This window comes from Lithobates pipiens, unplaced genomic scaffold (genome assembly GCF_037356315.1).
Source record: "Lithobates pipiens isolate NorthernLeopardFrog02 unplaced genomic scaffold, aLitPip1_a1.2 Scaffold_8, whole genome shotgun sequence".
NCBI classification, from domain to species: Eukaryota; Metazoa; Chordata; class Amphibia; order Anura; family Ranidae; genus Lithobates; species Lithobates pipiens.
This window is the reverse complement of record NW_027507903.1, coordinates 579,907,194-579,979,282: the sequence shown is the minus strand read 5'-3', so window position 1 is coordinate 579,979,282 and position 72,089 is coordinate 579,907,194. Positions and strand designations below refer to the sequence as shown.

The 72,089-nt window shown below is 44.2% G+C and overlaps 1 long non-coding RNA gene across 1 annotated transcript; it reads left to right on the top strand.

Moving 5' to 3' along the window:
• Positions 1-16,642: 16,642 nt before the first annotated feature.
• LOC143963728 (uncharacterized) lies at positions 16,643-61,648 on the top strand. Its single transcript, XR_013271030.1, has 3 exons — positions 16,643-16,802; positions 61,387-61,453; positions 61,555-61,648. It is a non-coding gene; the product is annotated as an uncharacterized LOC143963728 (long non-coding RNA).
• Positions 61,649-72,089: the final 10,441 nt, after the last annotated feature.

The window sequence follows — 72,089 nt, the reverse complement described above, 5'->3', positions numbered from 1 at the left end:
GTTTTACCGCCACGGATTGCATGCAGGCCTGACTCTTCTTCTCCTCCTCCTACTCCATCCTCCTCCCTCTCCTCCTCAGCTGCCTCCTCCTTTTCCGCTGCTAGCGTCTCTTCCACTGCACCGCCCAAGCTCCCCAGAACCTATTCCACATGCCAGGTGAGACGTTGCCATGCCGTGCTGCGTCTGTTGTGCCTGGAAGCAAAGAGCCACACTGGCCCGGCACTCCTTTCAGCTTTGCGTTCACAGGCAGATGAGTGGCTAACACCGCTCAATTTGACAGTTGGTAAAGTGGTGTGTGACAACGGTGCCAATCTGCTTAGCGCATTGAAACAGGGCAAAATCACGCACGTGCCGTGCATGGCACACGTCTTAAACTTGGTCGTGCAGCGATTCCTTGTCAAATACCCTGGGGTCCAGGACATCTTGCGGCAGGCAAGGAAAATCTCGGCCCATTTCAGAAGATCTTACACGGCCATGGCTCGCCTTGCTGACATTCAGCGGCGACACCATCTGCCGGTCAGACGTCTTATTTGCGATTGCCCGACGCGATGGAACTCAACCTTCTATATGCTTGATAGGCTGCTCCAGCAGAAACGTGCAGTTAACGTCTACCTGTATGAACTCTGCGAAAGAAACGGTTCTGGGGAGCTGGGTTTTTTTTCACCGCGCCAGTGGCTGCTCATGCGCGACACATGCAGACTTCTGCGGCCATTTGAGGAGATCACCAAACTGGTCAGTCGCAGCCATGGCGCCATCAGTGACATGGTACCTTATGCCTTCTTTCTGGAGCGTGCATTGCGTCGTGTCATTGATCAGGCTGTGGAGGAGCAGGAGCGGGAAGATGAGGAAGTCGCAATGCTGGATGAATTCCCAGGGGGGGCTACTCTATCTGAGACAAGTCAACAACAGGAGTCTGATGAGGAGTCAGAGGAGGATGGTGCCGGGGCGGATGAGCAGGAGCAAGAAGAGCATGCTTTAAACCTTTCTGGGATCCCTGTTGTGCGAGGATGGGGAGAGGAGAATGAAGAGGACGACATTATCCTGGATGATGAGCAGGAGCCAGGCCACCACACCGCTTCCACTTTAGTGCAAATGGGGGCCTTCATGCTCCAGTGTTTTAATAGGGACCCCCGTATAAAAAGCATGAGGGTCAAGGACCAGTACTGGGTGGCAACGTACTTAGACCCCCGGTACAAACACAAAATGGCGGAAATGTTACCGCCGTCGCAGAGGGCTGTCAGAATGCAGCACTTCCAGGCCTTGCTTCGAGAAATGCTGCATTCTGCTTTTGCGTGCGCTGGCAGAGGAGCAATTCCCACTCCCAGAGAAGGATTTGCGGGTACCAATCCAACAGCGCCTGCAAGAAGAGGCCGGTTTGAAGATGTGTTGGTGACTTCGGATATGAGGTCATTCTTTCAGCCGACCCATCGACAGGTGTCATCCGGATCCAGCATCAGGGAACGCCTAGACCGTCAGGTGTCCGACTACATTGGGTTAACGGCCGATGTGGACGCTCTGAGGAGTGATGAACCCCTAGACTACTGGGTGGGCAGGCTTGACCTCTGGCCAGAGCTTGCCCAATTTGCAATCGAACTGTTGGCTTGCCCCTCATCCAGTGTCCTGTCCGAAAGGACGTTCAGCGCAGCAGGGGGGATTGTGACCGATAAGCGTACTCGCCTAGCTCACCACAGTGTTAACTACCTCACATTTCTAAAAATGAATGAGGCATGGATCTCGGAGGAATTCAACACATGTGATCAGTAGACCATGTATATGTCTATAAACAATTTTTGGAATCAAGCACACAGACCTTCTTAATTCATTTGGCTCACTTCCCTGACCCAAAAAAGCACACCGTACTATATGCCCCTACCCTCCTCTTTGAAGAGGTTGAGCGGTGTCATATTTCTACTGGGGCTGCTTATTATGAGGGGTTCCCACCATCCCTGTGCTGTGCTGACTTCCTCCTGGGTGTTCTTATTATGAGGGGCTCCCACCATCCCTGTGCTGTGCTGACTTCCTCCTGGGGGTTCTTATTATGAGGGGATCACACCATCCCTGTGCTGTGCTGACTTCCTCCTGGGGCTGCTTACGGTGCTGCTGTCAGCGCTGTATGTCACGGAGCTGCTGTCAGCGCTGTATGTCACGGAGCTGCTGTCAGCGCTGTATGTCACGGAGCTGCTGTCAGCGCTGTATGTCACGGAGCTGCTGTCAGCGCTGTATGTCACGGAGCTGCTGTCAGCGCTGTATGTCACGGAGCTGCTGTCAGCGCTGTATGTCACGGAGCTGCTGTCAGCGCTGTATGTCACGGAGCTGCTGTCAGCGCTGTATGTCACGGAGCTGCTGTCAGCGCTGTATGTCACGGTGCTGCTGTCAGCGCTGTATGTCACGGAGCTGCTGTCAGCGCTGTATGTCACGGAGCTGCTGTCAGTGCTGTATGTCACGGAGCTGCTGTCAGCGCTGTATGTCACGGAGCTGCTGTCAGCGCTGTATGTCACGGAGCTGCTGTCAGCGCTGTATGTCACGGTGCTGCTGTCAGCGCTGTATGTCACGGAGCTGCTGTCAGCGCTGTATGTCACGGAGCTGCTGTCAGCGCTGTATGTCACGGAGCTGCTGTCAGCGCTGTATGTCACGGAGCTGCTGTCAGCGCTGTATGTCACGGAGCTGCTGTCAGCGCTGTATGTCACGGTGCTGATGTCAGTGCTCTGTATTACGGTGCTGCTGTCAGTGCTCTGTATCTCCTGCACCCTCTTGTTTGCCTACCCTGGTCCCTGACCTTCCCTCTCCTCCATTGCCTTCATTAGCTCCATAGTCCTGAATTGTCAGAACAATTTCCCAAATAAAAAAAAAATGCTTGTAGTTATCGATCCCAAATTCACCTCATACATGTATTATGCTATTGTCCAGGTGGTGGGACTACGTGCTACCCCCTAATAATTACCCCGTGGCCGCAAATTCGACCTAAAGGTTTGCGAAATTCGCCTCCCATTGAAGTCAATGGAGCCCGCGGCGAACGGTCGTTTTCGCGAACGTTTGTGTCCGTTCGCGTTTCGCGTTCGCGAAACGTCCCGTCGGAAGTTCGTCCATCACTACTCGCGGACATTGGGAAAAAAGAAATCTCCTGGCTGGGTAGAATAGCAGCTTATAAAATGTCAATACTACCACAAATACTCTACATCTTCCGCTCCTTACCACTCCCGATACCCGCTCAATACCTTAGAGCATTGTCCAAAAGTATGTGGAAATTCACATGGGGGGGCAGGAGAGCCAGATGTCCTCGTCGGGTTCTTCTGCCCCACAAAGCGTTCGGGGGGGCTGGATATGTAGATCTTACAGATTATATGTGGGCCACTAGACTTGATCAACTCAAATACTGGTTCAGTTCTGCAGAAAGTCCGCAATGGGTGGACATCGAATCTTCTTTGCCTCCTGTAGACAGGCCTGCGGACTTTCTGCTCAGCGATGCCTGGGACCCCTGGGTGACCAGTCATATGTCCCCGACTATACAAGTGTCATTACAAGCATGGCGATATCTCTTCAAATGTAAGAATGTGGTAGCGACTAAGTTACAATACGACCTACCTATAGAACTGCTATCCACCAAACTCCCCTCGATACAGACGTTGCGCCTTAAAGCGAAAAATATATGCTATGTCCAGGAATTGATCCAGGGCACAGTGCCTATGTCGGTAGACCACATTATCTCAAAATTCGAACTATCGCAATCCCTGTGGTTCTCATGCGCTCGTGCGCATCACTTCTTGACTTCACGCCCAATACCCCTCATTTCAATACCCACAAAAGCCTGGGATTTCTACTCAAATTTGAAACCTAATGACAAGGGTATCTCCCTGTTTTACAACATTTTCCAGGACAAAAGACAGTTTCACAAACACTCTACCTTTAGCAAATGGGAAAAGGACTTAGCAACTACCTTTACTGAAGACCAATGGCTTTTAGCTCTCAGAACCATCCAAAAATACTCCCATTGCATAAGTCATTGGGAAATGACCCTGAAAATACTACATAGGTGGCATTACACTCCCTACAGACTGTCGGTCATGTTCCCGACCTCCTCACCTCAATGCTGGCGGCAATGCGGTCATGTAGGAAACTTAATACATGTTTTGTGGGAATGCAAATGTCTGAGAGGCCTATGGAACAAGACATTCCGAACGATATCTGATCTTACAGGTATCTTAACGCCTCCAAACCCCAACTTGGCTATCTTACACATCGGTATAGATAAGTTTCCATATGGTGATAGGGCCATGGTAACACATATTCTCCTGGCTACACGCAACCTAATTTTACGTAATTGGAAGAGCTCTCTAGCCCTTAACTTTTCTGAGGTGATTGCTATTGTGAATAGGAATCACTCCTTTGAAAGACTGCTGGCACTTAACTCCTTTTCTTGCAAAACCTTTGATAGTAATTGGAAATTGTGGACCACCAGGTTTAAGCCTTGTGAATGAAGTTATTTCATATTTCAGTAATCGCATGGTATATGTTGCAGATACTTTGTGATTGTATGTACCTTGATATTTTCTTGTTTTACTGTGTCCGATAACATAACCTACCTTACCTTTCTGTATTCCTTTATCCTCTGTTTTGTTATATCTGTATGTGATAAAATCCAATAAAAATCTATTGAAGAAAAAAAAAAAGGGATAGTTTTATAGCATTTTTATTAATAATTTTTTATTATTATTTTTTTTTACTAGTAATGGCGGCGATCAGTGATTTTTATTGTGACTGCGACATTGTGGGGGACCCATCGGACATTTTTGACACATTTTTGGGACCATTGTCAATTATACAGTAATCACTGCTATATAAATGCAGTGATTCCTGTGTAAATGACACTGGCAGTGAAGGGGTTAACCAGTGGGTGGCAGTGTAGGGGTTAAGTGTTCCTAGGGGTGTGTTACTAACTGTGGGGGGGGGGGGGTTGGGCTTTCATTTAGTGAACACTGATCTCTGCTCCAATCACATGGAGCAGAGATCAGCGTCACTAGTTGCTAGGCAGAATGGAGAAATGCTGTTTACACGGCATTTCCTCCATTCAGCCGTCCCGTGAGACGATCGCGGGTATACCCGCGGCGATCGAGTCAGCGGGTCCCGTGACCGGACTCACGGGGGTCCCGACCAGCGCGGGAGCGTGCCTCCGGCGGCGCGCTCCCGACGGCAGGGCGGCATTGAAGATTGGACATACCTGTACGCCAATATGCCTGCCCGTGCCATTCTGTCGATGTACATCGTCGTGCGCTGGTCGGGAACTGGTTAAGAAAGGTTTATTGAAAACAGAAAACTACTCACATCTTATCAGAGCAAGATTCACTATAAGAAATCCTCACACTACCAGCTGCTGCGGTGTATTCAAAAGAGGTCACTTCTCTATAGCCACGCCTACCGGTTTCGTCGTGCTGACGTCATCAAGAGCGGGTTTTACGGCATTTGGGAGGACCCCCACGCCGTTTTTTCGGCGTAGGGGGTTCCCCTTAAGGGCCTGGTATTCTCTTGGAGGGTAACTCATGCCGATTTTTTTTTTTAAATTTGTCATAGAGTTCCCCCTCATGATTCATACCAAACACAGTGCCTGGTATTGGCGGGGATCCAAATCCAATACCCGCACCAGTGTGACCCCAACCTCAATGTGAGCAATTCTTGTCGCTCATTGGGAAAGGAACAAACAAATTTTTCCTTTCCCGATGAGCGAGCCAGCTCAGCTTTAGCTCCTGCGATGGGCTCGCAAAGTCGTCCGGCCTGGGGGGCGACTTGAAGTCGTGTTGTAGGTCACTCAAAGTCGTATTGAAGTCGCCTTGCCAAGACGCGCTGCAAGTCGTGTTGCCCCAGTGTGAACCAACCCTAACACTCTAATTATGATTACCTTGCTTCCATGAAGCAGCCCCTTATTCCCAGGTGCCCTCTGTTAATATCAAAATGATGAGTAGCTAGCTCACATCGGCCAGTGACTTTTATCTTCAATTCTTTTAACCTACTTGCTGTTACTGAAACCTGGCTATACGTATCTGACTCAAAAAGAAGAGAGTGGTGTGGTTGAACAACAGACTAGCCTACATTCCAACAAGCCTAGCAAGTGGAAAAGAAATTTTACAATGTGTACAATTAGTAGTACACAAAAGTATATAAAAATAAGTATACGAAGTTAATTAGAAAATAGATAAAATTGATCAATAAGTGGCTATAGACATATTAGATCCATATACATGGCAAAACATAGAAAATGCATCTCTGGAAGGGTCTAAGAGCTACCGTGATCAGATCAGATCACCACAGCAGGACATACGGCCCATATTCGACGTTTCAGAAACCTCTTTCTTCAGGGGTGTATAGAGCAGTTTTACTTCTATATCCACTTCCCGCCCAAGGTACATCCAGGGACATCCTTGACTTTGTGGGTGTATATCTGAATGATGCCTGCAGCTACAGACATCATTCAGATATCATCTTTTAGTTCTGGCAATTCCCTATACCATAAGAATGATCATAGCGGCTGTTCCACCACTTGATCCTTCTTACAGGCAGTGAGAGGGGACACCTCCCACTCCTGCCACCCTCCAGTACTTCTACCAACTCACCAGGGAGTCGGAGACAGGATCCGCTGGCCCTGGATGGTGATCATAGAGATTTACGGCTGACCAGATGGTTGCCAGAATCTCTATGATCGATCTGAGTAAAAAGTTGCAACGACCACCATTGCATTCTCTAGGGTCTTTGATAAAACAACATATATAATGTTTGGGGGTTCTAAGTAATTTTCTATCAAAAAAATTATGAATTTTACATGTAGGAGATAAATGTCAAAATTGGCCTGGATGGGATGGGAAGTGGATATTTAAGAACAAAAAATGATGATAGATAACATGCACAGGCAAACATATGTATAGTCGTGTATACAGCCTGCAGCCTGAGATTTTATTGAAAAAGCGCTTATGTTCTTTGTACACGTGAGTTTGATAATTTTTTATTAAATTACTTGAAACGAAAAACGGAGTTACACTATTGTGGTCCCTGCTTTCTTCTTTTATATCTATCCCATTACCTATGATGATTTATGTGGATGGAGACATACTGCAGAGGAAATAGCCACACTTGAAAGTCTTCCAGAAAAGGACAACACCCAAAAAAAAAAAAAGCCTATGTATATCTACAAGCATATATGATCCTCCAAATATAAGTTTGAGTAGGATCCATTAAATCTGGTAAGCCCCCATTTTATGCGGTGGAGGGTTCACGTGGTGATTGTGCGATTATTCCTTGGAGAAGGTGTAGGACTATTTTCACTTCATCGTATCACACACAGAAAATTTGGAGAACTTTTCACTTGTTTTCACGTTGTTTTTCCATTTTTGGATATATTTTTTCATACATTTGTTTGGACATTCTAGCTTTTCATACACAGCAAAGAGTGTTTAAATGCTTTTGTATTTGTTTGCATAGTCTAATGTATGTATTGATTACATTGGTCACATTGTAATGTGGTAAAAACAAATAAGCGCTACACTGTTCTTTCACAAAATTTATTATGTCACATTTATACACCTAGATGTTGTGTTAGCTGCTGTTTGTATATCGTTTACACATTTTAATAGCGCAGTGTTTTTGGTTCTTCTTGAAATAGTCGTGTATACAGAATATATAATCATTAGTTGTTAAAAAAGAGAACATCAAAATAAGGGTGTACAAGAAAAAACACACTTACATGTTGCCATAATAGATACAGATACATATCACATCCACAGAGTGATTCTTGTAAAAAACAGAGATGAGTTGGTAACTCTATCTTAGCCATGCTACAGTGGCTGTAAATGCATCTACAGACCATAAATGAGGACCAGTGGGAGTATGGCACAAGAACAGGCTGGGGGGAGTTGAGGTTTTTCCACCCTACAGGGGCGGACTGACAACTCACGGGCAATAGGAGATTATGGGGCTACCAGGCAATCAGAGATTATGGGGCCATACACAAACACACACAGTCCTGGTCCTGGGTCCTGGGCCTCCCTTCCTATCCCCTCTCTTCCCCCCTTTCCTTATCCTTCCCCCCCTCCCCCCCGACCCCACCTTCCTCCACCCCCCGCCCCACCCGTCCCTTCCTCCCTTCCCCACCTTCCCTTCATGCCCTCTCCTTATACCTCACTTGTTAACATATTGGGTCCTTTACCAACTATATGCTTTTCATTTAGAGATCTTTGCATCCCCCAGGTCTGCGGCGGGGGGAATTTAGCAGAGCGGCCTGTGCCTGCACATGACAATTTATTCACTGGGTAAGCTATCTCTGTTTATTATGTTTATCATGCATCACATGCTGTAATTTTATTTTTATTTTTCATCATTGTTGTACCTTATTTTGTGTATCTTATTGTATTATTTGCCTTTTAGATTGGTTCTCCTGCGGAAGCAGTACAACACTGCAAAACTAGTAGAGACCTTGTCCAATCCATAATTTGCATTTACAGATATCCCTTGGGTGACACCCTGAGTATTTGTTTTTTATTGTATAATGTCAACTGTACGTCTTTTTACTTATAATAAACTATTTACATAACAATGCATATTGTTTTCTATCAGTACTGAGATAGTCCATTAATCAATTGGTGGGTACATTATAGGGTCAGCTTCAGCAACTGCTCCCTTGCTCCCACCACCCCTTGCTTCTTTATTTAAACTGAGGCCACCACAGGCACAGGGGGAGAAGGAGACGTATGGTTGCCATGGGGCTGTTTAGTAAGTGGAGAACGTGGGGCAGGCTTCCTCATAGAAAGAGTAAAAGATAAACACCTGGTGAATATGCTGTGGGAGAAACTAATAACCTCCTTTCCAAAGGCTGCAGTATATCATTTCAGGGGCAATGTGGCTTGGAGCCTCGTATCTCTGAAAGGAGAAGCAGTAGTAGCAGAAGCAGGGATTTCATTTATTTAGAGAAGAAGAGCTGTCTGATTCCAGAAGCTATAGGCAGTGGCTGGATAATATGCTGGCCAATTGTATGGGATCAAGAGCAGATGTTGAGCAGATGTTGACCCCTCTCCAACAGACAACTCCTCTTTGATTATTGGGTATTGAAGATAGACCACTAGCCAAAGCTTGCTCAGTATGTAGTCAAACTGCTGAGCTGCCCTGTATCCAGCATGCTTAAAGAATCTACATATAGCTCTCAAGGGGCTTTGTAATAGAAAACTGTACTGTATGTAATGGCCCCGATCCTCCTCTTCTGGGGTCGCTCATTGGAACTGGTGGCTCCTCCTCTTCTCGAGTACCCTGTAGGAGGAAGTCCCGGAGATGGAGATTGATTTACCACTGGGCACGGCACCGTCGCACTTGATCTGGACTAGCCGCCTCGCCCGCCTCCCAGACTCAGGAGGACCAGCGTGCGACCAGGCCAGCCAGGTCAGGCCAACAACAAGCAAGGTGACACACTGACACTGACCTGTCCTGACTGCTAAGTGCTGCTGACAGACTACTGAGCTGAGGAGCGGAGCCGGAGATCACAGTAAGGCAAGGCAAGGGCAGCGAGTCGAGGCAGTGGCACTGCCTAGCACTAACTAGTCTGCAGCCCAGGCAACGTTGCGCCACACACTTGACTTGAAGTTGAGGACACCAGAAGGGCAGAAGTGAATGTTACACTCAGACTGTGGCCTTGTAGGGTGGAAAAGCCGCGCACTTGAGTATTTGATCAGTACAGTAGGCGGCGACATTGCAGGCTGCAGGCCTAGCCGGGCAGGCCCTGTCTGGACTAGTCTCTCATCAATCATACCCGCTGCCAGTGGTGGACCATGTGGTCATCATGCTTCATGAGATGGGCGTACTAGCGCACTACAGGTAACTATATGCAATTACATACATGGAGAAAATGCTGATGTCTGATCAAATTTATGTTAAAGCAAAATCCTATAGTCAAATCTAAATCACAGACTGTGTGTTTATTAAAATAATTTTGTAAAATAGAATGTTGGTTTTATCTAATTCTTTATAGTCTGAAATAAATTAGAACATTACCTACCTAGATTACATTCATACGGTACCCTTACCTTACCCATTTAATATATATAATATATACTTCAATAATTATCATGGAGAAAATGCTGGCCTGGCCTGATGACTGATCACATTGATTTTAAAACAGAATCCTATAGTAAAATAGTTTAATTTAAATCACAGACTAATCACTAGATTACAGTCCTATGGTACCCTTACCTTACCCATTTAATATATATAATATATACTTAAATATTTAATTTCACATAGGAAATAGGGACAGCTTGGCAAGTGACATTGTTTTGTATGTATTAATCCCAATTTAACGCTTGGAAATGCTGACAACCATAAAATATATTTTTATATTGCTTTTGTCTTTGTGCAACAAAGTATTTTTTTGGCATGGCACCGAAACGCATGTCAACAATGCATACGAATATGCAAAAACAAAATGGGTAAAAATCATTCTCTTTCTCCTTTCTTTCTCCTCCTCATATTTGCCATCTTGGAGAATTAAAAAACTCCAACCCTGTGTGTGGTTTGTATATTGCATAACATTTTTGTCCAAACACAATGCAGCTGTTGACAGCTTTCTGCTTTCCCTTCATCAGAAGTTGATCAGGCTTGATGGGCACTGGTGAGGCTGAGCCTCAATGGAAGAGACACCAAAGAGGCAAAAACCCCCTATGACAACAGGTAAGTAGACAATAAATTTGAAATAAAAAATAGATTTTCCAAAAAAATGACACTTCATTTGCAATTTTAAATAGTCTTGCCATGGGGGCATGGCCGGAGAACACTGGAATGGCCGCATGAGAGACTGCTCCGCACACAGCCAGCATACCGGAGCCGTTTACAGACGTTACATGCACCCACAAATGGCTGTTTAAGCAACATCTGCAACGGGCAACCCCTCTCCTCATGTCGCACAAGAGGAAAAAAAGAAATCCGCCGAGGAGAATGACGGATTTCTTTACACGACCAGACCGTCATTCCAGCCAAGATGGCGCCAGCAGTCCTCCTTACTCGGCACACGGCATCCCAGGCAGACAAAGAGGGCAGCTGAAGTACTTCATACCTGAAATGAACAGAACTCAGCAGCAAAGCAGCAATTCAAATCTGAAGTAACTGAAGTAGGCAATAGACACATAGAAATACGCACATAGAAAGCAAGATGGGCGAATTCGCCTCCACATTTAACAACATGCACAGCAATGAAATCGCTTGAATGAAGCCAAAAATGGCAGCCTTGGAGGATCTGCCAAACAGCCAGACCTGATGGCCTTTTTCACTGACACGATGAAAGCAGCACTATCAGATCTTCCACAGGAAGAGCTAGAAGAGCTAGAGATCGACCAAATTCACAGGATGCCGAAACCCAAACATATCCCTGCCCATCTGCCAAGGGACACAATAGCCCTTATCCATTTCTACCGCACCAAGGAGAAGCTGATGGTGGCATTTAGACAACCAGACTGTCTTCCGGAGCATCTGCACTAGCTATCATTATTCGTTGATCTTTCAGCGTACACCAACCAACAGCGGAGGCAGTTAGCCACTATCACGAAGCCGTTGCGGAACCACCAGATTTCGTAACAATGGAGGTACCCGGCTAAGTTGATTGTCACAAAAGACGACCAAGTGCATAGAATTACATCCCTAGACAATGGCATCAAGCTACTAAAAGAGTGGCAAATCCTGGATCAATACTCGAGCACTCCGAACAGGTCCAAATCTCCACAGGATGACCAGCGGGACCGGAGAGGACCACCATCTAACCACAGGCCTGTATAACTTTTACTTTTCCATACCAATAATGGCCCAGTGGGCTGGCACAGTGCTAATGGATCTGGTTTAATTAGCGGTTGCAGCTGTGCCCCAAAGAATCATGGTAATCAACCCTCTCAGATTCCGGCTATAATCATATAGTTTTTACCTGTTTCCTATTTGCCTGGTTTCACCCCTGCTGCGTGTTTTTTTTCGGGCCAGTTACCTTGTTACATAAGGGAATTTTGGTAATTATTACTGAACCAGTTGTACTGACTGTTTACTTAGCTTCCAGTGTTCCAGTCCACCCAATACCACGTTCCCACCTACTTAACAAACATAGGAGTGGGTCTTGATATCTGGCTCAAAGGCCGGTTGAATAAGGATGTAAAATACAGAAACCGAGGTAACGGGCAACCAATTATTTGCGCAATGGTTTCTGTATGGAGCTTCAAGATATCGTCCCTAAATGTAAAGGGCCCAAGCAGCCCGGCCAAATGGCACATGGCATGGCAAGAGGCCTGGAGATTAAACTGTGAAATCTTTTGTCTGCAAGAGACAGACTTTAATTCACAGAAACCACCCACCTTCCATCATAAGAGGTTCCCGCATGTGTACCAAGCTAGTGCCTCATCAAAAAAAAGGGGAGTGCTTACATCGGTGAGAGACTCGGTTGCATTTACTCTGCTGTCCCAAGACTCGGATCTACAAGGACAATACCTGGCTTTGATTTGTAAAATCAATGATGTGCCCTACACAATTATCAATGTTTACTTACCAAATATCAGGCCATTGGCAACACTGAAAAAAATACGGAAAAAAGTAAGACCCCTTTGCCAGGGGCACGTTATAATGTGTGGTGACTTTAACCCAATTGTGGATCAGAAGTTAGATGCTTCTGCCTCTTCACCTAGCCGCTCACATGGAGTAACACTATCAAGATTTATGGACACTAATCAACTGTTTGATATTTGCCGCTGCCAGCATGCTACAAAAATTTGGTGCCAGCCAGAATTGCTAAATTTATCCCCTCTTACCCAGCAACGTGTTTTCGAGGATGCTCATCATCAGGTACCCACTTTCACATTTGGGGGCAATGCCCAATTGTTCAAACCTTCTGGATAACATTTTTTGATATGGCTTCTAAAGCCTTGGAAACTCCAATATCTCCAGACCCGGCCATAGCACTTCTAAATCTTAAACCTCCTGGACTCACCCGGACTCAATTTCAATTACTAGTACATCTCACAACTGCAGCTAAACAAACCATAGCTAAGGCATGGAAATCCCAGACGTTGGTTGTGGCCGAAGCTAAACATCGAATGAATAGGGCTCTTATCTTTAATAAAATGTCGTCTATTGAGGATAATAATATGAAAAAATACAATAAAATCTGGCAACCATGGGTTAAGCACTTTCGATCTACAAAATTTGATCTATCATTGTTGATGCCTAATTGATGCTCCCTACATCCTTTTACTATTATCTTTTTTACTTCTAGGTGCTTCTGGGGCGGGGGCTGGACCAATACCAGGAGAAAATTTTCTTATCTTCTCTTCTTTCACTCACTCTCTTTCTCTCTCTTCTTATCTTCTTCTTCTACTCTTCTTCTTTTCTTTCTTCTTTTCTTTTTACTTACCGTATATACTCGAGTATAAGCCGAGATTTTCAGCCTCTTTTTTGAGGCTGAAAGTGCCCCCCTCGGCTTATACTCGAGTCATCGCTGTCTGCCCGCTCGATCAGCGTGTCGAGCAGACAGACAGCGGCCATTCTATGATTCAAAAGCCGCGCCTCCGGCTCCGCCTTCGCCTGTGATAGGCGGAACACTGAATTTCCCAGCAGCCTGTGTTCCGCCTATCACGGGCATCCGCTCATCCTCGTACTACGGACGAGGATGATACGACGTCCATGATAGGCGGAACACAGGCTGCTGGGAAATTCAGTGTTCCGCCTATCACAGGCGAAGGAGGAGGCGCGGCTTTTGAATTTTACAATGGCCGCCGACGAAGAGGGCACGGGACGGAGGCAAGGCAAGGCAAGGCACGGCACGGGACGGGACGGGACGGGACGGGACGGGACGGGACGAAGGCAAGGCACGACACGGGACGGAGGCTCGGGACAAAGGCTCGGGACACAGGTAGGCTGGACACACACACACACACACACACACACACACACACACACACACACACACACGGATGGAGACACACACACACGGATGGATGGATGGATGGAGACACACACACACACAGGGATGGATGGATACACACACACAGGGATGGATGGATACACACACACACAGGGATGGATGGATGGATGGAGACACACACACACAGGGATGGATGGATGGATGGATGGAGACACACACACACAGGGATGGATGGATGGATGGATGGAGACACACACACACAGGGATGGATGGATGGATGGACACACACACACACAGGGATGGATGGACGGACACACAGGGATGGACGGACACACAGGGATGGACGGACACACAGGGATGGACGGACACACACACAGGGATGGACAGGCATGTCTCACCCTCGGCTTATACACGAGTCAATAAGTTTGCCAGTTTTTTTGGGGGTAAATTGGGGGCCTCGGCTTATATTCGGGTCGGCCTATACTCGAGTATATACGGTACTTTTTCATATAATAGTTACGAATACGGGATCTTGATTCACTCCTTTTACGCAAATATATATCTTAGAATCTCTGTCACTCATACTTGGCTGATTTCTCATTTATAATAGATTCCTTATATTATCAAATATAGGATAAATGAGAATCATATAGTCTGCTACATAACTTTCTTTTTTCCTCTTTACTTTAATGAATATACTTTTAGTTTCGATACATTTTATCTTATGTCCTAAAATACCCACGCACGTTCACAGCTTGAACCCAATTGGGGTGAACGTGTGGTTGGGAATTCAGAGATGTTTATTTAAAGCTATATTAACATTCCTTCTTCTTTGTACATTAGTTAGCAAATATTATATCTATATTTGCTCAAATGTGATTATATCTAAGAAGTTCTGATTATATTGTTCTGTATTGTATCCCATGCTTGTAGTTTATTCTCATTTCATTTTCTAGACATTATTTGTCTTTTCGTGTATAAAACTCATTAAAAAGATTGAACAAGTTATTTGTTATTAATCTGAGGACTGGACGGCTGGAAGCAGTAATATAGTTATTTGCATACTTATTGAAAGTCTGAAGTATATAAGAACCAATAGACTGTGTTTAAATTTTGTTTTGTTTGTATTAGGTCGCAACTGACTGCAAATGTAGCCTAAATGATGCAATATGTATAACATGTATGATCTGCTATGTACCTTTTCTAAAACCCAATAAAAAATATTTGAAATAAATAGTCTTGCCATAAAGATTTAAATTTTTTCAATAAAAGTAATCTGGAGCATGGAGACTGTCTGTCAGATGGGTTTATTAATTTAAAAATGTGTCATGTTAGGTCACGGTGTTGACACTACAAGTAGAAAAGTTTCTAATAATCCCTTTCAACTGACACCATCTCATTTATTTAAAGGCTCACTGTAGGACAGTGATTTTTACCCTTGGCCCCCAGATGTTTTAGAACGACATTTCCCACGATGCTTGAATATACTGCAGAGTATGCGCATCATGGGAAGTGTAGTTCCAAAACATCTGGGGTGCCAAGGTTCTGCATCACTAGTGCTCTAGCATCATAATAACCCTATACTGGTTATGTTTAGAGTACACATATAAAATGATCACTGAATTAAATCTACATAACTATTTTTTTGTGCTTTTTGCAAATTGCACTACGGAACGTGTTCCATAGGAAATCTTGTTAAATGGACTGTAATGCAAACCTTAAAAAAGCACTATAAATTCATTGGTGTGAATAATCCAGCCTTATGCCGCGTACACACGGGCGGACTGTATGGCGTACTTAGTCCGTCGAAACACATTTCAGCGGACAGTCCGCTTGTGTGTGGGCTTCAGCTGACTTTTTCAGCGTGCAGTCTGGCGTACTAAGTATTTCGGATTTTTCGAAATTCTGTCCGTCGTACTTTGGTTTCAGCGGACAATCCGCTCGTCAGTAGGCTAGTTCGACGGACTAAGAATGGCGCATGCCCAGAAAGGATTTACACGGCGGAAGGGTGCTTTGCTGTGTATTGGACTTCCTATTTCTAGTCCCGTTGTACGTGCTGTACACGTCATCGCGCAAGCTTTCGACAGACTGTTTGGGTATCCGTGTGTGGTCAAGTCTGTTCAGTCGAAAGTACGACGGACTGTCAGTCGGATTGTATGACGAACTAAATACGCCATACAGTCCGCCCGTGTGTACGCAGCATTACACACACTGCTTGTCTTCATGACAGGCCTGGTTCACATCACCTATGCTTTTTTTTTTGTTTTCAGTTTTGCAAAAGCACACTACAATCCATTTAAAGTGGTGTAACACCCGTAAAAAAATAAAATAAATCATGAATGTGCCTAAAACAAATAAATAAAATAAATGTTTGGAACGGTTTGAATTGGGCCTTAAAGAAACAATGCCTACATATCACAAAATGTATATCCGCCTTTGAGAGCTCAAAGACCTGAAACAGTGTGGGTCATATTTCGGTAGACAAAAAATGTGTCAAGCGATTTTCAATTTTCCAGTGGGATGTTGCCAGCACACTCTTGCAACCACTGCTGCAGCCTGTAGTGAACAGTGGGTGTATACTTTTTATATACAAGAAGAAACTAATCTCACTAACAATAAATACACATATTAAGTTTAAAAAGGACGATTTAAACATGGATAAAAAAAATATATACCAAGTTCAGGAAAACAAACTCTAAATTTGAAATAATTTCTTCATAGGATATGGATATCAGACATTTTTTCAACAAAAAAGGGTCAAACGCAGCAGAAGAAGCTGAGCCTGAGTCTCAGGAAGAAGCAGTGAGCACGGATCAAATTTCAGAATGTGATGACAGTATTATACTTGCAGAGGAAGGCACTTCTAAGTACCACAACAGATACAGAAGTGGGTGATGGATCCATTGATATGACTGCAGTTTGTGATGTTACTGATCAAGGACATGTGGATAGTGGTTCTAACTTCTAACTTCTATGTAGCCTAAACTAAAGGATATCCCTATGAAATGTTTGGTTCACAAAAACGATCATTCCAATTTCACTGGTTTGAAAAATATACTTGGCTAGAATATTCATGTAAAAAAATACTGCATTTTGTTTTACTTGTCGAAATTTTGCCCCAAAAGGCAAGAGGCACAATCTGGACGCATTACTGTATTAACCACACAAGGTTTTAAAAATTGGAAACGTGCTTTAGATTCCTTTAAGGAGCATGAAAGAAGTGCTCTTCACAAGTCTAGCATGTTGGCATGGGCAGCTTGTAAAGATTCTAAACTGCGTGGAAATGTTCTAGAACAAATAGAAAAAGTTACTGAACTCCAAGTTCGAGAAAGGGGAGAGTATCTAAAACGAATAGTTGCAACCACAGTGCTTCTTGCCAAGCAGGGCATATCATTTTGAGGTTATTTAGAAGAAGGAGGAAGTCTAAATAACGGAAAATTTATATCAAATACTTACCGTAATTTTCCTTTCCTGATAGGCTCCATGGCAGCATACGTGTGGGTAGCCCCGCCTCCACGATTACCCAATAGGACCCAACTCCCATAAATCTTTGCTCCCAGCTACTATCAGTGTTCCGTAACGAGCCAACTCCAGACATTTGGGAGGGAACTCCTGCTGCCATGGAGCCTATCAGGAAAGGAAAATTACGGTAAGTATTTGATATAAATTTTCCGTTTTCCTGAAAGGCTCCATGGCAGCATACGTGTGGGAAATAACTCGCCAAACACACCCGGGTGGGCAAAATGTCGAGCAAAGAACAAAAGTTTATTTTGCATTGTCAACCGACAAAACTTGCAAACCAAAATTAACAGAAGACAGAGCCGCTGGCTCTACACAGTAATGAGAAACAAAGGTATTAATGGAAGACCAAGAGGCTGCTCTGCAAATAACTTCAGGAGCCACATGGCGAGAAGCTGCCCACGATGTTGAAATACTCCGTGTTGAATGAGCCGTTAATGCCTCAGGAGGAGCCAAGCCCTTTGCTCTGTATGCCCTCTGAATGATCTGAACGATCCAGGTAGAGATACATCTAGCCGAAGCTCGCAATCCTTTATTCTTGCCATGAGGGAGAACAAAAATAAATTTTGTTTGTCTGAAAGGAGCTGTGACTTCCAAATATTGTTTAAGCGCGTTTCCTACGTCCAGAGGATGAACATCCTGACTCTCTGAGTTTTTGAAAGTGGGAAGCACAATTTCCTGATTCTCATGGAAGACCGAGGTTACTTTGGGATTCGATCCCAACATGGGAATCAATACTGCCCTGTCTGGAAAGAAAGTCAGAAAAGGTTCCTCCGAACCTAGATTCCTAATCTCAGAAACTCTCTTGGCTGAGGTTATAGCTACCAAGAAGATGGTCTTGAGAGTGAGATCCCTTATGGACAGAGGCTCCGTAGAATCCTTTCCAAGGTTTGAGAGAAAATCCAGCACTAAAGGGAGGTCCCATTTAGGAAACCTTGGTTTTCTTTGGGGTCTGAGCCTGGTAGCTCCCTTGAAGAATTGTCGTACCAGTGCATGGTTTGCCCAGGAAATACCCGTAAAGGCTGGAATAGCCGACACTTGGACTCTCAATGAACTGATAGCTAGAGGTAAATCAAGGCCTGTTTGGAGAAAGCTTAGTATGTCTTGTATTGTTGGAGAACTGCAAGAATTTTCTCTGGAGGACATATGGGCTGAAAACTTGGACCATATGCGCTCATATACCCTATTAGTACTCCCACGTCTGGAATTGAGAAGGGTTGGAATGACCTCTTCCGGACAACCAAGAGCTTCTAGCCTTTCCCTCTCAAAAACCTGATGGGCATGGATGTAACCTTGTGCCTTGAGATAGCAAATCCGACCTGAGAGGCAGGGGAACTGGCTCTTGATAACTAAGGAGCAGCAGTAGAGGGACCCAAGGTCTGTTGGGCCAGAAAGGAATCACTGCAAGAATCTCCACCTTCTCTGTCCTGAGCCTCTGAAGGAACTGCAGGATCACCGGAACTGGAGGGAAGGCGTAAGCTGTCTGAAACTTCCAATGTTCTGTGAGGGCATTTATCCCATATGCCTGAGGATCCCTGAACCTTGAGTAATATTTTAGAAGCTTCCGATTGCACAGGGAAGCGAACAAGTCGACTTCCAGGGACAATCCTAAGGTCAGGAGCCAATCGAATACTTCCCTGTGTAGGGACCACTCGTTGTTGTCCAACTCGACACGCGATAGGAAGTCCGCCTGAACATTCTGCACCCCTGGGATGTAGACTGCAGAAAGGTTGGACAACGCGGTTGTGTTGTCCAACCTTAGCATGACCGAGGCATTCGCTGTCAGATGGTGGAATGACCGAAGCGCCTGGAAGGCCGCTCTTAGCTCCAGAACATTGGAGATGACTCTTTGTGATGGAAACGTCCACCTGCCCTGAGCGACCTCCGAAAGACAGTGAGCCCCCCATCCTCGGTTGCTGGCATCTGAAGTAACCGTGACCCATGAGATGGGAATGATCGAATGGTGGTTGCGTAGGTTCTTCCCCTGCAGCCACCAAAGAAGAGACGTCCTCATGACTGGAGTGAGGAATATGCGCTGTGTCTGGCTGGATAAGTCCCACTGTTGTAGAAACCCCTTCTGAAAGGGACGAGTGTGCCACTGGGCCCACTTTACCATGGGAATGGTGGCTGACATTGTGCCAATCACCCTCAAACATTGGAGAGCCGAGAGATGGGATGCTGCAAGGGCTGCATGAATCCTGTCTCGTATGACTCCAACCTTCTCTTCTGGAAGGGCGATAGTACCTTCCACTGTGTTGAACTGCGCCCCTAGGAAAACAAGAGACTGAGTTGGATCTAGGTGACTCTTCTCTAAGTTCAGAAGCCACCCGAACTCCTGTAGAGTGGAGATGACTAGGTCTTTGTGCTCCAAGAGCTGCTCTCTGTTCTGGGATAGCAGAAGAAGGTCGTCGAGATAGTGGTGGAGACGAACACCTTTGACTATGAGAAAGGCCACAACTGCCAAAAGCACTTTGGAGAAGACCCGTGGGGACGTTGTTAACCCAAAGGGAAGACATGTGAATTGAAGATGTTGATTGCCTACTGCAAAGCGGAGGTACTGTTGAAACTCCTTTGCCACGGGAACATGGAAGTAAGCGTCCTTCAAGTCGACTGATATCATCCAGTCTCCCAGATACACTGACTGCTGGATGGTAAGCAGAGATTCCATCTTGAACTTCTCTTTGCGAATGAAGGAATTGAGATGGGTCAAATCTATTACCGGCCTCCATGTGCCGTTTTTCTTTTGAACCAGAAACAGAGGGGAATACATGCCCTCTCCACGTTCTTCTTCTGGAACGGGAACGGCTGTGCCTTGATCCAGTAAAGAGTTCACGTAGGTCAATAGGACTTGTTTCTTCTCTTTTGATTCTGGAAGATTTGTGGGAATAAATCTTAGCCTTGGGGTGCTGATAAAACCCCACTTGTGACCTGAGGAAACTGTTTTTACTGTCCAAAAATCCCGAATTGAGGCCGCCCAAACATGCCTGAAGTGGAGAATACAAACCCCCACCTGACAAGTTTGAGCGGGCCCAACTTCAAAAGGATTTCGCGGAATCCTGCTTGCCGGACGAACCCCCTTTTGAGGTATTTTTGAAAGAAGACTGCCTGGATCTCCATGACCTTGAGAATTCTCGACCAGGTCTATAGCTCCGCGCCTCCCTGGCACGATCAGGGCCTTGTCTTCTAGGAAATGGACGCTTTTGATTTTGAAGAGGGGAGTCTTTGGCTGTTTCAATAGAAATACCCCTCAGGAATTCTTCTACAGAATCAGCCTAGGATTCTATGGCCTTGGATACCGCTGCCATTGCAAGCACTGGTTTGCAAGCCATTCCAGAAGTCAGGTATATCCTTTTAAGGTCTGAATCGATCCGCCTTTCCAAAGGATCTTTAAAAGATACCGTATCCTCTAAGGGTAGGGTTACATATCTCACCAAACGCATGAGCGCTGCATCCACTAGTGGTGCTGACTCCAGGTGCTTTACATCCTCTTCTTTAAAAGGGTATAACTTCAGGATTTTTGACTGCATGGAACCCTTTTTATCCATCTTGCTCCATTCCTCGGTAATAATGTCACCCAACTCTGAAAGGAAAGGAAAATATTGTCGCTCCTTATTGAGCTGTTTAAAGAACTTTCTCTGCTTTGGTGGGGAAGTAACAGGGTCTTCCCACTTCAGAGCTTCTCTCACTGCTTTGACCAAAGAAGGCACCAGTCCATAGTCAAATCCTAAACCAGAATCCTCACAGTCAGATTCACTGTCTGAGATGGGAGCAGATAGGCGACTTGGTTGAGAGGATTCCCATGTCTCCTGCAATAGGTTCTCTCCAGTTGGAGGAGCCAATAATTCTGATGGGGATTCACACAGTTGTAGAGCGTCCCTCTCCTGCAGAGACTCCTTCTTACTATTGACTCCAAACGCTGGTCTGCGCCATCCCTTTCATCTGCAGCTTTGGAGAAGCAATGATCGCATAAGGATTTGTCTGATGGAACAGGCATCCTGCACCCCCAGCATGATTTTTCCGTATGCTTGCTGGAGTGAGCAGCAGGGGGGTGAGAATAATTCTTATCACGCTGTTCAGATCTTGACCTATGCTGGCTAGATCTTGAGGAGGATTTATGGCAGGGTGATCTTGATGATCCACTGCGTCTAGAGGTCTTAGGCTGTGGATCAGACCCAGAAGGGCTGTAAAGATAAAACAGACAGAGAGAGAAAAAGATACACAGTCAATCCTACCTATGCCAAAAAACTCTCTCCATTATATAAAAAACATGAATACTAGCAACCTACCTAACATGAGCGGGCTGGCCACTAGGAGGCAGTAAGGCATCCATATTCCAAAATAAACCCACAGTTTAAGAAACACTGCAACCAAAGAGAAAAATAAAAATACATTTTTTTTTTAAAATAAGCATTTCCCCAGCCTAAGGGACATGCTCTTACCTTAAACCGCCGCACTGACAGCCCCGGGAAGTCGCTGCGACCACTGCAAACATTCCCAGGGTTCTGACAGCTTCCAAAGCCTTTTAAATTTGGCGCCCGTGACGTCATCGCCGACGTCAGACGCGAGGCGCTCGCGCGCATGCGCGGGAACCAAGCCTCGGTCTCACACCGGGTTCGCACATGCTCAGAACGCCTGCATAACCCGGAAGTAGGAGAGAGGTTTGCTGGAATGCGGAAGCGAACGCAAACGGCATGGAGGAGACCGCTAGACAAACAAGAGGAGAAATACACACAAATACAATGCTGCCATGGATAGACACAAGGCTCACCACTCCACCAACGATCACCTGGCCGAACGGACTGGAACACACACGCCGCACCTCCAAGCAGATAATGGTCACCCATAGCAACGGGATACAGACCGTGCGCACTCAGGTAGGAAATCCTTTCTTCAGCGCTACTCTGCAAATACATTCCATACCCTGCTTAACAGTCAGGGCCTATCGGAGGAAACATTCTCAGTCAATCAGCCAATCGATCGTCGTGAAGTTTTGTTTCCAGGAAAGAAACCATCCGGTCCTACTGGGGAGGACAAAAAAGGAACACTGATAGTAGCCGGGAGCAAAGATTTATGGGAGTTGGGTCCTATTGGGTAATCGTGGAGGCGGGGCTACCCACACGTATGCTGCCATGGAGCCTTTCAGGAAAAAAGCTATTTCAAAGAGTGCTCAAATTATTTACGTAAATTTGATCCTTTCCTTCAAAAGTACAAGCCTCCAGGCAGTGCTGTTCAGAAGAAGTAACAAGTAAAATTGTTAGCGAGTTAGGCTGCTTTCACACTGGGGTGGTATTCAGGCGTTACAGCGCTAAAAATAGCGCCTGTGTAAAACCTGAAAAAAACCGACCCCTTTCCCTCCAGTGTGAAAGCCGGAGGGCTTTCACACTGGAGCGATGCGCTGGCAGGACGGTGAAAAAAGTCCTGCTAGCCGCATCTTTGGAGCGGTGAAGGAGCGGTGTATTCACCGCTCCTATACCGCTCCTACCCATTGAAATCAATGGGACACCGCGGCAATACCGCCGGCAAAGCGCCGCTGCAGCGGCGCTTTGCGGGCGGGTTTAACCCTTTTTCGCCCGCTAGCGGGGGTTAAAACCACCCCGCTAGTGCCCGCAGACCGCCGCTAAAACGACGATAAAGCGCCGCTAAAAATAGCGGCACTTTACTGCCGACGCCGCTCCCGCTGCAGTGTGAAAGCAGCCTTAAAGAAATCCAGAATGTATGCCATACTGGCAGACGAAGCAAAGGATAAAAGAAAACAGCAACTTGCTATCTGTGTACGCTACGTTGAACCTGACACAAGTGCTGTAAAAGAACATTTCCTGGTATTTTGTGAACTGAAAGATTTAAGTGCAAATTCAATAACAGAATCTTTGGAAGATTACCTCACAGTTAATGGTTTATCCAATGTCCTCTGTGTTGCTCAAACGTACAATGGAGCTGCAGTTATGAGCGGCGTAATTGGTGGTGTACAAACAAAGTTTAAAAAAAAAATCCTGAAACTATTTATGTTCACTGTTATGCCCATGAACTAAACCTTGTACTTTGCTATACCTGTAAAGCAATCCCAGAGGCTTCTGATTTTTTTCAAACACTAGAAAACCTTTATTTTTTTTAGTGTATCTTTTACACAGCACCAAAAGTTCATTAATGTTCACGTGCAACTTGGACTAAAAGAAACAGAACTAGTACAGCTCTCAGAGACACGTTGGTCTTGCCAGATACGTTCCAATACTGCCCTAATACGCAACTTTCCAGCTGTTGTGCAGTGTCCTAAAGAGGAGAAATCTGCCATAGCCACTGGTTTGTTGATTAAATTGCGTAAGTTATCAATGCGCTATAGTCTTTTTGCATTTGAATTGTTACTGGCTACTACAGAAGTTTTCCATAAGTTGCTTCAGAAGAAAAACCTAGATTTGTCTACTGCATTAGAGTATAAAAAAGATGTTTGTACTTCATTAAGATCTCTAAGAACCAATGCCAAATCAAGAGATATACTTCAAAAAGCTGTTTCTTTGTTTGACATTGACACTGACACTGAGAATCCACAAACATCCAGGCAAATTAAAAAAGCATGATGGAAGACTTTGTGTACGAAGCCAGACCAACACTACGTGATCATTTGTCAAGTGAAGATGATCTTGGAACAAAAAATCTTTTACCCTTGCTTGGACCGAATGCTCTCTGAACTTGACCATCGTTTCTCAAGCACTAAAGAAAATTTGGTCAAGGCCATTGAGGCATGCAACCCACTTTCTTCATCTTTTCTTCAGAAGACATAAAGGCACTTGCACAACATTACAAAATTGATCTGCACTATGAAGAAGTAGTTGTTGCTAAAAACTTCTTTGAACTAAAAAAAACAGGAAGGTGCGGTACTAACAGTACAGCACATTTGCAAACTTTTGGATCCTTTTAATGTTTCCAATAGTTAAAAAAAATCATGCAAGTTGTCCTAACAATTCCTGTGAGCAGCTTCTCTTGTGAAAGATCATTTAGTGCTTTGATACGTCTTCATACACGGCTCGGAGGTACAATGGGGCAATCAAGGCTTCATCATCTTGCAGTTCTTTCAACTGAAAAAGGTGTTTTGGAATCTGTGTCTGAATGTGTAATTGATCATTTTGGCAACAAACAATCACAAAGCCATACCTTGGTTCTCTCAAGAGATTAACAATTACAAGAACTTCAGCTGCCTCAGTAAATTTAATTTGCTCCTGAAACCGTAATATTCTAAATTATACCTATAGCAGGGTATTTCAAGAGTAAGGCCGCGTACACACGGGGGGATTGTCTGCCCAACTTAGTCCGCTGAACCGTGTTTCAGCGGACAATCCGCTCGTGTGTGGGCTTCAGCAGACTTTTTCAGCGGACAGTCTGACAGACTAAGTCTTTCGGAATTTCCGTAATTTTGTCCGTCCAAACTTGGTTTTGTCCGTCCAAACTTGGTTTCAGCGGACAGTCCGCTCGTGTGTAGGCAAGTTGGACGGACTAAGTATGGCGCATGCTCAGAAAGGATTTACACGGCCGAAGGTTGCATTGCAGTGTATTGGACGTCGTTTTTCTAGTCCCGTCGTACGTGCTGTACACGTCATCGTGCAAGCTTTCAACGGACTGTCTGTTCATCGTGTGTGGTCAAGTCCGTTCATTCAAATGTTGGACGGACTGTCTGTCGGATTGTCTGACGAACTTAGTTGGCCAGACAATCCGCCCGTGTGTACGCGGCCTAACAGTTAATGGTGGTTGGCTTTTTTGGATGCTATGTACAGTATCTCACAAAATAAGTACCAATACACCTCACATTTTTGTAAATATTTTATTATAGCTTTTTATGTGACAACACTGAAGAAATTTCACTTGTTTACAATGTAAAGTAAAAGTAGTGAGTGTACAGCTTGTATAACAGTGTAAATTTGCTTTCCCCTTAAAATAACTCAACACATAGGCAGCCATTAATGTCTAAACTGCTGGCGACAAAAATAAGTTTACCCCTAAGTGCAAATGTCAACATTGGGTCCAAAGACTTACTTCTTTGTAACTTCTTTGGTTGACCATTGGCAACGCCTGATCTGAGTGGAACCTGTCCTGCTAAACTGCTGTATGGTCTTGCCCACCGTGCTTCGGCTCAGTTTCAGGTTATTGGCAATCTTGGAGCCAAGGCCATCTTTATAGAGATCCTCAGTTCTTTCCCTTGATGTGCCACCATGGCATGTATTTAGATCTTCCAGTATGAGAGCAATAACACCAATGTTCACACCTGAGACCTTGTTGTAACACTAAGGACTAATGAATAACATGAAACTGGGGGGATGGCTAATTGGGCCCAATTTGGACATTTTCACTTGGGGGTGTGCTCTTGCCAGCAGTTTAGACGTTAATGGCTGTGTGAGTTATTTTGAGGGGACAGCAAAGTGTAGCAAAAGTGACATTTCTTCAGTGTTGTCAGATGAAAAGATAGAATAAAATATTTACAAAAAATGTGAGGGAGTGAACTCACTTTTGTGATATGCTATATGTACCCCTTTATTGCAAAATTATTTCCTACAGTAAGACAATGTCTGAACAAGTACAATTGTTAGGGAATTTAATTGAGAATGTATGCCATAGTAGCAGACAAAGCAAGGAAGGGATAAAAGAAGGCAGCAACTTCGTATCTGTGCAAGCAATGTTCAACCTAACACAAGTGCTGTCAAATCTTTCAGTTCACAAAATCCCAGGAAATGTCCTAAGTGCAGATCCAATAACAGAATCTTCAAAAAAGATTCTCTGGCGTGTCACTTTTGTAGACAATCTCTTCTCTGTCTTGCTCACACATTAAAAATTAGTTACTGAAAATTGAATATTGTAATACTATACTACAGTTTAAAAATGATGGCACTTTACAGTACAGATTGTTTACTATATGGTTAACGAGTTGTAATTGTAGTTTTACTACAACAAATTGTTTGCACTTTCGTACATAATATTAAGTAGTGACAACAATGGGCATATTACAATTATTGATAAATATTTAATTAGATCAATAAGTTGATACAAAGTAGGTAAAACATGATTATTCCATCATAACATAGTACAAATTTTATAACATAGTAAACAATGTATCATATGATAAAATACGTATCAGCGGTATACCCAAAATCACATATGGTGCCATTCAACCTGCACTTCTTCTTATACCTATTATTTTTCACTTCACCCCCCTTCCCCTAAGCTTCTATATAATATTTACCTACTCATCCTATATATATTATGTACAATATTATTTATTACAGCATACTCTTGGGGTCTATACCTATTGCTACAGCGCTGGAGTGGGGGATTCTACTTTTGCACCCTTCTTCACCACTATGCCCTGGCTGGCTTTGCCCTGCTGCCGCAGCGGATACCACCACAGCTCCCCGGGGGGATGGTTTCTCATCCCCGATGTCCTCCATTATATTTCTATTATATACGTTTCTTTACACTTTTACTAGATACCCACACGTAAGAGTGTTAGGACCATGGTTGGTGTTCCCTCTCTTCCTGTGTCAATATATGACCATTAATTATGTATTTAAAATTTATTACAGGCATTCCCAGATTAGCTGCTCCTGATGAGTGGATACAATTCCACAAAATGCATCAAGCTTTTTTATTTGATGGAATATCAACAGTATCCATGTGTATATTATGGGTTCTAATTGGTTGAGCCATTCAATTTTTAAAATAATTTTTTATTATTTTATGTTTGTGCCTATTTTGGGTATACCGCTGATACGTATTTTATCATATAATACATTGTTTACTATGTTATGAATTTTGTACTATGTTATGATGGAATAATCATGTTTTAGCTACTTTGTATCAACTTATTGATCTAATTAAATATTTATCAATTATTGTAATATGCCCATTAAAGATATGTTGGTATTGCGCTGCCCCTATAATAAATAACCCTCCGAGTGTGATAAGTATAATGCCTAGTTACATAAATCAATAGTGTAATATAAATATATATATATATATAAGTGTCTACTGAATAATATCAAAAAGTGCAAAGTGCTACATTAAACAAAATAAAATAAACACACCACAGAGGTGATAGGATCCAAATAAATGAAAATCAAGTGAACAAAGGTAAGTAACTAAAAACAGTCTCTTAAAAAATTACTATTTCGATAGAGTGCAGAGAAAATGCAAAAAAAAAAATGTAAACGCATTACAGAGTCAATTGAAAACCTCCACGAAAACACAACTGCTTCAATTGAGTGCAAAGCCAAAAAACAGTGAATTGATCATAAAGTGCCAAGTGCATCTTATAAATGTGCAAATAAGTAAACACTCTCCAGAGGTGATATAAGTGAACCACCCTAATAATAAACAAATGATATACAAGAAAATAAGAAAGAGTATACCTAGACCAAAAAGTGGGTACCCTCTCCTGATCACATGGAAATAAACTGGAAATAAACTTTAGAATTAAACAAAAAAAATATATATAGTAGTAAATGCACTACAGAGCCAGCTGTAACATACGTTATATCAGAATGAATCCGGCCTCTATAGATTAAATATACATGATCCCCTGATGAAGTCGCGTGATGTGATGTCACACGTAGGGACGGGAAGGAAGCTGACTGTGGATGCACTTTATGCAGATTACTAGAAAAAGGCTTTTTTCTATCTATTGATGTGTGAGTACCCTGTGTATGAAAATTTTTAATAAATGCTATTTGTGAAATACTACACTATGGTACTCCCTCTCTATTAATCTATTGGGTCCTATGGAGCAATAAGAATAAAATTTAAAGGAGAAGGTGACCGAATTTACCAGGAGAGAAGACATATAAAGAAATCTATATACCTCTATGCGAATCCCTCCTTGCTATAGGTAAGGGGCCACTGCCCACTAATGTGTGATCACAGCGGGATTAAGCACTGGGAGATCCACACCTCAGTTGAATTTGCACAAGTTTGCACAAAGCACTTGCACTTAAAGGAGACTGTTGTTTATTTATGGACTTGAATATTTATATCTTTTTATTTTTGATGGATTTCAATATGTATATTTAATCTATAGAGGCCGGATTCATTCTGATATAACGTATGTTACAGCCGGCTCTGTAGTGCGTTTACTACTATATATATTTTTTGTTTATTCTAAAGTTTATTCCCATGTGATCATTGTATATCATTTGTTTATTATTAGGGTGGTTCACTTCTATCACCTCTGGAGAGTGTTTACTTATTTGCACATTTATAAGACGCACTTGGCACTTTATGATCAATTCACTGTTTTTTGGCTTTGCACTCAATTGAAGCAGTTGTGTTTCTGTGGAGGTTTTCAATTGACTCTGTAGTGCGTTTACATTTCTTTTTTTGCATTTTCTCTGCACTTTATCAAAATAGTAATTTTTTAAGAAACTGTTTTTAGTTACTTAAAAGAGTAGGTGTACTATCGCCCAGACTAGAAAGGGTGGTATGTAGAAGGCCAAGTTTGGCAAAGTAACATAAAGAAATGATGCTAAATTGTGAATAAATCTGTGTGAGTATCCTCTACGTCACAATGTGAATATCATAGTACATAAATAATCAGCGAAATAAATAGTGGTACTTAATGCGATTAACAAAAATCGCATAAAAAGTGCAGTGCTAAACAAATGAATAAAACTATAGAAGTAACTACTACACCATAGAATAAAAACCAATATATATACAGAAAATCACTAAAAAACCAGGATTATGTAAAAAGAACTTAATAGTGACTTAGAAATCGCATAAAGTGCCAGTGCCAAGAATAATTGTAGATAAATGCGTATGAATGTCTTTATACCATATGCTAAATAGTGTAGGTGCGGTGAACACATATAAACGTGCGACATAAAGCAACAAAATAAAATGTGTAAAAAAAACACAAAGAGATGAGATCTCTTAAAAAAAGAAAATCGCAGTGAATGTGCACAGTGATTTAAAACTATATCAACCAATAAACATAATTAAAGAGGTTGCACAATCACATATATCAGGTTAGTGTCCATTCAAAATGTGCAACAACTGGTGGCGATTATATCCAAAATCGCATGCAACAAAAACGCATGAGCTCGAGGCTCGTTTTTACCTTGCAAAAAAATCTCTATATGTTTGTGAGTATTTTATTCAATACATTTAAATAAAATCAAAACTTTGTTAAAAAATTTTGAGGAGATCAATACGGAGCAATAGGCAGGAGAAGCCAGGCTTTGGGGCTACAAGAATAGGACCTCGAGGGATAAGGATTACCAGGAACCCTGAGGATACATATGTCAAATGCTGTTACCTTACAGCTGTAAGGTAAGGGGACATCCATACCCTGAGCACACAGGACCACGTGGGAGATAGTCACCATCACCAACCCAATCACCGATTGCATCATTACCTTATAGTGCACATATAAATCGAATATCAGCACCACATGTGTTTTTGTTGCATGCGATTTTGGATATAATCGCCACCAGTTGTTGCACATTTTGAATGGACACTAACCTTATCATGCATCACATGCTGTAATTTTATTTTTATTTTTCATCATTGTTGTGTACCTTATTTTGTGTATCTTATTGTATTATTTGCCTTTTAGATTGGTTCTCCTGCGGAAGCAGTACAACACTGCAAAACTAGTAGAGACCTTGACCAATCCATAATTTGCATTTACAGCTATCCCTTGGGTGACACCCTGAGTATTTGTTTTTTATTGTATAATGTCAACTGTACGTCTTTTTACTTGTAATAAACTATTTTTTTTACATAACAATTTAAAGAGTAAAAGATAAACACCTGGTGAATATGCTGTGGGAGAAACTAATAACCTCCTTTCCAAAGGCTGCAGTATATCATTTCAGGGGCAATGTGGCTTGGAGCCTCGTATCTCTGAAAGGAGAAGCAGTAGTAGCAGAAGCAGGGATTTCATTTATTTAGAGAAGAAGAGCTGTCTGATTCCAGAAGCTATAGGCAGTGGCTGGATAATATGCTGGCCAATTGTATGGGATCAAGAGCAGATGTTGACCCCTCTCCAACAGACAACTCCTCTTTGATTATTGGGTTTTGAAGATAGACCACTAGCCAAAGCTTGCTCAGTATGTAGTCAAACTGCTGAGCTACCCTGTATCCAGCATGTTTAAATAATCTACATATAGCTCTCAAGGGGCTTTGTAATAGAAAACTGTACTGTATGTAATGGCCCCGATCCTCCTCTTCTGGGGTCGCTCATTGGAACTGGTGGCTCCTCCTCTTCTCCAGTACCCTGTCGGAGAAGTGCTCTCCTTGGGGATACCCATGCGGGTGCGCTCCCATGTCCTGCTACTGTATCTGTTGACACAGACAGCAGGACTCGGCACCGCCCCCCCCCCCACCCCCCAGCGCCCGTGTCATTGGATTTGATTGACAGCAGCAGAAGCCAATGGCTGCGCTAATATCAATCTATCCAATCAGGACAGGAGACACCGGCTGGAGCTGGTGTGGTCATTCCCGTTGCAGGAATTACAGGGCTAAGGTAAGTATAAGGGGGGCTCGGGGGCGCTGCTGCACTAAAGGTTTTTTACCTTAATGCGTAGAATGCATTAAGGTGAAAAATGCTGAGGGTTTACAACCCCTTTAAAAGTTGTGTTGAAATGTACTGTCTTCATTCAGTTTTGGAAAAAACAAGTCAACATTTTTTTATTTCCAGCTGCAAGCTACTTGCTTTCTACCTCAGAAATAGCTATCCATCCAAAAAGGATTGAAAGCTGTTCAGTAAAACTGTAAAATGTGTCCATCTTCAGTTTGTGAAAAAGAAACCTAATTTTTCATTGCAAGGCTCAATCTGCTTACTCTCTCCCTCATATATTATGGCATAGACAATCAAGGCTTGTGGTGCCAAACTTTAATATTTTTCAATCTTTAGTCTCTAAAAAAGACACTAATTTTCTGTTTCCAAGTGTAATCTGCTAGCTCTCTCTCTCTTTGTCCAATAAAGGCTTCAAAGGTGTGCTGCAACTCCATAAAATGTTTATCTTCTCAATTAAAAACAAAAAGAACCTAATTTTTATTTCCAGATGCAATATGTCTGCACACTGCTGAAATTGTGGCCTGTTCGCATAATAGCTGTAGTGCAAATGTGTGAAATTTTTCCATCCTCAGTTTCCAAAAAAAAGACACTCGTTTTTTTATTTCAAGATGCAATGTGCTTTCTCTCCATCTCTGAAATGGTGTCCCATCCAATCAGGGGAAGATCCAGAGAATCAGTGGGAGCCCCGAGCGTGTTACTTGCCACCGTCGCCTGCTACCAGATGCAGCGTGTCACTTGTCACAGTTGGCTGCCACCAGATGCAGATTGTCACTTGCCATGTCACTTGCCACATCCCCTGCCACCAGATGTGGATTGTCACTTGCCAATGTCGCATGCCACAAGATGCAGATTGTCACAAAGTGCCACCCCCACTTGCTGCAGTAAGCCTAGAGTTAGAAGTCGGCAAGTGGAGATCTTTATACACTCACTCACTTACTGTGGAGTGCGGGAGTACCAAGATGGCCTCGCTGCAACGTCCCTTCAGACACATATTCAGATGGATAGCGGCTTCCTGACAACTCCTGCCTGCTTGCTCAGTCACACACCAGCCCAACCGCCCACCGGCATTATTGCCCGTCTGCTCACTCACCCGTCATCCTGTTCAGTCACCCGCTCATTATTTTCTCGGGGGAGCAATTTCCCCGTTGCCCCCCCTGGATCCGCCCCTGCATTCAAATCTACACTGCAAATCTGTACAATTTTTCTCTTTTCAACTTAAAACAAAAAGACATTCCTTTTTTCAGAGTGCAATGTACCTGCTCGACCTCTTAGAGATTGCACCCTGTCCAATTGTAGCTGTGTTGCACAACTGTAACATTTTTTTTTATCTCCAGTCTCTGAATCAAGACACTAGTTTTTAATCTCCAGATGCAATATGTTTGCTCAATTGCAGTCAGTTAAAAAAAGGCTTAATAGTAGACATGTGCATTCGTTTTCGTCCGAATGCATTTTCGTCCGAATTTCAGCTATTTTCGTTTTCGTTTTGACAAACGATAACGAAAGCACAAAATCCGAAAAACGAAAGATCCGACATAAATAAATGCTTTATTTTCGTTTTCATTGTTACAACAGTTCGATATAGAATAGGAGATTCGACATGACTCTGACAACAATCTGTGTCTATAGAACCTGTGTTCGAATGTGCCTAACCTTACCTCTATTAGTTCAAGATTATATAGAGAAAATATTCGACAGAGAAAAAAGATTTGACAGAGAGAAAAGATTCTGCAAGATACTGTCCTAAAAAGTGTTTGGGGACCCGGGTCCTGCCCCAGGGGACATGGATCAATGCAAAAAAAAGTTTTAAAAACGGCCGTTTTTTCGGGAGCAGTGATTTTAATAATGATTAAAGTGAAACAATAAAAGTGTAATATTCCTTTAAATTTCGTAGGGGGGGGTTGTCTATAGTATGCCTGTGAAGGGGCGCATGTTTCCCGTGCTTAGAATTGTCCCTGCACAAAGTGTCATTTATGCAGGAAAAAAAGTCCTTTAAAATCACTCGCAGCTATTATGAATTGTCAGCTCCCGTAATACAGAGAACACTCATTGAAAGTCATTGATAAAAAAAAAAAAAAAAAAATTAAAAAAAAAAGCGTGGGGGTCCCCCGAATTCAATTACCAGGCCCTTCAGGTCTGGTATGGATATTAAGGGGAACCCTGCCTCAAATTTAAGAAAAAATTTGACGTGGGGTTCCCCCTAAATATCCATAACCAGACCCTTCAGGTCTGGTATGGATATTAAGGGGAACCCCGCGTCAAATGTAAAAAAAAATTGACGTGGGGTTCCCCCTAAAAATCCATACCAGACCCTTTATCCGAGCACGCAACCTGGCAGGCCGCAGGAAAAGAGGGGGGGACGAGAGAGCGGCCCCCCCTCCCTCCTGAACCGTACCAGGCCACATGCCCTCAACATTGGGAGGATGCTTTGGGGGTCTGTGACCCCTCAAAGCACCTTGTCCCCATGTTGATGAGGACAAGGGCCTCATCCCCACAACCCTGGCCGGTGGTTGTGGAGGTCTGCGGGCGGGGGGCTTATCAGAATCTGGAAGCCCCCTTTAACAAGGGGACCCCCAGATCCCGCCCCCCCCCTGTTTGAAATGGTAAGGGGGTACAAAAGTACCCCTACCATTTCACAAAGAAAGTGTAAAAAATGGTTAAATAAAACAAACACACTTTTGAAAAATTCCTTTATTAAAAAAAAAAAAAAAAAAAAAAGATTCCAGCGGCGGTAATCCACTCTTGCTATCCAGCGACGGACGGTCATCTCTCCAGCGATGTCTCATCTCATCCAGCGCAGCGAATCCATCCTTCTTCTGTCTCCGTCTAGGAGACACTGCAGGCATTCCGGCGGCTGACGTTTCTTATATACGGAGGGCGGGGCCACCCGTCACCTGACCCCGCCCCCCTCTGACGCAAGGGGAAACCCGGGGTTCCCTGTGACGTATGGGTGACCCCGCACCCCTCTGATGTAACACAGGCAGGTTTCCGTTACATCAGAGGGGGGCGGGGTCACCTATACGTCACGGGGAACCCCGGGTTTCCCCTTGCGTCAGAGGGGGCGGGGTCAGGTGACGGGTGGCCCCGCCCTCCGTATATAAGAAACGTCAGCCGCCGGAATCCTTGCAGTGTCTCCTCCACGGAGACAGAAGAAGGATGGATCGCTGCGCTGGATGAGATGAGACATCGCTGGAGAGATGATCGTCCGTCGCTGGATAGCAAGAGTGGATTACCGCCGCTGGAATCTTTTTTTATTTTTAATAAAGGAATTTTTCAAAAGTGTGTTTGTTTTATTTAACCATTTTTTACACTTTTTTTGTGAAATGGTAGGGGTACTTTTGTACCCCCTTACCATTTCAAACAGGGGGGGGGGCCGGGATCTGGGGGTCCCCTTGTTAAAGGGGGCTTCCAGATTCTGATAAGCCCCCCGCCCTCAGACCTCCACAACCACCGGCCAGGGTTGTGGGGATGAGGCCCTTGTCCTCATCAACATGGGGACAAGGTGCTTTGAGGGGTCACAGACCCCCAAAGCATCCTCCCAATGTTGAGGGCATGTGGCCTGGTACGGTTCAGGAGGGAGGGGGGGCCGCTCTCTCGTCCCCCCCTCTTTTCCTGCGGCCTGCCAGGTTGCGTGCTCGGATAAAGGGTCTGGTATGGATTTTTAGGGGGAACCCCACGTCAATTTTTTTTTTAATTTGACGCGGGGTTCCCCTTAATATCCATACAAGACCTGAAGGGTCTGGTTATGGATATTTAGGGGGAACCCCACGTCAAATTTTTTCTTAAATTTGAGGCAGGGTTCCCCTTAATATCCATACCAGACCTGAAGGGCCTGGTAATTGAATTTGGGGGACCCCCACGCTTTTTTTTTAAATGTATTTATTTATTTTTTTATCAATGACTTTCAATGAGTGTTCTCTGTATTACGGGAGCCGACAATTCATAATAGCTGCGAGTGATTTTAAAGGACTTTTTTTCCTGCATAAATGACACTTTGTGCAGGGACAGTTCTAAGCACGGGAAACATGCGCCCCTTCACAGGCATACTATAGACAACCCCTCCCCCCTACGAAATTTAAAGGAATATTACACTTTTATTGTTTCACTTTAATCATTATTAAAATCACTGCTCCCGAAAAAACGGCCGTTTTTAAAACTTTTTTTTGCATTGATCCATGTCCCCTGGGGCAGGACCCAGGTCCCCAAACACTTTTTAGGACAGTAACTTGCAAATTAGCCTTTAAAATGAGCACTTTAGATTTTGAACGTTGGAGTCCCATAGACTTTAATAGGGTTCTAAAGTATGCTATATACTAGCTCCGTCGAATCTTCTTTATACATTCGACAGACACCATAAGCCTTCAAAGACAGATTCGACCGTGATTCATGTGGATTTTCGGACGAATGCAATTTTTGAACGAAAAACGAAATAAATAAAAACGAATTTCGGGAGTAACTAAATAAATTAAGTTTTCAGACGAAAACGAAATTCCGAAACGAAATATTTTACTCTGCACATGTCTACTTAATAGTAGTTCAAATGTGTGACATTTTTATGTTTCTAATTTCAAACAAAAAGAAAGTAATTTTAAATTTTTCAGATGTAGTATGCTCAATAATCAATCACTCAGAAATTGTGGCCTGGCCAAAAAGGCCTTAAAGCTGTGGTACAAATCTATAATGTGTTTCCATCTTCTTTGATATGAAAAAAGAAACACATTTTCTATTTACATGTACTGCTCTCTCTCTTTCTGAAAAAATGGAACCTATCCAAAAAAGGCTTAAAAAGTGTACAGTTTTTTAGTCTTCAGTCTTATAAAATAGACATTAATTAATTGTATATACATGAAATCTCCCTGGTCTTTCTCTGAAATAGCAGATTACCAGAAAGGCTTCAAAAACTCTGCTGCAAAAAGGTATAATTATTGGGTCTTCTCCCTCAGAAAACATTTTGTTTATTGCGTATGTATGTAATCTGCTTATTCTCTCCCTCTAAGCATCTTAGTGAAAAGGAAGTACATACTGTCCAACAAATCAGTTGGATTTTTATGGCACGTGGCCCAGAAAAAGTATACACTTATTTTTATTTTATTGATAAAACCAGCCCAGTCTCTCCATTTTCTATTGCCGCCCAGTAAAAAGGTTTACATGGTGCGAAGAATGAAATGAAATATTTCTGGATCTTGACTGTGGTATAATAAACTGAATTTTTATTTTTACAACAAAATATGCCCCATCTCTACCTCTAACATTGCCTATGCAGGATTTATGGCCTCTGTTTTTGAAATATTATAATTAAATTGTTACCTCGTGAAAAAAATGACATATCTCTCCATCTTACGTAGCTTTTTTGAGACCTATTTAAAAAAACGTACATATTTTCCAGCCACAGTGCTATTTTTTGGATATTGTTTTTGAAACATGACTCTATAATTTTTCAGTTTAACAACTACCACACCTCTTGAATGTGGGGTTATCGTTACTTTGGGTTGACATTTTTTTATAGTCTGTACACAATACAGTGTGGTACTGAAATGAAGATCACAAGCTATGCAATGTGACTTGTGTTGACCCTGTTTGGCAACTCATATTAAGTTCATAGCATTAGCTTTATTTTTTTCATGGTGCATACTTACTGAAAGATATTAGGTATATTGCAATGTCCACCACTCAATTACGCCCTAACACCAAAACACTAAAAAACTGTTGACTTTGCAAAAATTACCTAATAGAGATTATTTTTGTAATGGAAATCATATTGGGTTACTGCTGCTGTATATGAGCCAATACATTAAGTAAGCTAAATTATTACACATGCATTTTATATGATGCCACAGTATGTAGTCACTGATGCTGTCTCTGCAAATGTTCTGTATAACCATGTACAACTGTAAGGCAACTCCCAAGCACATTATATAAAGGGGCTTAATATTTTTAATGTTGCCTGAAAAGCCTGAAAAAGCCATCTTCCTGCCGGACAATCATTTTTTTTTTTGCTTTGATACATGTACCCAAAGAGTGTCCAGCCCCCATGTCATTTGTTGACAATCCTTTGCATATTAGCCAAGAAAACAGCCATTACTGATTTCTAAGATTCAGTTCCCATTCATTTCAATGGGGTGGGATTTGGCAAATGAACTTTTACTAAAGTTTGCTGAATCCACCCCAAAACAAACCTGGGTACATTCGGCTTTTCACTAGTCAGAAATATTGCTATTGAATAAAGGACTCAAATTTGTTCTACCTCTAGGTTGAATACGTTTGCGTCAAATATATAAATTCACAATTGTAATATGGGGGTGTTAGCTCTTGTGGGAAATGCACTTTGTACAGTACAGTGAATCCACGTTACACACAGGATTTATAGATAAGGGTCTGGTAGCCCACTTTTATTAAACAAAAATTAAAATGTCCATCCAGGATTTCCACACAGGGGTTGAAACTTACTCAGGAACAAATAATGGAAAAATATCGTGCCTCGATTGCAGTACCGTGCTCACCTCCTGGAATCTCTATATGGGTTTTCTCTCTCCCTGGGACTTTCCCCATCCTCCCTGGACTCGTTAGTCACCAGACCCTCTCCTGGTTTCCTCACCAGGGATATATTCTCTTACAGAAACAACCATTTCTCCTGACAGGGGTTGGTCTTATAATGGCAGCAACTGCCCGGAGCTATACTCAAATTTGGTTTATAATGATCCTGACCACCTGTGCATTCACACAGGCTGTAGGCAACTAGCAAAGCCTGGACGCAGGCCTGAAGGCTCTGTCCCACCCAATACTCTTTGGAACCTTCAAGCTTCCAGCTCTGTTCCTGAATGACCATATCCAGAGAAAACTTAAAACACAGTTTTCTCTGCTCACAAAACATCAGCTGGCACTTCTCAGACTGACTCTTTGAGAGTCCTGTGTCCTTTTGAAACCCATTTATACAGTGGCAGGGACTATTAAACATTCTATTAAGAATCATGGGGTTGAATGACAGCATCTCCTCCTTACAGAACTCAACACATAATGGGAGTGTAGTAAAAGGAGTTTAATTATTTTGGAGGAGGCGGGTGTTCCTGATTAGAAGCCACCCCTGTTAGTGAAAGTCCAGGCACCATCTAACTAATGTTAAAACGCTCCACCCCCCTCCTAACACCTATTTTGACTAATCTATGTAAGAAAGATCTGTACACTTACCCATTTTAAGGCCACCCCAGTCCAGTCACATGATCTCCTCTACAGGGATAAAGTAAGAGCACTCCAACAATGACTAGTAAGGACTAGAGCTGTGATGTCACCCATAGGCCTACTTTGGTCCAATGGTACTCCCTCCTCTCCCCTGAAGCCGCACTGGCTGACACCAGGGGAACCGGATCATGTGACCAGACTGGAGCAGCTCGAAAATAGATCTTTCTTTTGTTAAGATGAGTTTTTTTTTTTTTTAAGATTAGCTAGGTGGTACCTGGAATTCCACTTTAACCTTCATAGTGCAGGAAGTCAGCCTCTCAGGGCAGTATCAAGTAGCTAAGAAGGATACTGAATGGAGAATTTTGAGCAGAAGCAATTGGCTGCAGGTAATGGGATAGACACCATTATATATACATTAATGTGCATGGTGCTCTACTGCCAAAACTTTTTTTTTACTAAACTTCAACTTTAAAAAGTACCAGATTTTATTTACAAGAAGATAGAATATTGGGGCCAATATTACCCTCAAAATTTCAGTTTATATCCAGATATAATAAATGCAGCGCTTGTAATCACAATAACTAACTTAATTAGTAATACCATAGGGTGGTATACGTCATATATTGCCCCTGAAAAAACAGTATGTCACACACACCAAAAGTGAATGAAAAGCTAGGATACATGAACATACAGTATGTAAAACATATTAATGCTAATAAGAAACATCCACGCCAAAATCATTAAAGGAGTACATAACCATAACCCTAAAGGAACTATTTTCTGGGCCATTTAGAAAATTAAAGAGGATTGAAGAGGGGGGAATTTTATTGAGAAAATGTCCAAAAATGTATGTAAGTTTAACTTGAATACACTAGTGCCATATGGTCTTAACAGTGGTATTGATTGTTTGCTTTCCCCTAAGGTTACAATACAGGTTTTGCTCTGTGGTATAATGGCATTACAGGAATGATAAAAGGATGGAGAACTGAACAGTAAATGAGAAAAAATTATTTGTTTTTAATATCAACTTTATGACATCATCTAAAGGGTTAAGAGAGAAAAAACATTTTCTGGGGAAACATATACAGAGATCAGCAATGAGACCTTCCATTTCCTTTGAAAAATGACAGCGACCTTGCTGACTCTAACATGTCAGTGATATCCTGGATATCCAGGAGTGACGACACTCTCTAGATAAATAAGTTCCATTGTACCTCTCAGCTGCGGTCACCAGACAGGACTGGTCCTACTGTAAAATCAATAAACCACCTGTTTATACCAGTTCTGGATAGGATTCGTTGGAATTATATAACTGCTCCTGATTACAGACAAAGCTAATTACTTGCTCTTTTAGTTGTTCCGTTAATTTAAAAGTCAAACCATCAGTTTTTATAACAAACAATAAAGTTTCAGGTTGTAACCCTTTATTTATCACACCATGTGATTTATTTCATTTTATAATTTAATGTATATAGAGACTAAAGTACTGTGATTCTTGACTTTGCTGCAATCTTTAAAAGTTTGTGCATTCTTAAAACATGACAAAAAATAAAGGGTCAACACAAATTAAAATTAAAAATGAGTTTAACTGTTTGTAGTTAAGAATAAAAATCTAATAAAAAAAAAAAACAGCATAAAAATAAAAGCTAAGGGGAAGGATGAGTTAATTACTGCTGACTTAGGTTAACCAATGGCTCATAAAGGGATAATAAGGAGGAAATGTACTGGGATGCTTTAACTGTCATCTTATGCAGATCAAAGGTTCATCTTTTTATCTGCACAAGAATGACAAAAGTAAATACAGAGTGTATACAATGTAAAGATACTTAATAGTGCTCACTTAAGCTCTCAAACACTATTCAGCCATGTTTTGGAATTTTCATTTTACACAGCAGCAGTTGTAAATGTGATACAGAGCATGTCCTGGATGTCATTTTGACAGCCAAAATTCACTAGCAGTATTGACCAAAAAGTGTGGGCTGGAGAAGAGCAAAAGTGTGTACAGTCTATGCCCAAAGTCAGCAACTGGTTAAACTCTAATGTCGCGTACACACGTTCAGACTATCCGGCGGACAACCCGCCGGACTTTGCAGCGGAGGTCCGCCGGACTTTCCGAACCAGTGGACCTGCCCACACACGGCCGGACTTTTGAAATGAACGGACTTGCCCACACATGGAGTAAAATCCGTTCATTTTGAACGTGACTCCAGGTAGACGGAACTAGCGAAGGAAGTCAATGTCGCCGCCTCCATCGGCCCTGTGGCCCCCCCACCCAAAAGCACCTTGTCCCCATGTTTGATGAGGGCAAGGGCCTCTTACCGACAACCCTGGCCCTTGGTTGTTGGGGTCTGTGGGTGAGGGGCTTATCAGTATCCGGGAGCCCCCTTTAATAAGGGGCCCCCAGATTCCGGCCCACACCCTATGTGAATGAGTATGGGGTATGATGTACCCCTACCCATTCACCTGGGGGAAAAAAGTGTTAATAGAAAAACACAACACAGGTTTTTTAAAATACTTTATTAGACAGCTCCGGGGGTCTTCTTCTGTCTTCGGGGGTCTTCTTGCTGGACTCCTCCGCTATCTTCTGCTCTTTTGCTAGCTCTTTTACTAGCAGAGGAGCCCGGCTTTCTCCTTCTTCACAAAGACAATACAGAATTTTTTTTACAAAAAAGTCTAAAAATACCATACATATATCAATGCGTGGAATCATATACATGAATATATAATCTACACATGACCAAAAAAAAATTTTTGTGGTCTAATATGCGAACTCCAAAACGCCTGACATGTTTCAGGAAAACATTCCCTTCTTCAGAGGCATATCTATAGGAGAACAAATAGCTGTAATCATCTATTTCTATATAAGCAAAAGTAGTGAGAGTGAATCTCACACCAAAATATCTAAATATCTAAATATCTGTGTGTATATATATATATATATATATATATATATATATATGAAATGTATATCAAAATTGTTGTCTGCCAGAATTATTGATGAGTCTCCACACGGCAATGCACAACCAAAAGTGCCAGAGACCCACAGATGGCCTGCACCGAACCCGCACAGAGGTCTTATATTGTACCGGAGATAGGGATCTAATAACTGGTGGTTTACCATTTTAAAAAACTGGATAAGTGGAGGAAGCACAGATCTACAGAATGAAAGAACCAAAAGCAGAGAGAGGCTAGTTTTAGCGTCGCTTTACTGTCGTTTTAGCGACTCTTTTTTGGCCGCTAGCAGGGAGCTTTTAACCCTGCTAGTGGCTGAGGGAAGGGTTAAAAGCACTTTGCAGGAGCTTTGGCAGGGCTGCCCATTGATTTCAATGGGCAGGGGTGGTGGTGGAGGGATATATACACCGCTCCCGCACCACCCCAAAGACGCTGCTTGCAGGACTTTTTTTTCGGTCCTGCAAGTGCACCGCCCCAGTGTGAAAGCATTCAGGCTTTCACACTGGGGAGGCTTGAGAGGCACTTTCAGATGGTATTTTTAGCACTAAAATGACTAAAAAGCACCTTCAGTGTGAAAGGGATCTTAATGGTTCTAGATGTTTTTTTCCAGAAAGCAAGTCTTTACTTTTTGACTTAGGGTTAATAAAATGTCCTGAAATAGACTTAAAATGGACAATCCCTCCTTCTTCTATTAAAGCACCAGCATTAAAGATTACAGTATGGTAAACTAAAAATCATTGTTGCCTATCTCACGTTTTGTTCTCTTCCCCTTTCCACATGCTGCTTTGCTCTTCCACCTGAGAAATCATGCCTCCATGGTCACAGCCCATCTGTAATAGGGTTCTTCTGCCTCATTTTCTGTGCTGCTCCACCAATGAAGTTTATGTCAAATGAGACCTAGCACCTAGCCTACCATGAATGTGTTTACAAGTTTCTATTGCTTTAACAATATAAATGGCCCAACAAAAAACACATTATTTGAAGGGAAAAAATGTCCTCAAGATATGGCAAGATTTTGTGAAATCTTGCAAGGTCTCACATTTTACACATACGAGTTTCCAGGAAAGCACTGGTGACAGAGCCTTTCCAGGGGGCAGCTGTGAAGCCCTGGCTATGTCACCAGTTCCGCAATCAACCAGGAAATTAAATGTTGGTAACAGAAGAACGCTTTGTTTAACTGATTTGATTTGATTTGATTTAACTTTAATGACTCAAACACATCCACCCAAGTTACACAAACCCAATATACAACAACTACGTTAAATGTTGTAAATTCATTATCAAATTAAAGTAAACATCAAATTTCGACAATGTAATCTACAATTAATCTCCTTCTCAATATAGTTCCTTTTTTCTCTCTTTTTCCCTTTCAATACTACATACAGTGGTCATACTTGTCTATGAGCAAAATATACCTCTATTGACACATGGGTTCATGATTATTATTAATTCCAGTGTAATATGAATGATGTAGTTATTGGGTAACCATGTACTTGTTATTATTCGCTGCCATGTATATGTAGCCATGGTGCTGCTGCTAGTAACAAACAATCCGCCAAATCAGCCCACTGCCAGACTTCATACATCACATCCAGAGACAATGAACAGTCTTTTGCAAACTTTGTTTTTGTTGTTTTTATTGGGGGGGTACAACTTGGGTAGGGATTAGGAATTAGGATTAGGAATATGGTATGCCCATAGGATAAGTTGTTGCCATCATATTTAAGGATTTAGTACATTCGGAATAAAGTTAGAGTCAGAAGATGTAATGTGCATATTTAGGTATGAATCTCCTTCTGCATCACCATGCAGACTGTTGTTTCTCCTGCAGCTCAACCTCCGCAGACTATTCCATCTAAGAGTTCCCCGCCATACTATCATGTGGTGGCTGAGACATCACTAATGACAGTGTAAAAGCAATGTTCTTAGATCTCTTTCACCTCCTGCCCATAACTTTTTTTCATCCCTTACACTTGGTTCCTGCTGCACAAAACTTAGTTACTGTATTGAAATACGACACATCCTCTTCTATTGAATAGTAGGGGCCCACTCTGAATAAGCCTCCCTACTGTGGCTCTGGTTGCTCGCTGCCACTAGGCTTAAGGCCTGCAGAACCTCTTCCAGGAGGCCCAGTGGGTTAAAAGAATATCTTCTAGGAAATATGGACTACTTTTCCCAGCCAGCCCAACTTGCAAATCATGAGCCCGCAGGCAGCATCATCTTGACACAGATCCCCACAGTCTCTTTTCAGATTCAGGACCCATTATCCCCCGTTTGTTTGATGAAAACTCCACTAGTGACCATGTGTTAGCAGAGTTCCCTTCACAGACTACTTGGCACTCCAGCCCTTGGCACTTCCACCCCTTGGCACCTTCGGCCCCACTGTGGTAACACTCACGACCTTCCAACAGCCCTGAGTCCTTGATGAGGAACTTTGACTGGACCATGATGCATACCGCCAGTTTCACCTGCCCTTCTGCTCCAGGTGTTCCCTGCCATCCGACCGCGTAGAGGCAGTGTTCCCTCACAGCTGTCCCCCCCAGATGGGGATGGCATCCTGTGACTGACTAACATGCCGTTCCTCACTTCACCCAGGCGACTCTGCCCTGTGGAGAATCACCTTAACTTATATATCAGGCCCATCCCTGCCAATCTCGATTGGGGATTGGTCAGGGCTCACACACAAGCTGCCTGCCACTCCAGTTTCAGGCCCAGCCCATTTTCCAGAACATTCTCCTCAGAAACAGGGAAGGCGCCTCAGAACTGAAGTGCAGGTGGCAACACCCACAGCTACTCTGACCACTCCCAGCCCCCAGATCAATCTATCCTGGGGTGTCTCCTCCACAGTCTGACGGACTGGTACTGCAGAGTACCACTAGGTGGTGCACTGTATGGCAGGCTGTACAGAACAAAGAAGAACATGACAGGAATGATTTATTCCTGAATGTGTTCCACAGTGTATGCTGCTGGATTACGTCCAGAAGATATAATATATGAGAGAGACTTTGGAGAAATGGAAATGAGTCTAAAATGTGGTTTCACCTCCTAACAGCCAGGTGGAAAGCATTTCTGCTGCTATAGTCCAGGGTGGTGCTGGTCAGTTGTCAGTGTTGGTGAAGGGTGCATATACGGTACCAGTGGCCAAACCACGTGAGATGGAAGGGCCAAGTGTGGACCCGAAAGCAGCAGAGATCCTGACCGGGGCTCAAACGAAGGTGCTTAAAGAGACTGGGGTCCCCAGTCCAATGTTTGATTTAGGTGACAAACCTAATAAGGTCCCCGAGACAGGGGAACGGATAAGGAGTGAGGTAAAAATTGTATGTGGATCAGACAAGAGGTTGCCTGTTCAGGTGGATAAAAATACAGATGGCATCAGAACAGGTCAAGTGGTAGGACAGCTGCCTGCCGAGTGGATGAACCCAGGGAAGGTGACGTCCTGTGAGATTCCCGTGGGTGATAGTGGCCCTCTGGTATGTGTGCCCTCTGCAAACTCTGCCCTAGAAAATGCTGAAAGAAAAAAAAGGCATTGGTGACATGTGTAACATTGATAGGTGTAATGTTGGTTTGAATATGTCTGTCAACGATGAACCAAGTAATGTGTTAATGGTACATGATAATGTGGTGTCCAAAGGTACAGGTAAACCTGGTAAACAATTAGTGGCTGCTGAGTCAGGTACCAGAAATAAGAGGAGGGGTCCCGTTATAAACACCATAGAAATAGGCCCCCTACAGTCTCAGAACAGTAATGCTGAGAAAGGATTTGGGAAACCAGGAAACTTGAAGCGTGGAGGCAGAAGGGGTTGGTAGAAAGACCAGGGGTGCCCTGTTAAAATTTCAGGAGTGGAAGTCCTTATGGAAATGCACCCGGAAGAAGAGTCAGAAAGGTCTCAAAACCCATAGCAGAGTGACATGGGCAAAGAGAGAAACACCAATGGAAGTGGTGGGTTGAGTTTCCCTTTAGGAGAAGTGAGGTTGGACAGGGTTTGACTTCCGTAAGCTGTAGTTGGCACATAGGTGCCAAAAGGAAACTATGTGTTTCGCCCTCTGATTTGAAACAAGGGGGGGGGATATGTGACAGTACAGTTCCCTGTCCTAGTAATTGTCGCCCAGGGTTCTCAAATAGGCAGGTTGAGGGGCTCCAGGAGTATTTAATGTGGAGGAATCTGTTTTATCAGTTTCCTCCAAAGTTTGTAAAATCCAGTTGGGGACCTGAAGCCCGTAGATTCCATAGCGTTATGGGTGGGGCGGCATCTCCAATCCAGGGACCGGGTTTTGGGAACAGCCAGGAGTCTGGCTGGTTTATTGAGCAGGTGGGTCCTGGGCTTATAGCAGAGATGGGATTAGGGTTCTGGGCTCTACCCTTCCGAGGAGTCCAGAGAGTGCAGGTGTGCACTAGTGGAAGCCAGAGACCCAAGTCTGAAGATCAGAGCAGTGAGGGGCTGCTTTCTAGATAGATGCTGTGTGCGTTGAAGCTATGTGTGTCCAAGGAGACAGATGAGAGCCTGAAGTGGAAGGCCTGAGCAGAAAGATACTGCGCCCAAGGCTGAGCGAGCCTTAAGATCCAGGTGGATTGACATTTTTCATTTGTTATTATTTTTGGGAGAAGAACCCCTGTGTGGGCATGTAATTGCATGTATGAACTTTCCTTTATTTTGTTCCTTTTAATAAAAGTGGGCTACCATGTCCTTAACCACTTCAATACAGGGCACTTTCGCCCCCTTCCTCCCCAGCCCAATTTTCAGCTTTCATCGCTCTCGCGCTTTCAGTGACAATTGCGCAGTCATGCTACACTGTACCCAAATGAAATTTTTATCATTTTGTTTGCACAAATAGAGCTTTATTTTGGTGTTATTTATTCACGACTCCGTTTTTTATTTTTTGCGATATAAGCGCAAAAAAAGCGGAAATTTGGAAAAAAAACAATATTTTCTTTTTTCTATTTTAAAAGAAATCCAATAAAATCAAATTTTGTCATAAATTTAAGCCAAAATGTATTCTGCTACATGTTTTTGGTAAAAAAATTCCGTTAAGTGTATAATAATTGGTTTGTGTGATCACGGACATATGTACGCAAATGATCATGTACATATGTGTGCAGGTGATCACGTACATATGTGTGCAGATAATCATTGGGACATGTGATTTTAGTGGGACATATGTGGGGGGACATGTTTTTATTATTAGGGACATGTGTTTTTATTATTTGGGGACATGTATGTTTGGGGACATGTATGTTTGGGGACATGTGTGTTTTGGGGACATATGTGGGGATATTGTGTTTATACTGTGTGGTGTGTTGTGTGTTTACACTAGACTGATGATCAGTGAGTAAAAAGCTGTAAAAAACAGCTCATACTCACTGATCATCAGCCGGCTGCAGCGATCTGCTCTCCTCTCCTCAGCGATGACTTCTGTGTGAGGAGAGGAGGAGCCGATTGCCTAGCAACCGGCTGTTTGTTTACATCACATGACGGCCGTGATTGGACACGGCCGTCATGTGATCAGGAGGGCCAAACACAGAGCCCTCCTGCCGATCTGAGATGCGCCGTGTCCGGGTGACACGAGCACATCGGGATCGCGCCGCTGTGCGGGCATGCGTGCGCGCGATCCCGCTCCTTCTGAAGGACGTTCCTGAATGTCCTATCAGAAGTAGACGGCTCCCACCCGGCCGTATATGTGCATTGGCTGGGTAGGAAGCGGTTAAACTAAAGGTCCCGTTTGCTGTGAACTCACTGAAAAGTTATCTACCACTGAGCTAGACATCCACCAATGTCACTATATATATATATATATATATATATATATATATATATATATATATATATGTATCACTGACTCCCGAAGGAGCTGTTGGTTTTATTTGGGCTTACCATTACCTCACCTGCTCGCTTCTCCGTCTCAGGGGTCCCTTTGGAAAGTAGCCCAAAAATGTTGAATCCTACACTTAGTCCTTTTTCAAAAGATTTAGTTAGGATAAGCACAAAGTCCTTCAATAGAGGGTCAAAAGCTTAAGGGGAGTTCAGGCACCTGATAATTGCGGGTTAGAGGTATTGGTCAGATCCAGAGGACAAACCGCTCCACAGACTGGATCCAGCAACCACCGGATAGGCCCCCCTCACTTGACCTAGCAGTACAGTACAGTACCAGTTTTCTTTCAGCCGATCATACAGCGATACTGTATGGGTGTTGATCTGGGTTGCATCCTCTGATTTTCCAGGCTCCTCTAGAGATACCAGCCTTGTGCTCGGTCCTCTCCTAGAAAAATCCTCCCCTGGATCCTCCAGTTTTCTTGGCCTCTCCCCACAGGCGAGACAGCACAGGACCCCCCCCTGGATCAGTAGGCCCCAAGACTTTTTCGGGCCTACCCTCTCAGTTGCAAAGCCTCAGGCCACCCGGCCCTGAGGCGCTGGACCATGCGACACACACCCCAGGCCAGGAGGGCCATGAGGTTGGGATAGGAGACCCCCGAAAAGAAGACCCACCAAAATGGCGTCGGTATCTTAAATACCCTCTCCCAGAATGCACAGCAGGGTAATCACTCCCGCTGGGCTACTTCCGAGCAAGAGGTGGTATTCAATACATCCAGCTTGCTGCATTTCCACACTTACCGGCGATTACAGTGTCACCTGCGGTCAAGTGGAAACCAGTGCAACCCAGCTGGACTGGCACAGAAACCAGAATTTTTTGGAATAATTAGCCTGAGCCCAACTGCAGCTTCAGACAACAAAATTTGAACAAACAATACCGTCTGCTCATTAGGAGCAGGGTGTTACATATCATTGAAAGTTAATTTTCAAAAGGATAAGTATTAACATACATTTAGCACAAGAACATCCCCACTCATCCCAATCTTTTAAGACAATGTATGCTACAATCAATAATAATTCAGGGGGTCTGTAGACATCACAGTAAAACCATCAACTACAGGTGACCATAAAGGGCATTCAAAGACCAGCTAAAAATAACATAGATGGTAATATAATCATATCATACATCAAAAATGGTAATTAATCTCCAAAAGGCAAAACATAGATAAATAAAAAGGGGTCAACTTACAAAGTTTGCAAGAAAGCTCAACAAACAGGGACATAGACTCCCCAAGGCGGGATACTTGTGTCTATAGCTTAAAAAAGACAAACAGAAAAATAAGGCTTCGGATAAATGCAGTGACAGAAAAAGGGAAGTCACTGAAATGAATCATTTAATTGAATGCTTCACAGGTTAAAAAACTTCCAGACAGGGGCATGACCTGCACCGGAGCTGAATGGCAGCATAACTCCGGAGCTCCGGCGACACAGTGGAAACAGCGGCTAATATCGGCAGAAAGACACTCCGTTCTGGCCCCAAAACCTGGCGATCTACATCGGGCACCGTCAAGGACCATGCCCAACAAAAGAAAAGGTTCATCCAAACCGCAGCGTCTGATGGATGATTTTACCAGGCCGCGGCATGGAGGTATGCAGAATGGCGCTGGTACAGCATCCACCCCTGCTCACACTCCTCAGCTTAAACAGCTAAATGCTGACACACTGCCTTACCTAGATGAGCCACAGGACGCCTTACATTCCCCCTCTCCATATACCCCTTCAGGGAGCCCGGTTAAAGCTAAAATTAGGCTGGATGGTGCTTGATTCAGTCCGGCCATGAGCCCTGTTTCAGACTCGGAGAGGATACTAGGGAACTCCCTGAATCCATCACAACGTTCCCCACTATGAACCAGCCTGTGTGGGACACGGTCCTCAAAGATATGCTTGTCTCCCTGAGAAGCACTCTACAAACGGACATGATGAACTGTATGCACAAGATTAGTGGGGACATGAGAGCAGTGGAGCGCAGGGTGGATCACATTGAGAGGAAGATGGGGGAATATGCATCCACCATAAATGAACTGGTGGACGCAAATGAGGAGCAGGAAGGTGACTCAGCGTGGATAAAAAACAAATTAGCGGACATTGAGGACAGGTCCAGAAGGAACAACCTCAAACTAAGGGGGATCTCAAAGTCATTTACACCTTCAGACCTGAGATCCTGCGCCAAAGGACTTGTTTACGTCCCTCCTGCCTGAAGTATCCGACATAGAGTTCACTATAGACAGAATTCATCGTCTGCCCAAACCATCTCTCAGATAAAATTCCCAGGGATGTGATTCTGCGCTTGCACTTTTTTCACATAAAAGAGCAATTGATGCTAATGATGCGCAGCCATGATTGGCTCTTACCCCAATACAGAGATTTACAATTCTATGCTGACTTGTTTCAGCATACCTTACAAAAGTGGAGAAATCTGAATACAATCACGAAGGCCCTTAGAAACCATTGTGTACTGTACAGATGGGGTTACCCGACCAAACTCGTCATTACAAAACAAGATAAAACATATGTAGTAGACTCCTTGGAAAAAGGTCTATCTCTACTAAAAGATTGGCAAATCATCCCAGACTCTGGAACACATCCAGGATTGGAAAACTGTTACGCAGAGGAACGCCAGGTCGCACCAATAACTATTATTTTTTTATTAGGGCATAGGAGTTTCAACTTGTCCACTTAGAGGTCCCCTTTGTGGGCTGAGGCCTTACAGAATAGGAGTGACGTCATATCATATGTGCCCAGGAAATGCACTTTGGTGCAACGTCTGCTCCGGTATGCAAGAACAGGCATTATCCGCATGTCTTTACAGCTAACTCCACCTCTAAAACTAGAGGCGTACTGACTGCAATTCGGGACACTGTTGTGTTTGCTTTACGCGGAGAATACAAAGACCCTGGTGGCCATTTCCTCATACTCATATGCGACATTAACCAAATAACATACACCACTGTTAACGTGTATGCCCCTAATTCGCGACAGGTACGTTTTTTTCACAAAATTATGAAGAAAGTCAATATGGTAAGGAAGGGTCTTTTGATATTATGTGGAGACTTTAATGTAGTGCCAGACCCTACTGTGGACTCTACCGCAAAGACAACCCGCACAGGCTTATCCTTGCTAGAAGCCCTCCATAGTGAGGAGTTGTTCGATGTGTGGAGGTGTTTGCATCCTGATGGAAAGGACTACACGTTCTTCTCTGTGCCACATCGGACTTACACCAGGATTGATTTGTTCTTGGTGGACCAATTAACTTTGTCCAGAATTGTCTCTTCCTCTATAAATAATATCACGTGATCTGACCACGCTTCTATAAAATTCTCCTTGAAAGATGCCTCCATGGTTGGCTCCACTCCGCTGTGGAGAGCTAATTCTTTTCTTATACAGCAACCGGAGTAAAACTAACTATGGAGAGGCATTTCAAAGAATTCTTTGCTCTAAATGGATCCTCTGTGTACAACCAATTCACCTTGTGGAACTCCCACAAGGTGTATATGAGGGGAAATTTCATCCAACTGGTGGCGAGGGCAAAGAGGCAGCGGCAAAAAAGATACACGATATCACGACTAACATTTACGAATTAGAATCTAAAAACAAGCATCAACCACCCCCCTCTAATTCTACTAAAATAACCCAGTTAAGATATGACCTCAGAATGCTCTTGCTGGAGGATAGGGATGAGCTTCGTGTTCGAGTCGAACATATGTTCGACCCGAACATCGGCTGTTCGCCCGTTCGGCGAATTCCGAACGTTATGGGCCGTTTGCGCCAGATTCGCGTGACGCTCACGATGGCGCAGTGCATTGCTGGCTCATGATTGGCCAAGCATGCACTGTGACCCCGCATGCTTGGCCAATCACAGCGCCAGCAGCGAGGAGAGCCATGATTGGCCACAGGCAGGATGCCTGTGGCCAATCATAGCTCAGGCTGTGTAGTACACGCCCCACACTATATAAGGCCGCCAGCGCAGCGGCCTTGTGTAGTGTGTTGGCGTCTGAAGCAGTTAGTGGGTGTTCTGTGTACCTTCAACACAGTATACACCGATCGTTATCGCCCGATTTTTCGTTCTTGCTCTTCTATAGTGGTTGTTGTCTGCGGGCCCTGACCGCAGTATACACCGATATATTCACCTATATAGCTAGCGATATATCTATCTTTTATAATAGAGCTTGCAGTCAGTGTTAGGAGCTTGTGCGTGCTGTCTGCGTGCTCTGAACCCAGTACACACCGCTATATCCACCTATATAGCAAACTATCTTGCTCGTTTTAAATAGAGCTTGCAGTCAGCGGTAGGAGCTTGTGCGTGCTGTCTGCGTGCTCTGAACCCAGTACACACCGCTATATCCACCTATATAGCAAACTATCTTGCTCGTTTTAAATAGAGCTTGCAGTCAGTGGTAGGAGCTTGTGCGTGCTGTCTGCATGCTCTGAACCCAGTATACACCGCTATATCCACCTACATAGCTCTTCTCTATTTGAGCCATCTGCCATCTGCAGGAGTTATTGGAAGTTGTGTGTGCCTCCAGCACAATATACACTACCCAATTGCTGTTTTTCCCAACTCCCTTCAGGCCATTACCATGTCTGGAAGGCCAGCAAGGAGAGGCAGACAGGCGCGAGCCGATAAAAGAGGGCAAGCAGGCTCTGTGTCTAGAGACAACAGTGCTGGTCGTGGACGCGATGCATCGTCATCATCAGCACGTGGCCATGGGACACGCTTGTCCTTCTTTTCGGCAGCTGGACATGTTGAGCCGCAACATGCCAACGACTTAGTAGAGTGGATGACCAAGCCCTCTTCATCCTCCTCATCCTCTCTCACCCAGTCTCAGGGTACTAGCAAAGCAGCTGCCAACGCATCGTCTTCCCTCCTCTCAATGTCATCATCAGTGACTCCTTCCCTAGACCCACTACGTCCTCCTGAGGAGTCTCCTGAACTCTTTGAGCACAGTGTTGGGTACATGCTCCAGGAGGATGCCCAGTGTTTTGTAGGCTCTGATGATGATACTCAGCTAGAGGAAGGCAGTAGCGTGAATGCAGAGAGAGGAGATGCTCAAGAAGGACAGCAATCTGGCAGTCATGTTCCACAAGCTGCAGCATACTGCCAGGTTTGCTCCAGTGATGAAGAGGGAAGGGATGATGAGGGCACTGACTCCACGTGGGTGCCTGGTAGGAGAGAGGAGGAGGAGGAGGAGGAGGCACATGTCCAACGAGGCAGGATGCCCTCCGGGGGCCAGCTTAGGGGCAGCACACCGACTGAATCACACCGCAGAGCTCCACCTGTGCAGGGCGCTGCCTCTGCGCGTTATTCTAAAAGTTATTTGGTGTGGGCCTTTTTTGAGACGAGTGCATCAGATCGCACTGCTGCTATTTGCAACATATGTCTCATGCGTATCTCGCGTGGCCAAAACATCAGCCGCTGCAGCTTGTTGGCAAGCGTACCTCAAAGACCCACACCAAAGAACAAAGCGGACCTCTCCTTGCTCCTCATCAGCTGGGATCTCCAACCCCACTAGACCTTCAGTCCTCTCTGAAACCTGCTCTGAGAGAAATGAAGGTGTAGAATTAGGTGTGTCACAGGCAAGTGCTTCCGGGCACTCTGCTAGCAGTACACCCACGTCCGATTATAGCAGGCAAATGTCCCTGCCCCAGCTGCTGGACCGGCAAAAGAAGTTCACTCCCAGCCATCCACATGCTCAGCGGTTGAATGCTAGCTTGGCTAAATTGCTAGCACTTCAACTGCTGCCTTTTCAGTTGGCAGACTCGGCCCCCTTCCGTGAGTTTGTACAATGTGCGGTTCCTCAGTGGCAGGTCCCCAAATGCCACTTTTTCTCACGGAAGGAGATTCCGGCTCTCTAACGGCATGTGGAAGGCAATGTCCTTGCCTCGCTGGACAGGGTGGTCAGCGGTAAGGTGCATATTACCGCTGACTCATGGTCCAGCAGGCATGGACAGGGACGTTACCTGTCTTTCACGGCCCATTGGGTCACTCTTCTGGCAGCTGGGAAGGATGCAGGACAAGGTGCAGTAGTGTTGGAGGTTGTTCTGCCACCACGCCTCCAAAATGCTACTATTGGTTGTGACACACCTCTCTCCTCCACCCCCTCCTCTTCTTCTTCCTCCATGGCCTCTTCCAGTGCTCTGTCCTCAGAACCAGCGGTGCTCCGTAGGCGTTCCAAGGGCTACGCAAGTACGCAGGCAAAACGATGCCATGCCGTGCTTGCGCTGGTTTGTTTGGGGGACAGGAGCCACACTGGGGCGGATGTTTTGTCAGCTCTGCAGGGGCAGGCCGAGAGGTGGTTGACGCCACGCCAGCTTAAGCCAGGAATGGTGGTTTGCGACAATGGCACCAACCTCCTCTCCGCCCTCCGACAGTGACAACTGACCCATGTGCCCTGTGTAGCACACGTCCTTAACCTGGTGGTGCAGCGGTTCTTGGGCAGGTACCCGGGCTTACAGGATGTCCTGAAGCAGGCCAGGAAAGTCTGTGTGCATTTCCGCCGATCATTTAATGCCTGTGCTCGGCTGGCTGAGCTCCAAAAGGAGTTGAACCTGCCCAAGAACCGCCTTATATGTGACATGCCCACCAGGTGGAACTCAACGTTGGCCATGCTGCAGCAGCTGCACACGCAGCAGAGGGCCATCAATGAGTACCTGTGCGACTACGGCACCAGGACAGGGTCAGGGGAGCTCGGTGTTTTCTCACCACGCCAGTGGGGCATGATCAGGGATGCATGCACTGTCCTGTCACCGTTTGAGGAGGCCACAAGGATGGTGAGCAGTGATAGTGCATGCATCAGTGACACTGTACCTCTTGTCCACCTCTTGGAGCATACACTGCGTGGAAAAATGGACAGGGCACTTGAGGCAGAACAGAGGCAGGAAGAGGAGGACTTCCTTGCCTCTCAAGGCCCCCTTTATCCAGACAGTGTTCCTGCTGTGCCACCCATCACACAGGAAGAGGATGAGGATGAGGGGGAGGAGGAGGATGATTGTGTCAGCATGGAGGTGGAGGCTAGCACTCAGCATCAGCAGCATCAGCAGCAGCAGCAGTCTTGTAGGGAGGATTTACAGTCCCAAGAAACCCGTGGTCTTGTACGTGGCTGGGAGGAGGTAGCTGCGGATCATGTTGTCCTTAGTGTCCTCAGCTAACCTACGCTGCATGGCCTCCCTGATCCTGCAAAGCCTGCAGAAGGATCCTCGTATTCTTTGGATCAAGGAGAGGGACCATTACTGGCTGGCCACTCTCCTTGATCCACGGTACAAGGATAAGGTTGCCGACCTTATCTTGCCATCGCAGAGGGAGCAGAGGATGAGACATCTCCGGGAGGCCTTGCAGAAAGGTCTGTGCAAAGTGTTCCCAGAGACTGGGAGGTTACAAACTCCTGGTCCTGGACAACGTGTTGCTGAGGCATCGGTCAGAAGGAGCGGTAGAGAAGGTGGCTGTCTGACCGATGCTTTCAGACAATTTTTTAGTCCGCAGCCCCAAGGTATGATCGGTTCCAGCAACCATCGCAAGCGTCTGATTTACATGGTGCAGGAATACCTAGGGGCAAGATCAGACTTGGACACCTTTCCCACCGAAAATCCTCTGGCTTACTGGGTCTTGAGGATGGATCACTGGCCAGAGCTTGCACAGTATGCAATTAAGCTACTGGCCTGTCCTGCATCCAGCGTTCTTTCGGAACGCACCTTCAGTGCTGCTGGTGGCTTTGTTACCGATCACAGGGTGCGCCTGTCCACCGAATCAGTTGATCGACTGACCTTCATCAAGATGAATCAGTCTTGGATCACCCACAGCTACCAAGCACCTGAAGCTGATGTAACCAAATAATTTTTTTGGAAATACCACATCCCTTTAAGACTGCCTATGCTGATGCTGAGTGACTGTCCTGTTATGTTGATTGTCTATCCTCTTCCTCCTCCGCTGATATGTTGGAAGAACATCTCTGGTTCTGGGTGATGCCATCAGCCCAATTTTTTTGCCCCTGTTTAACAGGGGCGTTTAATTACAATTTTTGATGCAATGCTTTGCAGCAGGGCTAATTCCTGCACTACAACTAGAGTATATGGGAGAGGTTGCAGTGTGGTGGCACCAGCACCAGTGCCTAAGGCCCAATTTTTCTGCCCCTGTTTAACAGGGGCGTTTAATTACAATTTTTGATGCAAGGCTTTGCAGCAGGGCTAATTCCTGCACTAAAACTAGAATATATGGGAGAGGTTGCAGTGTCGTGGCACCAGCACCAGTGCCTAAGGCCCAATTTTTCTGCCCCTGTTTAACAGGGGCGTTTAATTACAATTTTTGATGCAATGCTTTGTAGCAGAGCTAATTCCTGCACTAAAACTAGAGTATATAGGAGAGGTTGCAGTGTCGTGGGACAAGCACCAGTGCCTAAGGCCCAATTTTTCTGCCCCTGTTTAACATGGACATGTAATTTCAATTCTTGATATAATATTTCACAGGAGGGCCCGTTCCTGTGCCCACCCAGAGTAACTGTGAGGACTTATAGTGTTGTGGCACCAGCACCACAACCACCAAAGGTCAATTTTTCTACCACTGTTCAACAATGGCATGTAATTACAATTCTTGATATAAGTGTTCACAGCAGGGCGCTCCAGCGCCCACCAAGAGTCACTTTGAGGGCTTACAATGTTGTGGCAAAACCAACACCTTAAGATATGTTGGTATTGTGCTGCCCCTATATTAAATAACCCTCCGAGGGTGATAAGTATAATGCCTAGTTACATAAATCAATAGTGTAATATAAAAATATTTATATAAATGTCTATTGAATAATATCAAAAAGTGCAAAGTGCTACATTAAATAAAATAAAATAAACACACCACAGAGGTGATAGAATCCAAATAAATGAAAATCAAGCGAACAAAGGTAAGTAACTAAAAACAGTCTCTTAAAAAATTACTATTTTGATAAAGTGCAGAGAAAATGCAAAAAAATTAATAAAAATAAAAATAAAAAGTAAACGCACTACAGAGTCAATTGAAAACCTCCATGGAAACACAACTGCTTCAATTGAGTGCAAAGCCAAAAAACAGTGAATTGATCATAAAGTGCCAAGTGCGTCTTATAAATGTGCAAATAAGTAGACACTCTCCAGAGGTGATATAAGTGAACCACCCTAATAATAAACAAATGATGTACAAGAAAATAAGAAAGAGTATACCTAGACCAAAAAGAGGGTACCCTCTCCTGATCACATGGAAATAAACTTTAGAATTAAACAAAAAATATATATAGTAGTAAACGCACTACAGAGCCGGCTGTAACATACGTTATATCAGAATGAATCCGGCCTCTATAGATTAAATATACATATTGAAATCCTTTAAAAAGAAAAAAAAGAAAAAGATATAAATATTCAAGTCCATAAATAAACAACAGTCTCCTTTAAGTGCAAGTGCTTTGTGCAAACTTCTGCAAATTCAACTGAGGTGTAGATCTCCCAGTGCTTAATCCCGTTGTAATCACACTTTAGTGGGCAGTGGCCCCTTACCTATAGCAAGGAGGGATTCGCATAGAGGTATATAGATTTCTTCTCTCCTGGTAAATTCGGTCAATTCGGTAAATTGGTCAGGACCCAATAGATTAATAGAGAGGGAATACCATAGTGTAGTATTTCACAAATAGCATTTATTAAAAATTTTCATACACAGGGTACTCACACATTAATAGATAGAAAAAAGCCTTTTTCTAGTAATCAGCAGAAAGTGCATCCACAGTCAGCTTCCTTCCCGTCTAAGTTTCATATTAAGTGGATACGGTGTGATCCATTCCGGTAGTAGCAGCAGCCCTTGACATTTGATAGATCACCAGTGGTAGCGCAGGAATAAAATACTATCATTTTAAAACCAACACCTTGTTCCGTCATTTCTGCAGAGCATATAGGTCAGGCCCCTACTTTCAAACATCCAACTTACAAACATCTCCTACTTGCAAACGGAAGGAGACAACAGCAAGTGAGATGAAAAAAGATGGACGACAAAACAAATTATACAGGGGTGATAACCCTTCCCTATGTTTTCCAAAAAGCTTAAAAATAGTTTTTTTGACTGGAGCTACACTTTAAAAATGTACCAGTTGAAAATTACAAAAAGATTCAACTTAACACAACAAACCTACACAGTCCCTGTCTTGTTTGCACCGCCTGTATACTGCTGTTCTGAGTATATAGGGCCTGGGGGCCACACGCATTTCCTTTTTTTTAATATGGGTACAGGGTTTCCCTTAATATGCGTACAAGACCCAAAGGGGCTTGTAATGGGCAGGGAGGGCTACCCATGCCATTTTTCTCAATGATTTTCAACCATATTGCAGGAACCAGATATAACATTAATACCGCAAGCAGTTTTAAATGGTGTTATTTCCGTTTAATGTCATTTTGTGCAGGGACTGTTCTAAACACGGGAAACACGTGGCACTTCACAGGCATACTACAAACACCCCCCAGGCATGATATTTAAAGGAATATTTCACTTTTTTTTTTCACTTTAATCGTCATTAAAATCAGTGCTCCCGCCAAAACGGCCATTTTAAAAAACATTTTAGGCATTGACCCATGTCCCCTGGGGCAGGAGCCAGGTCCCAAAACCCTTTTTAGGTCAGCATCTTGCATATTAGCCGTTAAAATTAGCACTTTTAATTTTGAACGTTGGAGTCCCATAGACTTCAATAGGGTTCTAAAGTTCGTACGAATTTGGGGTCCGTTCGAAAGTTCTGGTGCGAACCGAATCGGGGGGTGTTTGGCTCATCCCTACTGGAGGAGTTTGAGAGGCATACCAAAAGACTTAAAATGAAATACTATGCGCATGGTAACAGAGCAGGGAAATTGTTAGCACACCAACTCAAAGGTCACAGACATAAAACCAAAATCCCATTCCTCTTGCACCCCAACACCAAGCTTAAAATGCAACATCCACAAGATATTGCAAACGCGTTTAGCCACTATTATGGAACGCTTTACAATCTCAAAGATGATAGGGAAACACCACAACCTACCACTGACATGATCAATGAATTCCTGCTAAAAATTTCTCTACCAACACTATCAACATAACAGATAGTCTCCTTGAACAGAAGAAATTCATAAAGCAATTGATACACTTCTAATCAATAAGTCCCCAGGCCCAGATGGTTTCGTGGGGGAATATTATCACACTTTCAAAGAAATCTTAACACCTTATTTGGGTAACATTTTCAACGCTGCTCTTCCTCTTTCCCTCCTGAAATGCTTGAAGCTTTGATTGTGACGTTGCCTAAGCCAGGGAAGGAACCTAGTACCCCAGCAAATGTCATACCTATTTATTTGTTAAACACGGATTTGAAGGTATATTGATAGCCAACAGCTTGATAGATATTCTGCCACTCCTAATAGACTCAGACCAGACTGGCTTCACCAGGGGGCGCCAGACCTCAGACGCCACCAGGCGACTGACAAACATTGTCCATCTGGCTGGGGCTCGGCGGAGGCCTTCTCTGGTGCTGGCGTTAGATGCGGAGAAGGCCTTTGACCGGGAGCTAGTCCTACAACATTTTAGTTTCCAAGGGCACATACTGAGGGCGATACTGGCCCTATACTCCAGGCCCTCAGCCCGAGTGTACACATCAGGCATACTCTCCAAGCCATTCCAAATAACGAATGGTACTCGCCAAGGTTGCCCACTTTCCCCTTTAATCTTTAACCTAATATTGGAACCCTTAGCCATCCTTATCAGAGCACACCCAAATATCACAGGCTTCCAAACTCACAAATCTGAGCATGTCATCAGCCTGTTCGCTGATGACATAATTTTGATGCTTTCAAATCCTGAAACTTCCCTGGCTTCGGTACATGCGGTCCTACAAATGTTTAATAAAATATCTTATTATAAGGTGAATGAAAGTAAATCTTATGTAATGGGAATGGGTATACCACCACATCTACAAAAATAACTCAGTTCGCGGTTTCCTTACGATTGGAGCAAAGATAAGGTCAAATATCTAGGGATTTTCCTGACTGTGTCTACAGGAGAACTATTCTCAGCCAACTATATACCCTTTCTTAACTCCCTGACATCGAAACTTCAAGACCTAGCTAAGGCTGAACTGCTTTGGTCAGGGTGTTTGGCAGCATTCAAGATGGTGATACTACCACAACTCATTTATTTATTCAGAGCACTTCCCATTTCAGTCCCCAACTCATATTTCACTAAAGTACAATCTATAGTTAATAAGTTCTTATGGAAAGGGAAAAGGCGAGATGGGCCTTCAATAAATCGATAACAACGAGAGCAGGGGGTGTGGGGAATGTATTAGCTAAAGACTATTATACAGCCTCGGTTCTTGCGCAATTGAAAATGTGGTTCCCAAATTCGCCCAAAGCAAAATGGCAGGAACTAGAAGAATTTCAGGACTCAGGCACCAACCTTTACAATTATTTAATAGCTAATACTCTCAAACCGGCTTCTAATGTCTATTTAGCCTCAACAGTCTGAGCCTGCTAACAGGCTTGGAAGGTATTACTTTACACACATCACACAAACACTCCTCTGTCTTCGATTCAGATACCTATTACATGCCTATCAGAGATTATACCGGATATCCAAGTAACACACTGGGACAGGAAAGGGATTAACAACATTGCAGACCTCCTAATAGGACCCACTATGAAAACATTTAGGTCGCTACAAATCGAGTTTGGACTTGGGGATTCTGTTCAATATAGGTACACCCAGATACAACATTTTCTACAAGACAATCCTCCTCTCTTGATCCAGCTACCGTGGAGAACTTTCCTCTACTTCACTAACTCATCCACTAACATTAAGGGAATTTCCCTGTTTTATACTTTACTACACAATAAATTATTATTCACCAAGCGTTCTAATATTACGGCCTGGGAGCAAGACTGGGGAATCCAATACACGCCAGAAAAATGGCAACAAGCACTTCAAACCACATACTCTGCCACCAAATGTATCAATTTATGGGAACTGACGCAAAAAATACTATTGCATTGGTATCTAACCCCATACAGACTGTCAAAATTCAACACTCAGACATCCCCATTGTGCTGGAGGCAGTGTGGATGTGTGGGCACGCTTTTCCATATTTTATGGGAATGTGCTAGCATCCGTAAACTCTGGGACAAAGTGTTTTACACAATTGAGGGAATACTAAAACTACGAATTCCCAAGAACCTAGGTATGGCTATTCTCTCAATGGACATAGATTTGCTCCCCAAAAATGCCAGAGAAGTAGTCACCCACGTCCTATTGAGCACTAGACTGGTAATTATGAGGCACTGGAAGGATCAAAATCCCACTGAATTGAGAGAAATAATACTTACCACCAATGCTCATGCTACCTATGAGATCATGTTTGCTTCATCTCAGGGCAAGTATCCAATTGCACAGGCCCAGTGGAAACCGTGGACTGACTGGTACCGATTTGACTGATATCTTTCTAATGGCGTTGCTTAATAAGTGTGACTTAAAATCCAACAATTGACACAAAAAAACTGTGTATACATATTGTCCTCTTCTCTTTGTTATTCTTTTATCCTTTTGTACCTTTATTTTGAGTTTGGTTCAAATCGAGTTGCATTTGCTCCTTTTACTCACTACAGGATTAAATATACTGCATTCCGTTATTCGCAGGATTTTACCCATCCAATAGGAACATAGACACAACAGGTGGGAGCGGGGGCCCTCCACGCCCAGAACACAGTGTGAACCCAATTGGGGTGTGGGGCTGGAGGAAACCTAGCTCTTTCAAAATATGGGAAGCGATGGATGGGTTATTATCACTCTAACCTCACTTATAACACCAATGAAGATTCTTGATGTATAAGATGTACCCTTTATAGACATGTAAGCCATACGCGCAAATGTTGTCTCCTCTGTTAAGCTTAAATTATTACATTCTATTTGTAAAGTGAGTTCTGTATTACTTCTGAATACTCTAATAAAAACATATTGAGACAAAAAAAAATAACTTCTAGACAGCAAAGAGAAGCACTTGTTTTTCACTTGTCCTTGTTTTTTCCCTGTGCTTCCTGCATATAACGATGGTCCTTGGAGCGAGTGCCTCCCTCTGTCCACCAGAGGGAGCCCATCATGTCCTCCTGCGGGCTAGACATTAGGACCCAGTGGTAACTGGAAGAGCGGCAAACATGACATAGTTTGCGCATGCGTGGTGTGGTCCTCTCATCCGCATCCAGCCTTGCTGGCCATATGGGGGCTATTTAAGGCCACTTGTTACAACCATTTGATGCTGTTGGAACCACAGGGACACATATGCCACTGCAGGATACCAGGTACTTGTGTTATAATAGATAGCTCCTATAACTTTACATATTTACATTGAATAAAGCATCTTAGCACTTCTCTTTTTCTGTTTGTCCTTTTTAAGTCCTAGAAGTATCCTGCCTTGGAAAGTCTATGTCCATGCTTGTTGAGCTTTCTTGCAAACTTTGTGTGTAAGTTGACTCCATTTAATTTATCTATTTTTTGCCTTTTGGAGATGAATTGCCATTTTTAATATATAATCTGATTACATTACCTTCTATTTCATTTTTAGCTGGTCCTTGAATGCCCTCTATGGTATTCTGTGATGGCTGCAGACCCCCTGAATTATTATTGATTGTAGCATACATTGTCTTAAAAGACCAGGGTGAGTAAAGATGTTCTCGGGCAGAATGTGCAATGTATGTTAATACTTATCCTTTTGAAAATTAACTTTCAATGTCTAAATACATATATGTTTTTTCTTATATAATTATGAGTTCTGATATGACTGTTATATAGATATTTCTCTTTATTAGAAGGCTTGTACCCCAAATGGACAGCATTCCCTGAAGAAGCCCAGGATGTGGGCAAAACATGTTGGAAACTTGACCTGGCCATTTTATAGATAGGCAACTCCTATCCTCATATTGATTAGTGGTTCCAAATTAATAATAAATACTGCAGTAGGGAACAGACACAAAAGATACACTCCGCATCTTTCCAAATAATTGTTCTGCTTTATTATGATGCAATTGAAGGTTTTTATACACATAATTATGTAGCTATCACATTAATATTACAATTGTACTTTTATGGTAACAAGGGGCATAACATAGGCAGACTAATTCTAATCAGGACTCAAAAGAATGCAAACATGTACTGAAAACAGTGCCGTGTGCAATACATACAAAATAGAATACAATTATATATAGAACTTACAAATTTCCTTTACAGTCTCCTATCCTTTAATCAATATTTTGATCACTAAACATACCTGCTATCACCTTTAACCTGGAACCTCCACACGCTTAGGTGGAGGTAGTCCTGGCCAAAGAGGCAAAAACACAATTTTAGGTAATATAATAGCTGAGCAGCTTTTCATTACAAAATAATTTTTCATTGTGAAAAACAAATGATTGATAAGACATATTTACAGAGTACTGACTGTACACTCCTGTGGCCAGAATGGCCTTCTAGTTTAATTGTTGGCATGCTGACGTATCAGCATGAGGGATGAGCCAAACACCCCCAGTGCGGTTCGCACCAGAACCTGCGAACGGACCGAAACCCCCGTTAAAGTCTATGGGGATCGAACGTTCAAAATAAAAATTGCTAATTTTAAAGGCTAATATGCAAGCTATTATCCTAAAAAGGGTTTGGGGACCCGGGTCCTGCCCCAGGGGACATGTATCAATGCAAAAAAAGTTTTAAAAACTGCAGTTTTTTCAGGAGCAGTGATTTTAATGATGCTTAACGTGAAAAAAGTGAAATTTAAATTCCTTTAAATATTGTACCTGGGGGTGTCTATAGTATGCCTGTAAAGTGGTGCGTGTTTCCCATGCTTAGAACAGTCCATTCACAAAATTACATTTTTAAAGGAATAAAAGTCATTTAAAACTGCTTGCGGCTTTAAAGTAATGTGGGGTCCCGGCAATATGGATGGAAATCAGTGAGACAAACGGCATAGGTACCCCCCCAGTCCATAACCAGGCCCTTTGGGTCTTGTATGGATATTAAGGGGAACCCCACCCCCAGGCCCTATATACTCTGAACAGCTGTATACAGGCGGTGCAAGCAAGACAGGGAATGTAGGTTTGTTCAGGGGTCAAGTCCTGGGGAAAAAAGTGTGGGAACTCCCACCCAAGATCCACTCCCCCACCAAAAAAATAAAAAATGATACGCTCATATGCACGAACTCTTCAAAAGTCGTATTTTTCGTCCAATTTTCGTATTGTGTGTATGAAGCTTAACGGTTAGTACATAAAAAAAAAAACAATCCTCAATAAACATAAATACGGCAATTCTCTAAATAATCAGCATTCAATCAATTTTGCTTCCATGCAAATGTGAACATCATGTTCTGATCTTTATTGGAGAATGTTATTTTGTATATAGAGTGTTTATGTGGTGAGTTTACACTTTTTCATTGAACAGAGTTTGGATAACACAGGGTTAAACAGGTCATAAATTAACTGCACATTATCTGGACAGAATTCTTGGGGAGATAGTGATGTGTTCCTGCTTAGGAGATGTATGTTAGCTTGGGGGGGGTGGCAAACTCTGCAGGGCTCCAACACACACTCGCTGCTATTCCAACCCTTTACATATTTCCACATAAACTTCCCTCCTGGCATTAAACTTTGCCAGGTATTGTGCTCAGCTTACCACCCCAAACTGATGTTCCTCCCTCAGCGCACCTCTCTCCCTGCATGTCCTGTGAGCAGAATAGCTGTGCTCCTCCTCTGGGTTCTCTCATCATATGGCACTGAAGATAGAGGAGGGGGGGATTCAGTGGGACACACAGAGTAAGTATGCAGGAGACTGGGGGGGGAGAGATGAGAAGACAGAAAATCAGGAGGGGTCGGCGGGGAGGAGTGCATCACGAGAGGTCCGACTAAATACAATCTCTTGGCAGCAGGGACCTGATCTACCCATCAGCTAGCTGTGTTTGACATGTAGTTAGAAGAGGAAGCTGTCATGGGGCCCACTACTGGCAATGCCTGAATGGTCAGTCCACCCCTGGTGTGCAGCACTTACTATTGGGAGCTGTATCGGCAGCTGCTGGTGTAGCACCTGCCACACAGCTTGCATACTTCAAAGTCTTGCAGAACGCGGCTGCTAAAGGGAACTGAGTTCCTGTTGTGAAAAAAGTACAGGAACTCCGTTCCCATGGGTTCCCGCAGGACTTGAGCCCTGGGTTGTTAAGTAGAATCTGTTTGTAATTTTGAACTAGTACATTTTTAAAGTGTAGCTCCAGTCAAAAAATCTATTTTTAAGCGTTTTAGAAAACATAGGGAAGGGTTATCACCCCTGTAACATTTGTTTTGCTGTCTGTGCACCTCTTCAGAAAATTTCACCTCACTTTCTGTCCCAATGACAAATGTTTTTTGAGAATTTGGGGTTTTTAGTGAAACAAGGATTGGTGATAATGCATCAGTGGAGAGGAGACACGTTTTTCCCATATTAACTCTTACAGGAGAAAATTTCCCTTCCTAGGGCTAGATTTCATCTCACTTCCTGTTGTCTACTTCCGTTTGCAAGTAGGAGTCATTTGTAAGTTGGATGTTTGAAAGTAGGGGCCTGCCCTATATACTCTGCAGAAATTTGGGCCTTAGGTGTTGGTGTTGCCACAACACTGTAAGCCCTCTCAGTTACTCTTGGTGGGCGCTGGAACACCTTGCTGTGAACTATCATATCAAGAAATGGAATTACATGCCATTGTTAATCAGTGGTAGAAAAATTAGGCCTTTGGTGATGGTGGTGCTTGTGCCACAACACTGTAAGTCCTCACAGTTACTCTTGGTGGGCGCTGAAAAGGGCCCTGCTGTGAAATATTATATCAAGAATTGTAATTACATGCACCTGTTGAACAGGGGAAGAAAAATTGGGCCTTTGGTGGTGGTGGTGGTGTTGCTACAACACTGTAAGCCCTCACAGTTACTCTTGGTGGGAGCAGAAATGGGCCCTGCTGTGAAATATTAGATCAAGAATTGCAATTACATGTCCCTGTTCAACAGGGGCAGAAAAATTGGGCCTTAGGCACTGGTGCCACAACACTGCAACATCTCACAGATACTCTAGTTGGAGCGCAGGAATTAGCCCTGCTGCAAAGTATTGCATTAAAAATTGTAATTACACGCCCCTGTTAAACAGGGGCTGAAAAATCGGGCCTTAGCCACTGGTGAGGGCGCCCAGAACCAAAAACGTTCTTACAAGCTATCAGCATGATCATTGAGGAGGAAGAGGATAGTCACTCAGCATAACAGGATAGTCACTCAGCATCAGCACAGGCAGTCTTGAAGGGATCTGACATTTCAAAAAAAAATTTTTGGTTACCTCAGCATCAGGTGCTTGTGGTGATCCAAGACTAATTCCTTTTTATGAAGGTCAGTTGATCAACCGAGTTGGTGGACCCCCTGTGATCGGTTACAAAGCCTCCAGAAGCACTGAATGTGGGTTCCGAAAGAACGCTGGATGCAGGACAGGCCAGTAGCTCAATTGCATACTGTGCAAGCTGTGGCCAGTGATACATCCTCAAGACCCAGTAACCCAGAGGATTTTCGATGGGAAAGGTGTCCAAGTCTGATCTTGCCCCTAGGTATTCCTGCACCATGTAACTCAGACGCTGGCGATGGTTGCTGGAACCGATCATACCTTGGGGCTGCGGACTTAAAAATTGTCTGAACGCATCAGTCAGGCAGCCACCTTCTCCTCCGCTCCCTCTGTGGCTGACCGAAGCCTCAGCAACACGTTGTCCAGGACCAGGAATTTGTAACCTCCCAGTCTCTGGGAACGTGTTGCACAAATCTATCTGCAAGGCCTCCCGAAGATGTTTCATCCTCTGCTCCCTCTGTGACGGCAAGATAAGGTCCGCAGCCTTACCCTTGTACCGTGGATCAAGGAGGGTTGCCAGCCAGTAATGATCCCTCTCCTTGATCCGACAAATATGGGGATCCTTCCGCAGGCTTAATGACTGCTGCTGATGCTGAGTGCTAGGCTCCACCTCCATGCTGACATAATCCTCCTCCTCCTCGTCCTGTGTGATCGGCGGGGCAGCAGGAACACTGTCTGGATAAAGGGGGCCTTGAGAGGTAAGGATGTCCTCTTCTTAATGCCTCTGTTCTGCCTCAAGTGCCCTGTCCATTTTTCCACGCAGCGTGTGCTCCAACAGGTGAACAAGAGGGACAGTTTCACTGATGCATGTACTGTCCCTGCTCACCATCCTCGAGGCCTCCTCAAATGGTGAAAGGACAGTGCATGCATTCCTGATCATGGTCCACTGGCGTGGGGGAAAAAAAACAAGCCCCCGACCCTCTCCTGGTGCCATAGTCGCACAGGTGCTCATTGATGGCCCTCTACTGCATGTGCAGCCACTGCAGCATGGCCAATGTTGAGTTCCACCTGGTGGGCATGTCACAGATTAGACGGTTCTTGGGCAGGTTAAATTCCTTTTGGAGGTCAGCCAGCCGAGCACTGGCATTATATGACTGTCAGAAATGCACACAGACTTTCCTGGCCTGCCTCAGGACATCCTGTAAGCCCGGGTACCTGCCCAAGAACTGCTGCACCACCAAGTTAAGGACATGAGCTACACAGGGCACATGGGTCAGTTTTCCCTGTCGGAGGGTGGAGAGGAGGTTGGTGCCATTGTCGCAAACCACCATTTCTGGCTTAAGCTGGTGTGGCGTCAACCACCTCTCAACCTGCCCCTGCAGAGCTAACAGAATCTCTGCCCCAGTATGGCTCCTGTCTCCCAAGCACACCAGCTCAAGCAGCGCATGGCATCTTTTTGCCTGCGTACTTGCATAGCCCCTTGAATGCCTATGGAGCACCGCTGGTTCCGAGGACAAAGCACAAGAAGAGGCCATGAAGGAAAAAGAAGAGGAGAGGGTGGAGGAGAGAGGTGTGTCAGAATCACCAGTAGTAGCATTTTGGAGGCATGGTGGCAGAACAACCTCCAACACTACTGCACCTTGTCTTGCATCCTTCCCAGCTGCCAGCAGAGTCACCCAATGAGCCGGGAAAGATAGGTAACATCCCTGTCCATGCCTGCTGGACCATGAGTCAGCGGTAATATGCATCTTACCACTGACCGCCCTGTCCAGCGAGGCCAAGACATTGCCTTCCACATGCCGATAGAGAGCCGGAATCGCCTTCCATGAGAAAAAGTGGCATTTGGGAACCTGCCACTCAGGAAGGGGGCAGAGTCTACCAACTGAAAAGGCAGCAGTTGAAGTGCTAGCAATTTAACCAAGCTAGAATTCAACCACTGGGCATGTGGATGGCTGGGAGTGAACTTCTTTTGGCGGTGCAGCAGCTGGGGCAGGGAAATTTGCCTGGTACTTGCATGCAATCTGACGTCGGTGTACCGATAGCAGATTGCCCGCAAGTACTTGGCTGTGACACACCTAATTCTACACCTTCATTCCTCTCAGTGCAGGTTTCAGAGAGGACTGAAGGTATAGTGGGGTTGGAGATCGCACCTGATGAGGAGCAAGGAGAAGTCCGCTTTTTTTTTGGTGTGGGTCTTTTAGGTATGCTTGCCAACGAACTGCATGGCAGGTCGACATATGTCTGGTCAAGCATGTGGTGCACAAGTGGGTGATGTTTTGGCCACGCGAGATACGCTTAAGACATATGTTGCAAATAGCAGTGGTGTGATCTGATGCACTCGTCTCAAAAAAGGCCCACACCAAAGAACTTTTGGAAGCTGCACATGCTGTGTGATGCAGTCGGTGTGCTGCCCTTAAGCTGGCCCCTGGAGGACATCCTGCCTCCTTGGAGATGTGCCTCCTCCTCTCTCCTATCAGGCACCCACGTGGAGTCAGTGACCTCATCATCCCCTCCCTCCTCATCACTGGAGCAAACCTGGCAGTATGCTGCAGCTGGGAGAACATGACTGCCAGATTGCTGTCCTTCTTGGGCCCCCCTCTCTCTGGGCTCACTTTACTGCCTTCCTCTAGCTGGGTACAATCATCAGAGCCTTCAAAATGCTGGGCATTCTCCTGGAGCATGTACCCAACACTGTGGTCAAACAGTTTGGGGACTCCTCAGGAGGACATGGTGGGGCTAGGGAAGGAGTGACTGATGTCATTGAACCGAGGGAAGAGGCCGCCTTGGCAGCTGCTTTGCCAGACAAAGTACCCTGAGCATGGGTGAGAGAGGATGAGGACAGCTTGGTCATCCACTCTACCAAGTCTTCGGCATGTTGCGCATTAACACGGCCAGCTGCTGAAAAGAGGACAAGCATGTCCCACGGCCACGTGCTGATGAGGATGCACTGTGTCCACGACCATCACTGTTGTCTCTAGATACAGAGCCTGCTTGCCCTCTTTTATTGGCTCATGACTGTCTGCCTCTCCTTGCTGGCCTTCCAGACATACTAATGGCCTGCAGGGAAATGTAGCTGCACAAAGCTGGGATGTATATATATATATACACTGATTATACTGCAGCTAGCAGAATCAACTGCCTGCCTGTAGCATTATTAGTATGAGAACACTAGCAATTGGGGTAGATTTAAGTGCACACTGTGCAGATGACACAGTACACTGACTCTAATTACTGCAGCTACCTGCCTGTGGTATAGGATCAGGAGAACACCAGCAATTGGGGTAGAGTTAGGTGCACACTGTGCAGATGACACAATACACTGACTGTAATTACCGCAGCTGCCTGCCTGTGGTATAGGATCTGAAGAACACCAGCAATTGGGGTAGCTTTAGGTGCACACTGTGCAGATGACACAATACACTGACTGTAATTACTGCAGCTGCCTGCCTGTGGTATAGGATCTGAAGAACACCAGCAATTGGGGTAGCTTTAGGTGCACACTGTGCAGATGACATAATACACCAACTGTAATTACTGAAGCTGCCTGCAGTATAGGATGAGCAGAACACCAGCAATTGGGGTAGCTTTAGGTGCACACTGTGCAGATGACACAATACACCAACTGTAATTACTGCAGCTGCCTGCCTGTGTTATAGGATCTGAAGAACACTAGCAATTGGGGTAGCTTCAGGGCACACTGTGCCCTCTCTCCTCTCCCGTCTGTGTGGGGGGAGGGGTAATTGTTAATACTGGCTTTGGGCAGTGTGAAAGAGAGTGTAACAGACACTCTCGGCTTACACAACTGCAGCCGGCAACCCTGCTGGGAAGCCATAGTCTGGTCTGAATAATGTGTCCGGGTTGCAGGTGGTCTGAAACCCGAAATCATGATTCCAAATCCGAACTGTCCGGGTGAATTCCGGACAGGTGGCAACCTTACTGTGTCCCTGTGTCCAGCCTGTGTCTCATGAAATGCAGCCAGCCTGTGTCCCTATTTCCAGCCTGTGTCTCACCAAATGCAGCCAGCCTGTGTCACATGAAATGCAGCCAGCCTGTGTCCCTGTATCCAGCCTGTGTCCCAAGAAATGCAGCCAGCCGGTGTCCCTGTGTCCAGCCTGTGTCTCATAAAATTTAGCCAGCCTTTGTCCCACCAAATGCAGCCAGCCTTAATCCCTGTGTCCAGCATGTGTTCCATGAAATGCAGCCAGCCTATGTCCCTGTGTCCAGCCTGTGTCACATGAAATGCAGCCAGCCTGTGTCCCTGTGTCACATGAAATGCAACCAGCCTGTGTCCAGCCTGTGTCCCATGAAATGCAGCCAGCTTGTGTCCCTGTGTCCAGGATGTGTCCCACCAAATGCAGCCAGCCTGTGTCCATGTGTCCAGCATGTGTCCCATGAAATGCAGCCAGCCTGTGTCCCTACATCCAGCCTGTGTCCCTGTGTCCAGCCTGTGTCCCATGAAATGCAGCCAACCTGTGTCCCTGTGTCCAGCCTGTGTTTTATGAAATGCAGCCAGCCTGTGTCCCACCAAATGCAGCCAGCCGGAATCCCTGTGTCCAGCATATCTCCCATGAAATGCAGCCAGCCTGTGTCCTTGTGTCCAGCCTGTGTCTCATGAAATGCAGCCAGCCTGTGTCCAACCAAATGCAGCCAGCCAGAATCCCTGTGTGCAGCATGTGTTCCATGAAATGCAGCCAGCCCGTGTCCCTGTGTCCAGCCTGTGTCTCATGAAATGCAGCCAGCCTGTGTCCCACCAAATGCAGCCAGCCGGAATCCCTGTGTCCAGCATATCTCCCATGAAATGCAGCCAGCCTGTGTCCTTGTGTCCAGCCTGTGTCTCATGAAATGCAGCCAGCCTGTGTCCAACCAAATGCAGCCAGCCGGAATCCCTGTGTCCAGCATGTGTTCCATGAAATGCAGCCAGCCCGTGTCCCTGTGTCCAGCCTGTGTCACATGAAATACAACCACCGTGTGTCCCTGTGTCCAGCCTATGTCCCTGTGTCCAGCCTGTGCCCCATGAAATGCAGCCAGCATGTTACATAGTTACATAGTTAGTCAGGTTGAAAAAAGACACAAGTCCATCCAGTTCAACCAAAAAAATAAAAATAAAAAAATATATATAATAAATATCATACCAGCCCATATACCCAATTCTATACCCACAGTTGATCCAGAGGAAGGCAAAAAACCCCAGCAGAGCATGATCCAATTTGCTAAAGCAGGGGAAAAAATTCCCTCCTGATCCCTCGAGAGGCAATCGGATTTTCCCCGGATCAACTTTACCTATAAATGTTAGTACCCAGTTATATTATGTACACTTAGGAAATAATCCAGGCCTTTCTTAAAGCAATCCACTGAGCTGGCCATAACCACCTCTGCAGGGAGTCTATTCCACATTTTCACAGCTCTTACTGTGAAGAAACCCTTCCGTATTTGGAGATGAAACCTCTTCTCCTCTAGACGTAAAGAGTGCCCCCTTGTCCTCTTTGTTAACTGTAAAGTGAATAACTCGACACCAAGTTCCCTATATGGACCCCTTATATATTTGTACATGTTGATCAAATCCCCCCTTAATCTCCTCTTATCAAGAGTGAATAAATTCAGTTCCTCTAATCTTTCCTCATAGCTGAGTTCCTCCATGCCTCTTATCAGTTTGGTTGCCCTTCTCTGCACTTTCTCCAGTTCCCCAATATCCTTTTTGAGAACTGGTGCCCAAAACTGAATGGCATATTCCAGATGAGGTCTTACTAATGATTTGAACAAGGGCAAAATGATATCTCTCTCTCTCTGGAGTACATACCTCTCTTAATACAGGAAAGGACTTTGCTCACTTTGGAAACCGCAGCTTGGCATTGCATGCTATTATTGAGCTTATGATCTACAAAATCCTTCTCCACTATGGATTCCCCCAGTTGTACTCCACCTAGGATGTATGATGCATGCATATTCTTAGCCCCCAAGTGCATAACTTTACATTTCTCAACATTAAACCTCATCTGCCACATAGTCGCCCAATTAGACAGAGCATTGAGGTCGGCTTGTAAATTGGTGACATCCTGTAAGGACGTTATTCCACTGCATATCTTGGTGTCATCTGCAAAGACGGAAATGTTACTTTTGATCCCAGACCCAATATCATTTATAAAGATATTAAAAAGCAAGGGTCCCAGCACTGAACCTTGGGGTACACCACTGATAACCTTAGACCATTCAGACTAAGAATCATTAACCACTACTCTCTGAATTCTGTCTTTTAGCCAGTTTTCTATCCATCTACAAACTGATATTTCCAAACCTGTAGACTTTACCTTACACATGAGCCGTGTGTGCGGAACTGTATCGAACGCTTTTGCAAAATCCAAATATATCACGTCCACCGCCATCCCTCTGTCCAAGGTTTTACTTACCACCTCATAAAAAGAAATCAGGTTTGTCTGACAACTTCTGTCTTTCATGAATCCATGCTGTCTGTTGCTCAAAATATTTTTTTCCTGCAAGAACTCGTCTATGTGGTCTTTTATTAACCCCTCCAGTATCTTCCCAATTATAGAAGTTAAACTAACGGGTCTATAATTACTTGGTAAAGACTTTGTTCCCTTTTTAAATATAGGCACCGCATTGGCCCTGCGCCAATCCAGTGGTACTATTCCTGTCATTAATGAGTCCCTAAAAATTAGATACAATGGCTTTGAAATTACAGAGCTCAATTCTTTTAGGATCCGTGGGTGGATGCCATCAGGTCCAGGTGCTTTATCCACCTTTATTCTATCCAAATAT